Source organism: Nicotiana attenuata, unplaced genomic scaffold, assembly GCF_001879085.1.
Source record: "Nicotiana attenuata strain UT unplaced genomic scaffold, NIATTr2, whole genome shotgun sequence".
NCBI lineage: Eukaryota > Viridiplantae > Streptophyta > Magnoliopsida > Solanales > Solanaceae > Nicotiana > Nicotiana attenuata.
The window spans coordinates 524276-596364 of record NW_017670504.1 but is presented as its reverse complement, the minus strand read 5'-3'; the positions used below and the strand labels follow the sequence as shown (position 1 = coordinate 596364).

Sequence of the window (72089 nt, the reverse complement as noted above, 5' to 3'; positions counted from 1 at the left end):
TTGATCATCTTCTGCAACTTTATCTTCTTGAGAGTCCCCATCGTTGAAGATATGTGATAACACAGTGAAACATCCTCCAATTCTGCATTATTCTCCATTGAAGATGGAACACCATTATCACCTTGTACAGTAACTTGATACAAAAAACCCATACTTTCTTCATCTTCGTCACGTTCCTTAGTGTAGAACAACGTATATGGATTTACCTTCAGTACTTCTTTACATGAAACCATAAGTTTTGTTTGTTGCCTCATTCTAGAAGGAACCAAACTTTGGAAATCCTTAGGGATATTTTGAATTTTGGGCGAAGCGGGTGTTCTTATGCTTTGAAAATTTCTTTGGAACTTGTTCCCCTTCTTTAATGGACCCAATCTCTCAAATACGGAAGTCTTCACAGTTGATTTTCCAAGTCGATCAAACACAGAAGGCTTGTTAGAAGCGGCAGATTCATCTTCTACAGTGATATAATTGCTGATTGCCCTTCTTATGGAGATGCGCACTGGTGATAATTTCTTGTATCCCAAACCTTCGTGGTTGTCTCGTCGCAGCTTCTGATGGTAGCTCCCCTAACTTTGATGGCTCATAAGGATTGTATCCAGCTTTTGCAAATAGCTTGTAAGCGTTAGGATCAAAACCTTCATCTGTTCGCTTTGTAGGGAGTGCCACATTCTGCAAACGATTTTGGGTCACAAACCCTGCAAGCGGCATTGAGGACGACTTTACTGCCTCAATTCATTTGACTAGAGGAGTTAACCCCTTTAGCATGTTAGTTTGGAGATTAGATAATTCAACTTCATCTTTCTTCTTTTTAGGGACGTATTGGAGTGGAGGAGTTACTTTCTTGTCGTGAGACACAATGTTCCCTTTATGAGACTTATTTGGGTTGGGGTGTACCTTCTCAGCAACAACTTTGGTTTTGTTGGCAACCACCTCAGCTCTCTTAGTTGTGGACTCGTCATCCTTGTCATTCATGACATCATCAGCTTAGCTCCTTCACAATGCGGTTCTTCAAGTAGAACTTTGCATCGACAAACTGTGACTCAGCCTCGGTGAATGGCTGGTCATTAGCAATTATCTTCTTCTCGACTTCACCTTCGTAGTATTTCAAACATTGATGGTAGGTAGATGGAACCACTTTATTCCCATATATCCAAGGCCTTCCAAGCAAGATGTTGTATGAAGTCTTTGCATCGATCACATGCAGCCATGCACTTGTTGCATATCTTCAATGGTGATTCCCTACCTGATCGCGCCTATGGCTCTTTGCTACCCTTGGTTGAATCCTTGGATCATCACACGACTTTCTGAGAGTTCGTTCATGGGAATACCAAGTTCTTTCACAGTGCGAATTGGAAAAATGTTCACTGAGGATCCTCCATCAACCAAAATTCGATTTACCCTTTCATCACACATATAGCCAACCAGGTACAATGGGCGGTTATGAAGAGTGTCACCTAGTAGAAGATCGTCATTTGTGAATGTGACTTTTTCCTCACAAGCATTAAATTCTTGAGGAGTGGACTCGATGAGCTTTTCCGAAGATGGTGCCAACAATAGGTCATCACTCTTTTCTTCCCCTTTGTCAGCATGGCAACAAGAGGCATCAATACCCCCATGGGAAATCTTCGTGCGAAACCAACTCAGTAAAAACTCCTCCAAGATCACTGGATGTCGTGGCTTTTGAGGGTGGTGCACCTCCACTTTTGCTTTTTTTAAATGCTTAAGTGGATTCCATTTCCTCAGTCTTTTCACCATTATTTTCCTTGTTGGTTGTTCCATTGATACTTTTCGTGGGCTCCTTTTGTGGCCCTTACGACGAGTCACCAACGTCCAACCTTCATCATCATCAGGTTGATCGTCTTCAACCTTGTTGTTCTGCAGTAATTCTTCGTATTTACTTTCTATGAAACTACATAATTCATTTGGACTGAATGAGCCAAAGGTGATAGAGACTTGGTTTGCGCTTGCTTTCTCATCTTCAAGCACAATCTTCTTTCACGATCCAAGTCCATAACTTTTTCCTTGAAGACAAAGCACTTCTCTAGAGGGTGGCTGTCACGACCCAAACCGATGGGCCGCCACGGGCACCCGGTACCTTACTCAACCGGGTACCAACATAACGTATCTTTTCATGTCATACCATCATAGACAACTGAGCCGGAAGGCTTCCGTGAGATAAGTAGAATACAACATGATACCAACTTATACATAAGACATACGGGCCTATAAGACCAAAATAACCACTTGTACACTAAATATAGGCCGACAAGGCCATACAATCTTTTACGTACATGACATATGTCTACAAGCCACTAAGAACACGTAATTTTCATGAAGGTCAGGACAGAGTCCCGCCATACCTACACGTCTAAATCATACTACAAACAAGCAACTCCGAAGCAAATGGAGCGCACCAACATCTTTCGCTGAGCTGATAGTCTACTTGGAAGGCTCTCAACCTATGTATCGGAACCTGCGGGCATGAAACGCAGTGTCCCTAGGCAAAAGGGACGTCAGTACAAATAATGTACCGAGTATGTAAGGAATGAAAATCCGTAAACAATAGACATGAGAGAAACATGGAGTAAAAGACTCAACATATATATCTGAATAGCTCTGTGAATCATTTAATATTATAATGTCATGCATATGCGTATAAGTGTCATACCATGCGTGGGTATATATGTTCATAACATCATCAAGCCTCTGTGGGCATCCCATCATATCATTTCAGCCACTGTGGGCAAATCATCAACGTATACCAGCTAATCAGGTGGTGGTGCGTATATAACACCGTAATCTTTTCCCATATCCCATATACATATATATAAATATATACGTGTATATAACGATATCTGGTCATGGTCAATGTACATGTATAAATGCATGAAATGCATAAGAAATACGTTAATATGATTTTTTGGAATGCCATAAAAATCAATATGCCTTTCGGATAAACTTTATCAAATACGTATTTTTCTGAGACCCATGAACTGAAGATATAATAATAATTCACATGGGGAATCAAGAATATAGGCACCCCTAGTATTTCTAATAGAGTCATTTATGAAAGTTGCGTATTTTGCTCGTTTTATTTGTATCGTATGGATCATGCCAAAAGAAAGAAGGGATAGCCTTAACATACCTGGAGTGGGGAAAAACCTGTATGATATTCTTAGAAAGGTTGCACCGTGCTCTCTTAGAATTGTAAAATCCCGTTCTTATTACGCAGTGTAACTTTGTATGAAAATTTTGCCCAAAATCTATCACTTTCCTTAGTTTTAATTCACGTTTCTTGTGAATTAGACTTGAAGATTGTCAAGGCTCAAGTGGTCGTCGAAAATCACTTCTTATGCAGTACTTGAAAGGAAATTTTATTCTCTTAGTTGGGAAAGGTATTATGATATCTCACTTTATTATTCTCTGTCCAAATGAAACCTAAACTTGTATAAATGAAACCAACTCAAATGACTTACACGTGATTGTCTTGTTAGTTTAGATAGCCACCTAAGGTAATATGACTAAAAGTCATATGTCTTAGTAGTAGCTTGCTGCCATGTGGGGGTGGGGGTGGGGGGATTTTTATCATTATCCAAACTTATTAGTTAATTAGTAATGTCCGCTATCCGGTAATTAACCAATTACCCATATAATTAAGAATTATCTCAAATTACTTAAGATTCTACTTATTTTTAATACACTTTATACACCTTACTATCATGGCCATATGGTACCTTGTATGGTACTAGTCCCGGGTATTTTAGCTTGGGCCGTATTTTATCCCAAAAATATCAAACTTCGACGAAATTCATTTTCTTCGATTTGCTTACCCTCTTACATTCACGAATTTACTCATTAATTGTTTGAAATAGCATAAAATGCTTATAATGTTTAAATAATCTCATTCCCAAGCTTTCATCAATTTATTTATGACGTACTTTCGCGTACGAAAATATGGGGTGTAAAATCATTCCCACATTTGGAAAATTCGTCCTCGAATGTTGACTGATGCACTTATCATTTTCATCACTTGTGTCCTCCGAATACTTCAGTACTCTCCTTGCTATCTAGGCAACTGTTCTGTGAATAAATCCAAAGGCCGGGGCATTTCCCCCTTTAAGCCTCTTTCTCACACCACGACTTGTAGTCGGAATCCTTCCAATCTCGTAACTGTTGCTACCTTTTATCATGCAGCCTTTACGACTCTAACTTTGTATGTGCGCCTATGTGACTCTTCTCTTTCCTTTCCTCCAGCTTTTAGCCAATCTCTAGGCCTTACTTTGTAAACATATACAGAGCTTGATGAAATGTCCCTCTAGGCATATATAGGTATACTGAAGTTCTTTGCTCGATACTTTGTCGAACTTATGAATATTGCTATATCTTATTTCATAGATCCGCTTATCCATTCGTATGACTTTACTACATCTAGATAAGTCATACTATACCATAACTCTTACTTCAATTTATCGTTATTGAGGTCTGCTACCGGACTCTAGGTTACTTTCGTTACTTATCCCATGTGTATAAATCTAAGTCCTTTAATGCTTCCTCATTAATTGTTCATCTTAAAAATGACGGCCTAATCTTACCTCATATTTTGTGACTTTTGTCCATCCACTGTTGATTCACCTTAATGTTGATCTATCATATACCACTGATAGCTTGATCTCTTATGTAACATTGCCGCTAGGGCTCACGTCTCATCAGGGACATTTGGAGTAATTAGATTAATCCACCTAGGGGCGATACTATACTTCCATAACCTTATTTTGTAGAATCCCAATATGACTCACCTTACATGGGTATTTTAATCCAGCACAATTCGTATAATCCTCTTCAAGTCATCACTCAATCAAAGGCCCAAATGTCATCCTTTATCTACTACAATTACACCCTTATTCTACTATTAGGGTAGCATTCCATCTCTTTTAACTGCTACTTATGATGAGTAACTCCTTTGAGTTTATTCAGGCTATATTGAGATGTTTATAACTTCGAGAAATCATTAGCTCTCTTGTTTTCACGGGATTAATCTCGAGAACTTACCTGTTTGTCGTCACCTTCTTATTTGCCCTTTCTTGTCCTTATTCCTGTCTTCCTAAAACCTTGTTGCTTTACCATACTTTAGCTTGCGTCCTACGTATATCTATTTATACTACTTGCAACCTTCCTTCAACTTGCGTCATAGATTCCCTTATGTCATTCTGGACATCAAGCGTGACATCACATCATCTCTAACTCTTTTTTACTCTCTTAATTAGCCTCCTTGATACCTGGAAACCATAGGCTGGAAGACATGTCACTGTTGACGCCGCTATCATTCTTGGATACTGAATCCCCGCGCTTTTAGCCTTCTATCCAAAGTATGGACTATTCACAACCTCCTACAATTGAGTATCACCTATGTTGTTCACTTTCACCTTTCTTACCTTAAAATCTCGCATCACATCTTCTATCCCTTTCATGACCTCCTTTCCACATAGGTGCAATTCATATTCACAACTTGAAGCTCTATTATAATACTTGCACCTCTGGTGTAAACACAATTCGGTGAGATCTTCATACTGACTTCTTATAAGGCTGGCACTTCTTCTAACTGGCTTTCTTGTAGAGCCATTATAGATTATCGTTGTTTTACTATCCCTCTTGTACCTCTGATATTAGGAGTGACCCTATAATGTGCTCAATCATGATTTCTATAATTTTCTGGGTCCAATAATAAGATTCCTGATTTACTTCGTTGAAGTAACTCTTTAGTTTCCTCTTCCTTCTTATCGGCCTTTATGTAGGCTTAAGCTATCTTCCGATCTGCGGATCATGGTATTACTTTAACCCTTCATGGATGCTATGGAATATTCAGGGTACAATCTTCTAACAATTCAATCATTTGTCTATGACCTGGACTCATTTCTTCTTTCAACTTATACCAGAGTCTTCTATGTCTGTATGATTGTCAACATATATGCTGCATGTATAAAACTCCAAACTCTTAAGTGTGTTCATAACGTAACTAACTCTGGATTATTAATCGAATGATTCCTTCCGTTCCTTCTCAGCTTTCTTTAAATGTAAGCAATTACTTTTCATGGTCTTCCTGCCCCCTTGTTGCGTGCATACTTAGCTTACTTTAGTACCAACACATATCGAATTCCATACAACTCATGTGATCTTGAATATCACTTCTGATTTTACTTCCCGCTCATTAGCCACGGTAGGTGCCACTTTCTTATGGAGTGCATACAATGTTGTTGTGAGACTATTGTTACAAGACCATTTCCTCTTTAGGTTACTGTGCTTAGGCTGAAGCCTTCTTCTTTATTCCCTCAGCTAGTCTTTCGTTTTATTAGTTAGGGAGGATTTTCTGGCTCTTGTAAAGTTACCAGCTTGTTATATTGCTTACCCGACAGAATTTTCGATGTTCGTACTTACCTATAATTATCCTTTGTTACTTACCTCCACACTCATGTGCTGGCACGGTTGCTTCTGAACTGAAGTTTTGACTATCTTCCCAGTGGGACTTTCTTTCATTTCCATAACACTCATACGGTATCTTTAACTGCCTCAAATCCTACCTGAGTATTTCTCCAGGTCATGATGTCGTATCTATGAGGCTGAATTTCCCATGTTGGGGTTCATTCTGTTTATCTTGCACGATCTATTGATTTGTTTGTATCTTCTTGCCTAGCCATAACTAGGCTCTTCCTAAATCAACTACTAACTACTCGTAGGCCCATTCTCAAATTCATATTCCGCGCAATCTTCCTTAGGTTATTTCCTTTGTCTTAACTTACCTCACGTACTGGCTTCTTATCTATCAATAACATCCCAGCCAGGAACCCTTACTTCCTTTCCTTGACGTCGTGTTTGCATAATGTTCTGGAATCATAGCATATCTGTAGGATTTAAATAAGTGCAATCTCATTCTTTTCTCATTTTTTATCGCATTCTTCCTTTACCATTCCATAGTTACTAGAACCACTTAATTTTGGCTTAATGCCACATCATTCCATATTCCCCCCTTTAGGGGAGTACTAAGAGTTGGAGCTACGACGGCAATGCCTATAGATGTTTTTCCTTTTCATCTTTGGCGTCATTTCACATCATCGATGACCCTTACTCGCCTTGCGGTTATCCTTCTGTACCAAGGACAACAAAATTCCTTACTCGCGAGGGCCACGCTTAGTGTAACTGGCACATACAGTCCTTTAAGCTTAACTTTGTTCACATTGCTTGCTTTAGGGAAGCATCTTACTGAATGACCATTCTCTGAATTTCTCATGAATCTTCTTCTGTTGTCCATTCTATTATCGTCGGAACGCAATATGAAATTCTCATGATGCCGACCGTTATCAAATCACTCAGTCCCTAATTCATGTTTAGTTTGTCTTGCTCACCAGCCCATACTGATTTCTATTATTTTTGGGGTCTAACTTTTCCTTCTGGTAATCACGTTAGAGTCACGAATTTATTCCTTGAAATGAGGATATGACGTTATGGCCTATACTCTTTTGTTGTCCTATGGTCTGTCACCTCTCGTCTCTACCTTCACTTGACTATAGTTTCTCTAATACTGGCATCTTTTGATCTACTGTTGTCATCCATGTATCATATCTTACTCATAATGCTTAATCAACTCTTTTCTTATTTTTCGCTAACATTTATGCCTATCACTTTATTCTGAAAACTCGAACAAGACATTCTTTTGCTTTTAGCTCCCCTTTGCTCTATCCAGTGGCTCTTCGGGTTGCTTAACGTTCTCGCTCTACTAGGGACGCGAGCCACGCTAAGGTAATATTTATCCTTTCAAGGCTTCCAGGATTATCTTTATAGTACTCATATCTAGCTGTATTATTTAAGAGTGCGCCATTTGGGTGTCTCACAAGGAGATCTATTAGCACATTTGCAATATCCTTCAAAAATGTCAACTAACGCAAACAATCAATTCATCATTTTGGGTCACTCTAACCCCAGCTGGATCCTGATACCCCGTCCTTTTCTTAATCTACACCTGTTAGCCCCCAATAGGGTATAACTGAGATGGGTGTGGCCAATTATACATACTCTGTTACTGTTGAGGGTAACTCACAATGCGTACATTTTTCTGCCGGAACTGTAATACTGATAATCTTCATTAACTGGATGCCTCGTACCATTCTTCACCTTGCTTCTTTTACTTGTTGAAACTTGTGTCTCCCTCCGAATTCCTTTTTACCGTAAGAGTGGATAGTCATTCTTTCCTTAGGGATCCTTATTAAGAAGCTTACACATCTTAGTATACACATGATTTGCTGAATACCTCACATTTATCCATCATATGCATGATGCAAAAATTGAGTTCCTCTGACTCAACTCTTCCACAGCTATATCTCTTACCAACCGTCTTTCTAGATGTAGGCATCGTCGTATTATGAATAAGATCGAGTTTAGGAAATCAAGTTCTTACAACAGAGCTCTACCACACGATCTAGAGTAGGAAGAAAGAGTGATAGTCCTAAATGCCCTGCAACGTCCTGCTTATAAGTGTGGTGAACAAAACACCCATAAACAAGACTCTACTAGACACGACTTGTAGACTCCCTAGGATAGAACTGCTCTGATACCACTTTTGACATGACCCAAACCGATAGGCCGCGATGGGCACCCGATACCTTACTCAACCGAGTACCAACATAACGTATCTTTTCATGTCATACTATCATAGACAACTAAGCCGGAAGGCTCCCGTGAGATAAGTAGAATACAACATGATACCAACTTATACATAAGACATACGGGCCTATAAGACCAAACTAACCACTCGTACACTAAACATAGGCCGACAAGGCCATACAATATTTACGTACATGACATCTGTCTACAAGCCACTAAGAACACATAATTTTCATAAAGGTCAGGACAGAGTCCCGCCATACCAAACAATACACGTCTAAACCATAGTACAAACAAGCAACTCCGAAGCAAATGGAGCGCACCAACATCTTCCGCTGAGCTGATAGTCTACTTGGAGGGCTCTCAACCTGTGTATCGGGACCTATGGGCATGAAATGCAGTGTCCCCAGTCAAAAGGGACGTCAGTACAAATAATGTGCCGAGTATGTAAGGAATAAAAATCCGTAAACAATAGACATGAGAGAAATATGGAATAAAAGACTCAACATATATATCTGAATAGCTCTGTGAATCATTTAATATTATAATGTCATGCATATGCGTATAAGTGTCATACCATGCGTGAGTATATGCGTTTATAACATTATCAAGCCTCGGAGGGCATCCTATCATATCATTTCAGCTACTGTGGACAAATCATCAACGTATACCAACAGATCAGGTGGTGGTGCGTGTATAACATCGTAACATTTTTTCATATCACATATACATATAATATACATATATACGCGTATATAACACCATCTAGTCATGGTCAATGTACATGTATAAATGCATAAAATGTATAAGAAATACGTTAATAAGATTTTTTCGGAATGCCATAAAAATCAATATGCCTTTCAGATAAACTTTATCAAATTCGTATTTTTTTGAGACCCATGAACAGAAGATATAATAATAATTCACATGGGGAATCAAGAATATAGACACCCCTAGTATTTCTATGAATAGAGTCATTTATGAAAGTTGCGTATTTTGCTCGTTTCATTTGTATCGTATGGATCATGCCAAAAGAAAGAAGGGATGGCCTTAACATACTTGGAGTGGGGAAAAATTCGTATGATATTCTTGGAAAAGGTTGCAACGTGCTCTCTTAGAATTGTAAAATCACGTTGTTATTACGCAGTGTAACTTTGTATGAATATTTTGCCCAAAATCCGTCACTTAGTTTTAATTCACGTTTCTTGTGAATTAGACTTGAAGATTGTCAAGGCTCAAGTGGTCGTCGAAAATCACTTCTTATGCAGTACTTGAAAGGAAACTTTATTCTCTTGGTTGGGAAAGGTATTAAGATATCTCACTTAATTATTCTTTGCCCAAATGAAACCTAAACTTGTATAAATGAAACCAACTCAATTGACTTACACATGATTGTCTTGTTACTTTAAATAGCCACCTAAGGCAATATGACTAAGAGTCATATGTCTTAGTAGTGGCTTGCTGCCACGTGGGGGTGGGGTGGGGTTATCTAAACTTATTAGTTAATTAGGTAATGTCCCGTTATTCGATAATTAACCAATTACCCACATAATTAAGAATTATCTCAAATTACTTAAGATTATACTTATTTTTAATACACTTTATACACCTAACTATTATGGCCATGTGGTACCTTGTATGGTACTAGTCCCTGATATTTTAGCTCGGGCCGTAATTATCACAAAATGTCATACTTCGACAAAATTTATTTTCTTCGATTAGCTTACCCTCTCACCTTTACAAATTTACTCATTACTTGTTTGAAATAGCATAAAATACTTATAATCTTAAAATAATCTCATTCCCGAGCTTTCATCAATTTATTTATGACGTACTCTTGCGTACAAAAATATGGGGTGTAACAGTGGCTCACAAGTCGATGGTATTTGCAGTAATTTAGGTCATTTGTTTTTCCAGCTTTATTTGGTCGCTTCATCTCCGGAAGGTCAATGAGATTTAACTCGAGGAGTTCTTCAAAAATAGTTGGCACATCAGAATCCAGAAATGGGTACTCTTTCTCTTGCATTTCTTTTAGGGTCAACTTTCCACTTGGCTTATCTTGAAAATAAATGGATATCATACTCTGCTTCTTGATCACCTTCGTCGTGAACTTAACAGTTGATGTGTTGACATTCATAGTTTCTTTGCTTTCAGACTTGGGTACGAACTTGCCCCACTTCCTGACTTCTTGCTTGTCATTCCCTTTGCGAGGTTCATAGATGGGCAAACTTTCATTTCCAGCAAAGGCCATGCTCAATTCCATGCCATGGGCACGAGTTGCAAGTTTTTCAAATGTGCTAGGCTTGATACCTTGCAAGATGTAGCGCAGTCCCCAATGCATGCCTTGGATGCACATCTCTATGCCAGAAGCTTCACTAAGCCTGTCTTTACAGTTGAGGCTTGCATTCCTCCAACGATTGATAAAGTCGATAACTGGTTCACCCTTCCATTGACGAGTATTCGTGAGTTCCACCATGCTCAAAGTGCGCCTTGTGCTATAAAAGCGATTGAGGAACTCTTGCTCTAGTTTATCCCGGCTATCGATAGATCCCGCCTCGAGGTCTGTATACCAATCAAAAACATTTCCTTTTAGCGAGCAGGCAAACTGTTTGACGAGGTAATCTCCATAAGTCCCAGCGTTGTTGCATGTCTCAACGAAGTGCGCCACATGTTGCTTTGGATTGACTTTGCCATAAAACTGTTAAAATTTTAGAGGTTAATAGCCAGCAGGCATCTTCAACATATCGATCCTTGCAGTGTACGACTTTGCGTCTGTTAGGGAGGACTTGGCAGTAACTTCATACTTATTATTAATAGTTCCTTCAATGAACTCCTTCAGTTGATCAATGGGAATCAACCCTTCAGATGAGACAGGGATAGCCTTTTAGCGGATACTACTCATCCAGGGGGTGAATCAATCTTTGGAACTTCTGGGAGCTTGTCGGGTGCATGGGTGGATTCTTCCTCCATCAAGACTCCCCGCCTATCTGTTAGCTTGTCAATTCTAGCATCTTGATTTTGCATGCACTTGGTCAAGCCAGCGATTGCTTCCGTCAAGTTTGCCAACTGCTCTTCCACAGATGAAGTGTTTGTCACCATGGCTTACATGATTGTTGTAGATGATGGGGAGTAGCATGGATTGTCACACAGATTGATTCTCAAATTTCTCATGCTATGCGGTGTAAGTGGGGAGGATCCATCACTTGAAGCATCATCATCTTCATTCACAGCAGAGTTCTTGGATCCGGAGAGGTCAAGCAGAGCAAGAGTTTTCTTGATCTTTTCAGCAACATCGCTTACTCCTTCGGTGCATTTGTGGAAGATCTTGCTCCTTTTGAGGATGAAGATCCGAAAACAGGAGTTGATGCGGACAACACTTGGAGTGCTTGTTGTCCAAAAGAGCTTGCTTTGCTCCTCGTAACTGGTCCAAAGCTTCCAAAGGTAACATCGAGGATGCTTTCCACATCAGCATAGAACCTGGAGTTAGCAGCCTTGGTGGATGTTGATCTGGAGTTGATTTTCTTTGAAGCCATTTTGACGTTCTTGGACTTTGGTGATTGAAAAGTTGAGATGAGAGGTAGTGATTGTCCCACTGTGTGTGCCAGAATTTATAAACAATAAATTGTGTCAAGAAAATAATCAAGACCGAAAAATATGGCAACAATCGTAGTATTTGATTTTAAAAAATTGAGTCTACAATCTCTATGAATCCTCTGATTCTTCTTTTCAATAGTAAATAAATTCAAGGGCCCTTGAGCTTGATCTTGAATCTATATTTGTTGCCACGGACGATGATCTTGGATTCAACTAGCACGTACTTTGATTTGAACTCGTACTCCTTGAACTTGATTTGTTCTTCGTTCTTTAGCTTGAACTTAATTTCTTGAACTTGTAGAGATATTTGCGGTGTTTGATCAACAAGATTTCTCTTGCTTCTTGTTATAACTTCTGGTGTGTTTTCTGGGTTATGAAGACCCCTATTTATAGTTGTGGGAGAGAAGAGTTATGATAAGAACAAACTCTTTCCGACCAATCAAATTGAAGTGTGACAAGGCCGCACTGATTGGCCAGAACATGTCACTTGCACATATGGAGCGGTTTCACTGGCTTTTTAATTTGTCTTGGCATGCCTCGTCATTTTGACACGTGGCATGATCCTATTGGCTCTTCCGTTTGACCTGGCGTGCCACGTCATTTGACACGTGGCACCAAATTGGGCCTCTAGAAGATGGCATCTTGGACTCAATGAAGTGGGCTCATCATGTTAGCTCAATTAAATGGGCTAGCCCAATGGATTAAGACTTATTTATTTAATCCATATATATTGAATTTATTTAATTGATCCAATTATATTAGCCCAAAACATTTATTCGGACCAAAATATATTTAATTTAAGATTAAATCCAAATTTCTTATGGATTGAAATCTAATAAAATTTTAACTGCCCACAGATGTAACATAAATTATCATCAATAGCTACTCCTAGAAATATATTTATTTTCATTTATAAAAAAATTATATAAGGCATTATTATTTTCTCTATTTCAGATACTGGATTTAAGTTATACTGATGAAAACTTCAGAATTATGTTAATATTTTTATTTTAGATTATAGTAATAGTTTGATTATAAATTATGTTTATATTTACTTGATGGAATGAAACCCGTCTATTCTACATATTTCTTTCTTAGCGTTCTCAGTAAATGTCTCCATTTATTTAAAAATTAGGGAGATTGACACAGTTACCCACAAAAACAAAACTATTTACCCTTGTCTATCTAATTATTTTTCTACTCATAAACTAATTACATTTCCTACCCATAGTAGTTTTTGTGGGGGATTTTTTTTTATTCTCCAATTCTTTTTTATTTCTATGCTTCTTCTTTTTCTTTTTTTTTTTCTTTTCTCCTTTTCCTTTTTCTCGTTTTCTTCTTATTTTGTTGCTTTTTTTCCTTTTCTAATTTCATTTAACTTCTTTTTTTTATATTCTTTTTCTCTTCATAATCTAATTTCAGTTACCGTTTTTATTATTTTTTATTATTCTTTTTTATACAATAAGAAAAAATAATTGATAGTAAATATTTGTTCACCTTTTTTTTAATATAACTAGTACAATATACCTTTTTTTTAATTTTCTTTCTCATTTTTTAAATTCAATTATTAAACTGAAATACTATCAGTTGTCACTTGATCTAATTCACTGAATATCACATTGACTGCTGCTGAGCACCATAAATCACATAATCAGATTCTAAGAATCAACAAGTGATTGCCATGCAAACCTTGATCTCCTTCCCTATAAATATCAGTACACACTCTACCATTAGCAGTAATATAACCAGTTATATAGCAAGAAAACATAATCTACGGCAACCAAATCTCCATATATACTAGTTAGAGTAAAAATGATAATAAAATATTAAAAAATGCAACAAAAGTATAAGTAGCAAAAAAGACTTCTAGTACCATGTGATACCAATACGGTGTATATGTATACCAATAGAGCATATGATTTCTCTAGAATATTGCTACAACTATCTGCGACTATACTACTGTACCAAAACATTAAAGGACGCAATAAAAGTATGAGAAAATTACATGCTCGTATTGCAAGCTAAATATTCGCAAAACAACTTGCTCATTTCGTATACTAAGAGGGTATGTAGTTGTATGGGTCGTTCCAACAATTGCCTATAACTATAAAAACTATTACATAATACACATAATTTATGTCCATCGGCACACAAAAATTCCAGTATTGCAACTCATGTTCATATAAATAATTTTATAATAGAATTCACTTAAAATGCAGCTAAAACAACCAAAATAATGTTCAAACTACCATATTACCAATATGGCATATAACTATACCAACATGGTATACAGTTTTACTAGTTAATTCCCGGCAACTATATGACTATACTGCTATTACATAACACACATGCATAAAGAGAAAAATAAAAAAAATAGTGTACCACATATTAATATAATAAGGTATTTCAAGATATTGTACTATATTTCTATTATTAAAAGAAAATCAAATATTGTACCAATTAAATGCAGCTAATACAACCAAAAAATAATTCAACTAGCATATGATACCAATATAGTATATAGCTATACTAATAGGGTATATAGTTGGAATGAATTGTATACTAACATGGTATATTTGTATACTATTCGGGTATACAATACAAATTCACCTTCTTCTCTGGTTCAACCATATTTCAACCCAAATTTCTAAAATCTACGACAAAATCTCCACCAAGTTGACTAAAACTTTAGCTACAACCTCCAATCAACTTTCCAAACAAACCCATACAAGATCGGATCAAAACAATTAAAAACTCAAACAAACCAAGTTATGAGTTTCAAGCTTCAAGGTCCTTCAATGGTGGATTTAAATTTTTGTACAATAAATCTCCAAAAACCAGCATCAAAGGTACAATATACACATCAAAGAACAATAACTAACGAATTTCAACAGTAAAACACTATAAAAAATTAGATCTGGCATTTTGAACTCATTCATATGGAGTTTCAAAAATTGATCTGTTCTTCCTATGATCTAGTTTTTGAATTGTGCCATGTATTTTAGTGTTGAAAACTTGTTTGCAGTGCTAAAACTTCAAACAAACTCACGCCCTGTATATGTGTCGAAGGATAGATATGACACATCCTATGGCTGTGACAAACTGCAACATAGATATGGAGAGCTTGATTTCTGATCAGAATAGGAGCATAGCAACTCTTGCCATAACGACTTTGCTTAAGACCGGCAATGAATCAAGTGTTGATCGTCTCTCTTTCTATTGTGAATTAGCGGATAAATAGTTTGGGCCGCATGGGTAGGAGTAGTAAATAGTTTAGGCATGGGCATTAAAGGGTAAATAGTTTGGAATAAATAGGTATAAAGTGAGATTTTCTAAAAATTACTCCTTCAGTTTTAATTTAGATCACACACTTTCCTTATTCGTCCGTTCAAAAAAAGATGACACATTTCTATTTTCTAATTGGAGATAATTCAACTTTAAACTCTTCATTTTGTCTATTTAACCTTAATGAGAAGCTTTTATAACTACACAAATGTCAAAGCCCCACAAAACTTTTGCCCCCTTAAGCTTTTAAGACCACAAGTTTCAAAAGTTTTTTTTTTCTCAAAACACCGTTTCGAGTCAAATACCTCATCTAAATTGAAACGGAGGGAGTACTTATTTATTCTGATTAGTCTGAACTTACTCTTCTCTGCTCCTCAAGTTGTTTCCGCGGAGCGAAACAGTGGCCTCCTGGTCACATGGCAGCAACTTTACCAGTTACGCCAAGGTTCCTCTTCAATGTTTGTCATGATTGTTTATTTAAAATCGATCGTATTATATTGTTAAATTCATTTTCCGAAAAAGTGAAAAGTCCAATTTTATGAAACAACCAATTTGATGTGGTGGCATTGTTTCCTATATTTTTTTTAATTATGCCTTTACTTATTATTCCAGAATTTTACATTATCCTTTATTTTACTTTTTAACTCAAAATCTCCAACCAATTGACCTACTTTGTCTTCGTTCATCTTATCCAGAACTGGTTTGTGCCATGCTTTTCATACAAATCTATGTTCGTTTTTTGTCTCTTTCCATCGTTCTATGATTATTATTTTATTTTTTGGGCTTTTCCACTTTTAGCATCGCCCGAAAGTATTTACATTCGGTAGTCGAAAAAGTTTGTAAATTTGTATAATTTTTGTATATAACATACAGTATGCACATATATACAAAAATATATATTTTTCGGCTATTACTTTGAGAGCGACTATACAGTGTCATTTTTCCTTCTTCCTTTTTTTTTTTTTGGCTAATGATAGTTAACCTTTTTCCGGAGATTTTTGCTATTGTTTTCAAGCTACATAATTGATGGTAAATTATTAGAGAGGTTTTGTTGAATTATTTTTATGCGTAATTCTTGATAACTTAAATATTTAAAAAAATAATTGGGAGTATTTTAGTAAATTTATCCGTTATAGTACAGTACAATACAATCACACCGAACAACAAATATTTAACAACATAAACGATACAATCTATTCAAACATAATATCCATAAAGCGATACAATACGGTACAACATTACAATAAAATATAAAACGATGGAAACCAATGATCTAAATAGAGTGTTACTTCGTAAATTGTAACCTTTAATTATAAACGCTTGAGCGCTCAAAAATTATAACATTAAAATAAGAAAATATCCAAAGAGAAAGAAAGTTTACGTGTATCCTATTCTGCCTTGACTCGGCTTGTACAATGTTGAAATATTGTCACACCACAATGTCAATTACATTAAAGAGGTTAAGCATTACAGCCAAACGGTATTCCAACCACCAGTAAAAAAAACTTCCTATACTTTCGCATCCAAAACTTCTATCTTCTGGAAGTGGAGGTTCTGTCGAAACTCTCAATAGAAAATTATCCGGCACTAACTGTTCTTGGTAATTATACAACAAAAACCCCACCAGCCATCACACACTATATCCCGCTCCACCTAACAGTAAGAACAACTTATAATAACAAATATTTGATTAAAAAAATAACTGATAAACATCGGTGTGTGCTATGCATCGAAGTTTTCTATCATGCATCATCTCGCTGACTAGGAGGAGGAGGAGCAAGCCATCCCCACACTCCACCAGACCTCTGCCTTTGTTTTGCGCTCAAGGCTTGCTCAGAAGCAGCCTTTTGTCGTCTCAGGAGCTCAAGTTCTTTTTGTAATGTTTCCATTCCTTGTAGCTTTTGTCTTAGCTCCGCAACATCAACCTGTCAAACGAGGTTATAATTAATGTACTACCTCCACTTCAGTAAATTAAGATAAATCAGGCCTCTGCCTTGAAAACTTTGCTCTTCTCAGTGCATTGTAGCTATTGTTTGATAATAGTGAGTACTGTCTGAGTTCAACTTTTAAAAGTTATTTGTATGTGTATGTTTGCAAGTGCATATGTGGCAGAGATAAGTAAGAAGGGTATATTGGAACCCGCAACTTCTGCCGTGTCTCAGCTCCTGATCTGCCCAATATATTGTAGAGAGTGCTATTACATGTCTCTCATCGTCACTCATTTTTGCCAACATGTCATGCAAATAATGAACCACAAACAGAAACTAAATGTGCAAATATGCTGACGGACATAATGACAACATAAACCAAAATACCTGGTCATTCTGATAAAATCTGCTGTTATTTGATGGGCTGGGAAACAGTCCAAAAAAATAACTAACACATGCATGATTAATCCTTTTTTGTTTTGGTTGAGAAAACACACATACATGTTTAATCAACGAAAGAAGCTGGGTTTAAATAGAAATGAGAGACGGGGTGAAGTCTAGAACTGAAACTAAAACCACCATGATGTTACCAATAAAAGCATGTGAATCATTAAAGTCAAAATGTTAACCACAAGTGGCAGGTACCATCCTCAATCCTAATTGGTTGCAGGTTCAAAGCATTTCCCCTTTCCACCAACTCCTCCAACCAGAAAATGGTTGTCAAAGGAAAGAAAAGGAAAAAAAAGAAGCAAAAAATAGTGTCATACCTCAAGTTTGAAACAACTAGACTGTTCAGCGGCAAGTTGACCTCGTACAGCTTGGAGTTCCTGCATATGCAATAGAGAAATACAAAGTTAGATGTGACGCACAGCTGTCAGAGACCTGGATCTTGCCTGGTGACAGCCTTATCTTTTGGAAATTACTTAAAGATCTCAAATACATATGTGCAAAATTCCAAAAGATATTTCTTTTTCTCTTACTACATATTTTCACGTTATCTAAACTTGCACTTAGGTGAGCATGAGCACCAAGACCAAAAATGCTGGAAAAGTAGCTCAGATCTTGTTTCAAAATAAAATTGAAAATTAGTTTATGTAGATAAATGAGTGCAGTAAAGAATAGGAAAGACCCATATGGAATATGATAGTATGCCAGCAGAGAGCATTTGAACATCAAAGTATCCAAACAATAAAATCTCTTTGAAGAGAATAATAACATTAACAGCATCCAAAGGGAGCAACAAATGACAAAGTGGCCACTTAACCACAAAGCATTATCAAATCCGAAAGATACCAAAAGCATTTTAGCTATTTACTGGAGATGGAAGATAAAACAGACCAGTAGTTTAAACAAAACAATGAAACACAGAACATAGGCTACAGTTAAACTCAAATTTTAAAAAGAAGCAAAATGGGAAGGGGAAAAAAGCACTTTGCTTTCACTTATAGTATGCCTATCAATTTAAGAGTTACCTTGTAAAGGTCACTGTTGTGAGCCTCGGCATCTGTCAAGTCTTGCTTCAGCTGGAGTGTTTGCAACTTCTCTTTGCTGAGAGATGACTCTAATTCTTCCTTCTCAGCTTTGAGAGCTGCTAAAAGACATTCACTAGTTTCTTCAACTTTATTCACCTGCATGATGAAGCCATGAGATGATGTCCCAAGGGAACGACAAGGAAAAAGACAAACAGAAGGATACCAGAAGAAGTACGGTGAAAGAGAACAAGTCATGACTCACGGCACTGCAAAAAAGAACTCGCATAGAAATATGACAATATTGTGGTTTGTCAGTTTAAATCATGTTCAAGTGACGGCAAATTATTCAACCCTTCAACAGCATAAAGCAATACGAAAGCAGGCTGAAGCTTGTGGAGACAACAGCGATCAAAGTTTTGCACTGGCGTTCTGGCTTACCTGGCTTTTACATTTAATGAACAACAAATCTTGCATTCTTACAAATACCTCAGTTAACGCCACACATCTACATTTTGTGTTACTCAAGTAGTAGTATATACATTTAGTGACAGTGACCTGCTATTTGAGATATCAGAAACGAAATATTTTATTTTGTGCCTCACACAACTGACACTAGTTGTGTGAGGCCTCTTTTTTGTCTCACAATTTTGTGGACCCAAAAGTGTAAGATATGGGTCCACGAATCTTTGAGATAAAAAGAGGCCTCACACAGCTAGTGTCAGTTGTGTGGAGGCACAAAATAAAACTTCTCTAGCAGAAACCAATTGCTCTACTCAACTCAAACTTTAGACATTTAGGTCTATTAGCAGACATTTAGCCAAATTTGAATTTTAGAACTGCCTCTGATGGTATAAGACGTTAGCGTGATTGAAGAGCTAGAGAGAAAAGAAGAGGGAAGTACCCCTAATCATTTCTGGAAAGCTAGGACAAGTTGGAAGATTGAAGGAAGGCCAAGAAGAAAATGGCATATTCTTACATCATAGATCCTCTGTTTCACTTAAAATCTATAACTGGAGGGTTGAGTTACACAAAGAAGGATTTTTTTTTTTTGATAACCGTGGTTGGTGTATGGGCCAGCTAGCGCGCACCTCGACTAATTATACGGGATACCTGCTACCTCCCACCAGCAACCGGTACCAGTTAACTCTGTCCACCAAGGCTTGGATGGTGAGTTACACACGTCCGGAAAGGGACATATTTCAAACTACTGGATTCTAACGTTTTATTTTTTTTTTTCCTTTTGGGATGCAAGAAAAGATATTTGAAATTTTCAACATCAACAAAAAGTGAGAAAATAGGAAAAATTACAATAGGAGGACCAGACATGTTTTACAGAAGCACTAATATGGCCCGCAAATGTAATTGCTAATTGAATATAGTATATGAAATGCCAAACCTTCAAGCATGTTTGTTATTTGGTTTAAATTTGCTTAGGTGATATTAACACATATACCTACACAGGTATAATTACAAACTAAGTTTGATGCTTGTTCCGTGTGACAGACTCAGGGACTCATCCTTGTCTCTATGCCATGTATGTGCCATCTGAAATGTGTGCGCTAAAGTTGTACTCACAGTATTCTAATCAGTTTAAAGTGGTTAAAATTGAATATGTTTAATCTTTCAAGGACTATAAATTAAAGTTAATTATATAAAAAAGACTAAATTCTTTTCATTGGGATTGACTATGTTTAATCTGCACTTAAATGACTCCGCCAGTATGAACATCCATGAATACTCTTGTTGGATGTAAAGATATATGAACAAGGAATTAATAAATCAAACTCACCATGTGCAATTAATGATGTGGATTCAATCCACCCAATAAATGCACCTCACAATAGTTAAGGAGGAGCCATAATAATAAATCTGTAACACACAATCATTTATTGCTTTCACTATTTTTAGTTTTTATACAAGATACGTTACACCTATACATAGGTGGTGTTTCGTAACAAGCAATCATCAATTTCAATGAATTCAAAGATCCTTTGTTGTCTTGTTTGAACAACATTTTTATTCTCACGAGCTTTTTATCTCTTTCTTAGTCTATTATCAACTACTCGAAATATACAAGGAATTTTAGAAACAAGACATACCTAGTTGGTTGAGGCATATTCTCACAGAGAAGAGAACAAAACGTGAACTTCAAATGCAGCTTTATAGATGTACCTATTTGTTTTGTTTTTTTTCCGAGTAGATAGATTAACATACTAGTTATCTTAAAGAAAGCTGATAGCACAATTAAACTGAGATCTCAGTGTACAAGAAAAACTAGCAAAATTCACATCATATCACCAATCATAAATGCAAGATAATGAATTTTAAAGCATCTGAATACCGTTGGCTCGGACTCAATGTTGTCCATCACAATTTCCGTTATTTTGCCGTCTTGGCCCATTCCATACTCTGATTCCATATCTCTTGTGGCATTAGTCGCATTATGCACTGCTGAAACACTATCTGCAGGAGTCTCAATCACTTTGGATTGCAAGGTTGACTTGTGGCTTGGTTTTAGTACGCTGACCTTAAAACAGTGATGAAAGACACCATAGAGAAATTTAATTAGGAGAAGCATAGCAAGGATAAAGAAACCAACCAACAATTCACTTGCCCCAGTGGAAGGGCTGACCAAACTAGCAAAGAGAATAAATATGATTTAGCTGTGCTGGAATTACCTCATTATTATATCGCCCATTGTATCCTCCAAAAGAAACTACAATATCTTCACCATTATATGAACATAAGACCAAGCTCAAGCCCTGTAGGACAAGAAATTGTCTTAAGTTAGAAGCTAAAACACTTTGATATTTAGAGAAAAAGATAAAATAGCAATCTCTTAAGCATAATTTGATATTCGGAGAAAGAAGAACGCAAAATAGCAATCTCTAAGAATACTTAAGAACCCGACGTACTATTATCTATTTGAAAAATAATTTCATGCAAACACAGGTTCATCAAACACATTTAGGTCCCAGATGATCAGTGGCCCGGGCAATAAGGAACAATACAATAGTCGTGGCACAGTAGAAAATGAAGAGTTCCCAAAATTTTCAACATCATTTCATTGTTGTTTACATTTTAAATGAGGAACAATAAGTCACAGTGTTATAAATAGCGCTCCCCTCAGCGCTAATAGCGTGAGGCGAGGAGACGCGAGCAACCTGCGCTTTTTTGGCTCTGTTGCGTTGCGATTGTAAAAGGCGAGCGCCTCTGCCTGTGTAGCGAGAGGCGAGCTGTGGCGTCACTTTTTTAAAAAAAAGAAAGAAAAAGGCACAAAGACCAGCGACTTAAAACATTAGGGCTTGCAGCGATTTCACTTTCTTTCTTCTTCAACCTTCAAACAACAGAGCAGCCATAGTAGACAATTTCGACCTGAAAGCTTCAAGTTTCTGCCATCCTCTTCTTCATCCAAGTCGACCCATCCCAGGTATGCTTCTCTTCTTCTTCGATTTCCTTTCTCCTTTCACCTTTCTCCTTTCTTTCTTTCTTTCTTTCTTTCTTTCTTTCTTTCTTCCTTTTCCTTCTTCTCTTCTTCTTTCTATTTTTTTGCTCTATTTTTTGTCGAGCAACAGTGCAGAACAGAGAGGCAGTTGCTCTGTTTTTTTTTTTCGTTTTTCTTGTTCTTCTGATCTTCTCTTCTTCTTTCTATATTTTTTGCTCTGTTTTTTGTCGAGCAACAGTGCAGCAAAAAACAGAACAGAGTCTGTGTATGCTCTTTTTTTTTTTCATTTTTCTTCTTCTTCTGATCTTCTCTTCTTTATTTTTCTTTTATTGCTCTGTTTTTGATTGAGCAGCAGTACTACACACTGTTTTTGCTATTGTTTTTGCTCTGGTTTTTCAATTCTTTCACTGTTGGGCTTGGGCAGAGGCAGAGGCAGAGAACTTCAAAACTTCAAACCTGAAATTTCCTCCTTTTTCAGTTATAGAGTAGAATTAATTGCATATTGTGATATTGACTTGATAATTTTTTTTCTACAGAACAGCATTGAAATGGCGCCATCCAATAGTAATAAAAGAAATGATATAGCTTGGAATTATGCTATACAAGGCTCATCAAGATCCGCAATTAAATGTGTGTTTTGTGAAAAACATATCATGGTGGAATAATTCGTCACACGCAACATTTGATAGGTGGATTTAAAAATGTAGTACAATGTCCTCTTTGTCCGCCCGAGGTTAGGGAGGAAGCAAAAGCATTTGTTGAGAAGAAAAATGTGACAAGAACTCAAATGAATTATGAAGCATCGGTGAATCTAATTTGATGAAGATGATGAAAAAACCAAACTCAAAAGATATCTTCAAATAGTTCTAGTGGGTCATCCACGGCGCGTACTGTGACAAAAGGTCCTCTCAATCTTTATTTCTCGGTAAAACAACAAGAAAAGGGAAAAGATTATTCTGGTTCAGGTTTAGAAGCCAAGAAGATTTTGAGGGATCGCTCCGTAAGTGCCTTTGCAGCATGGATGTACGATGCAGAGCTTCCTTTCAATTGTGTTAACTACAAAACTTTTGATAAATTCATTGAGGCCGTAGGACAATATGGCCCAGGAATGAAGCCTCCTAGCTATCATGAAGTTAGAGTAACTCATCTTAGAAAACAGGTGAAGAAGATAGACAAAATTATTGAGGAGCATAGATTGGAATGGAACAAGTTTGGATGTTCCATTACGATGCATAGACAGCACGGAATGAAAAAATGATCATAAATGTGTTGGTGAACTCTCCAAGAGGGAATGTTTTTCTTGAATCAAACGATGCTAGCAACTCTTCTACCGATGGAAGCAAAATGTACAGCTTGTTTAGAAAGACTATTGATAAAATTGGAAAGGAAAATGTTGTACAAGTTGTTACCGATAATGCTAGTGAGAATGTTAGTGCGGGTAAGATGATGGAAGCTATGTATCCACACATTTATTGGACTCCATGTACTGCCCATTGTATCAATTTGATGTTTGGTGACATATTCAAGGAAAACCCATATGCTTCAGGTAACTTTAATATAGTTATCTTCAAAGCTTTAACTTAATTTATACTTATGTCCTATTAAGTACTAACTATAAAATTGTTATTGTTACTTTTACAGTTTCCACTAAGGCCGTCAAGATATATTCTTACATCAGTCAGAGGCCGTCGTTGTTGAATTTGATGAGGAAATTCACAAATAAAATAAATTTGGTGAGACCGGCCAAGACTAGATTTGCAACGGCTTTTTTGACTTTGCATAGTTTTTACTTTTACTTGCAAAAGAAAAAGTTGAGAAAGCTAGTTCTTCAAATGAATGGAAAGATAATAGATATGCAAAGGAAGCTGCGGGGAGAAAAACTACCAAAGTTCTTATTTCTCCATCATTCTAGAATGACGTCGTTCGGGCTCTTAAAGTTGGTGGTCCTTTGATTAGGGTGCTTCATATGGTGGATGGGGAGAGAAAACCACCAATGGACTATCTTTATGAAGCTACGGGTAGATCCAAAAAGACTATTGAAGCGTCATTTGAGGGAGATGTTAGGAAATATGAGAAAGTTTTTGAGATTATTGATAGCAGGTGGTCGAATCAACTCCATCGACCTTTGCATGCAGCAAGCCATATTCTGAACCCGTGATTATTTACAAGAATACTAGAGATGACACTTTGGATTCAGAGGTGTGGGTTGGATACCATCAATGTCTTGAGAAGTTGGTCCCCGATTCAGCGATGGTAGATCAAATAGGGGAGGAGTTTGGTAGGTACTCACAAGCAGATGACTATTTGGTTTACAAGCGGCCATTAGAGCCAGAGACATAAGGTCGCCAGGTAACTAAGTTTAATATAGATATCCTTATAGCTTTAATTTAATTCATTTGTTTTATACTTATTAACTTATAAATATTTTGCTATAGTTGAATGGTGGATGCAATTTGGACATCAAACTCCAAACTTGCAAAAGTTTGCCATCAAAGTTCTAAGCCTAACTTGTAGTGCATCTAGATGCGAGAAAAATTGGAGCGTATTTGAGCATGTAAGAAGCAGATTTGTATCCTCTCGCCTCAGTGAAGCAGGCCCTCGTCGCTATTTGTCGCCGCACCGCGCTATCCAAAACACTGATAAGTCAAAACTTTTGACAACTAAAACAATTGCAGTATCAAAATTCAAATCATCTCTAACTTAGGCTTAACCTGAGATGGTAACATATTCATATCTGTCTGCATCACAATTTAGTGGTAACTAAAGATATTGCGACCGCACGGACAAACTAGAATTTGTCAAGTTATTTCCACAGAAGTTTAATCAGGGATGAGCGTGATAAGAACTTGAATAGCTCAAGGGTACTGATGGATGTTCTTCATTTTCGTTTGCTGTATTATGCACATTGATGACATATCACAGATTCTGTAGAGTGTCGAGCACACCTCAGGAATTCAATCGTAGGACCACATTGGACGGCCAGAATAATGGGATATGGAAACAACAGAAGCAGCATGTGGCATTAGTTCAGACAGCTCAAATTTGAGTCATCCAACTAAAAATTATCTTTTAGAGGAAAACAGAACAAGCAAAAGCTTTGTATCCAGTCCAGATACTTGAAGGGGAAAAAAAGGAAACAAAAACTGGTAGGTTGCTTGAAAAAAGAAGATGCCGCCCGGAACAGGAATACCTCAGTGGCAAGAGGAACATGTCCTTGAACAGTTGTTACAACTGACCAAGCCAAAGTAGACATGTTGAGCACAACAGTTTCAGAGACCCCTGCAACAATTGTAAGATAATAAGAACAGCATAAAGTTGTAAGAGAGACTGAAACAATTAAAAAAAAAAAAACTAAAAAAGCATAAACACAAGAACGATGGCAATGGTCCACAACTAAAATCATATTGAAGCAAATATAAGTGATCCACAGATATCATAATTTTTTGTCCAACTCCGGATTACTGCTTTCACTTTCTACAAAAATTATAATCTGCAGTGCGCTCCCCCCTAGATTAGAAACAGAGTTACCGCAGATTTCTACTGTACTTTTGCACCGGCTATTCAGATGATTCTTCATAGAAAACCAATCATGCCAAGCACAACAAGCTTATGCATAAACCAAGAGACAACCCACAAGTCCCTTGAACCTGATTAACTCTCAGGGGTCATTTGGTAGGGTGTATATGAATAGTACTGAATAGGGTGTATTAGTAATGCTGAGATTAGTAATGCTAGGATTAGTTATACTAGGATTAATTATGCAGGGATTATTTCTTATCGACTGTTTGGTTTGGTGTTAAAACATACATTGCATAATTTTATTAAAAAGTTGTTCGTATACAAAAAATACCCTCCACATTCTTTAGCTTTGTATGTGAAAAAGGTTTTGAAAGGGCAGTTATATCTTTATACATGCTTATCCACGTACCAAAAACCATGGTATTGCTAATGCCATGGATTGCTATGTATAAGAATAGTACTCAATATACATGATTATATTCCCTAATACATCCTGCCAAACGACCCCTCATAGTATTACAATGCTCTAGTTCTGTAGTAGATTAGAAACAGTTGACCCCATATTTCTTCTGTACTTTCACTCATTCATCTGCACCGGCTATTCAGATGATGCATCACAGAAAACAATCATGCTAAGCACAACCTGCTTATGCAAAAACCAAGAGACAAACCCACAAGTTCCTAACCTGTTAACTCTCGTGGTATTAAAATGCTCTAGTTCACACATCAAGAATTTGTACATGCAACTCAAAACCTTAAGGCAACGGATAGAATTAAAAGAGACATTTGCAAATCAATTTGGAAAACCCTTACAAAGCTGATATGGGAAGCTATCATGTCAAAATCATCTCGCACATGTAACTCAGTTCTAGGGTTTATATACTAGTTGATTGTTTTTTGCTCTGCTTTGGCTTTTTAAAAGGCTTAGTATGCTATAGAGTCGGCTAGAGTAGAGAGAGTAAGCACAACAAACTCAAGAGTGGACAGGTAAGCTCAACAAGCTAAAGTGTGGGCTGGAACAAAGAAAATGGACTCAGAATGCTGAGATACGAACCTAGAAAAAGTTAGGCTTGATGAGTTGAGTTAAGATAGTGAAGCCCGGAGAGATAGGAATAAGCGAAGACAATATACAATTGAACCAGAAATAGAGATAAACAGTTGTAAGCACCAAATTAACAATGAGCACAGATGACCGAGATTTGGCTGATATGACATATTAAATGATGTAAGCTGCCTTATCTGAAAGATTAACCCAAGCTTAAACACTTAGAAAAATGACACATTTATTTATTTATATATTTATCTATTATAGGTTTGCAAGACGTCCTTACACAAGGGCTGACTCTCTCTTTCTTGGATCAAATACCTATAAATATCTTGTCGGACTAGTGGAGGTAAGACTCATCCCTATAACCCTCACAAGTTTTTAGGTGAAGTGGTTCACACCATTGAATATAGTATCAGAGTTCCTGGGTCAAGTCTCATTAAACCCATCAACAATTGAGGCAATTCACACAATTCAAAATGTGAAAGAACACGAGCTTACAACACAGCAATGTATCATCGTAAACCCACAACCAATATGTAAAATGTTGTAGATCTCTAACATATCTTCTACAGGACATTTTCTAACTTGAGAACTACTCAAAAGAGGTTGTACATAACTTTTCCTTTTTGGGGAAAGATGTGGATAACAAGTTGAGAGATAAATAAACACTATTTTACCATGAAAAGTTAACCAACCATTCGAACTACCAAAAGGCCTTTCCCAATAATTCAGGGGCACACAGGGACACTTTTCATGCACCAAAAACATCGACTCCAAGATTCTAGGAAGTAACAAGATGATACCGTCAACCCTCTCTATAACAGCCTCGTTTGTTACGATATTTTTTGGCTTTTATAGTGAACGGATACTATACGCATTAGACATTTAAATAATTTTTTGGTTGTTATAATTAAAATTATTCAAAAATCAATTATTTTTCCTTTTTTAATGTTACATATAAAAGATAAGAAAATTTTTCAAATTTAAATCTCAAAAGATATGCATATTTCACTAGTTAAATATTGAAGAAAGCAAATACATTATTAATAAATTCATAACTAAACCTATACATATTTAAACACTAAGGCAAACATTTTAAAGCTACTTAGAAAAATAAATTCTTTCAAGATTGATGGAAGAACTTTGTAAATGTAGCTTGTTTCGTAGATTTCATTCTCTTACTAATATAACCTTGAATTGGCGAAGGTTCGTGTCCAAATTTTCAGCAAAAAGGTATCCAATAGCTTTCCCTTGAAGACAATCTAAGAGCTTAACAGTTAAATTTTCTATCTAAACATTTTTTGGAATTTGTCCCAATAGAAAAGATATCATGTGTAAATCTTCAAATCTTACATATTATGCAAGATAGAAACCTGTTTAATGGAATAGATTGTGTGCATATTTTTAGAATTATTAGTAATCTTAAAGATTCTATATGGTTGTTATAGAGGGGTAATATTTTTTTAGCGTTCTGCTATAAATATGGCTATTGCTGTTATAGGTAAAAAGTTGTTATAGAGAGGTAAAATATAAGTTAAAAAATTGGTTCGGAGAAAAATTTGGTTTTATAGTGAATGGCTGTTATATCGGGATGCTATTATAGAGATGTCTGACTGTATAAAACTAATCCCACTAGCCAAAAAAGAATTTACTCCCTCTTTCATTTTGTATGATGGTATTGCACGAAGTTTAAGTAAGAAATAAAAACTTTTGACACATACCAAAAGTACCCGTAGAACTTGTGGTCTTACACACATGAGATTGCTATGACTATAAGAGCGTGTCATTAAGGGTAAAAATAAAAAGTTGAAGAGTTTCCACGTACAAAAATGTGTCATTCTTTTCGGAATCAACCAAAAGGAAAGAGTATCGGATCAAATGGAATAGAGGGAATAATTGAAAGCTACTTCCTCTGTCCCAATTTAATTATCATACTTTCTTTTTTAGTCTGTCACAGAAAGAATGTCATACTTATTTTAAAGTAATTTAACTTAAATTTCTCATTTTACCCATAATGAAATGATCTATAGCCACACAAGTATCTAACTTGTTTTAGACCACAAGTTTCAAAAGTCTTTTTTTTTCTTAAATCCCGTCTCAGTCAAACACTGCTACATACATTAAGACAGAAGGAGTACTATCTTGCATGATCTGTTATGGACTAGAAATTCTTCCAGCTCAGACAACGAGATAGTCATCATATCTTATTCAAATTCCATATATTTAAAATTGTAGATTCTGCCAAGAACCCTCGATGAAGGAAAAAGGCACTAAAAATCCTAGCATAAACAACAGTTGGAACTATTATGAACACCATAGCTATTCTTAAAGTATAAAGCATACCGCTCTTGTTGTTGCCTCCCCCAACAATAAACCAATTCTCTCCAACAGCTACACCAGCATGGCCGGCACGTGGACTTGGTATTTCACCCTGTTGAGTAGGCCTTGACCACTCCATCTGTAAAAGTTAAATTAAATAACAGTTACCAATAACAAATAATATTCTAATTTGAGCAGTTCTCTATCTTTTGGAACCAAAATTATTATCTCACAGTTTGCAGGTCAAGAACATGCAGATCATTGAAGCAAGCAGTGTGTGAGCCCCCACCAAAAACTAGAAGGTAGCGCTCTGCATGTATAGTGGCAGCATGATCTGACCTTGGAGAAGGCGGCATTCCCCTAAGAAAATAATAAGGTCAAGGAAAGTGGATATTACCAACTTATAAGAGTAAAACTGCTTAAGCATAAGCATCAGTAAAGGCATATACCAAATAATCACGGTTTTTTAACGAAAGATAAAAAGATACATGGGCAAAATCTTTGTAAACGTTCACACTATTAGCATCAGTAGATTTTTGAAAATTTATACAGGCAATAAGACATGCAAGCTAACTAGATGAGGATTTCTTTTGCCAAAAAAGAGAAAACTCATAGACAGATGGTAACTGACTTCTATGTCCTTCAAAAAGACAAGCAAGAAAATCTGAAGAGAAAATAGCGTGCTTAAAGACTTCTGGAAGCATCTTACAGCGTGTCCACTTCATCCCAGGCCATGGTTTCTAAGTTTAGAATGTGTAGATCATTCAGGAGCGATCGATCTGCATCTTGTCCACCAAATAATACTAAGCTTGTTCCTACAAGGGTTACTGAATGTCCTCCACGGGAAACCTGCAGAAGTTAATCAACTCATCAAACAAGAATAATTAGTTTGTTTGTTTCATTCGTTTAGACTAATGGCCTGTTAGGCCAAGGTTCTAAAATCAACTCTATTCTGAAAAGTGTTTTTTTCTAAAAGTGCTCAGAAAAGTACTTTTCGTGAAAAGTTGTTTGTGTTTGGCTAATCAATTTAAAAAGTACTTTTGAGTAGCAATTAGTGTTTGGCCAAGCTTTTAGAAACTACTTCTAAGTGTATTTTTCTCAAAAGCGCTTTTCAAAAAAGTGCTTTTGGGGAGAAGCTGCTCTTTTCTGCTTCTCAAAAACTACTTCTGCTTCTACTCAAAAGCACTGTTTTTCTTCCTAGAAGCTTGGCCAAAGAACTCGCTTTGAAAAAAAAAAGTGCTTTTGACCTTGGAGAAGTTTGGCTAAACAGGCTATAAGACACAAAACAGATAGATAGAAAGGATACAACAGTTAAGTCAGTAAACATCCAACCCCAGAAATCATCAAATCAGAAGCAGGGACGCCAAGAATATTTGAAGCCACTAAAAAGGTAAAACAGCATTATGGGATAACAAATATACCGGTGTCTTTCCATATGTCTTCAAGGTCGACCAAGTATGCAGTTGCAGATCAAACACCATCACTGGCAAACGAATGGCACATAGCATTAAGCAACAAAAAAATCAAGTAAATAAGGTTCTATGTAATGACTCGAATCCATTTTGTTATGAAGATACTCTTTAAGTTAGGTGACCAAAACAGGTCGGTAGTTTGTCTCACTTAGGCAAAGCCATTAGTGCAGACACAAATGTGCCTCATTACCCATGAGCTCTTTCTGGAAGAGAATGACACTAAACAATAATGTCTCACTTTATTGTACTGTCTGAATTCCTTCTTCCTTTTTGTCATAATTTGTAGTTTTTTCAATTCCTTTGTTCGTACAATTATTATTTTCTTAAGTGTATATTTTCCTTAATTGGTGTGAATTTTTAGTTATCATTCTTGAATTCCTTCCATATGTGGGTTTGCTACCTACTACACGAAGGTAGCACATTAACATTGTACCTTTTTATCCACGAAAATGCCCCTTACCACCTAATTAAAATTAGAAACTTTTAACTTTTAAGGACTTTTCAATCTTTTACCTGAATTCCCAAATTTCCCATCTTCCATCGGCTCTCGTTTTCCGTAGAAAATTCGTGCCTGAAGTACTCTTCGTTCTCTCTATGAATCTTCTCTTCATTTCAATTTTCTCAACCTTCCATCTCCAGGCATACTTCTCAATTTCTAAAATTCAAAGTTCTTTTTAGGATCTTTTCTCTATGCCACCTTGACCAATACGAACTTAGTGTTCATCTTCAGGTTACATTCAATTTTTTGTTTTTGAAGTAATAAATTATTCCATGAACTGTTTCAAACAGAAAAGAACATAAGATATTGATGTCGCACCATGTAGATTCAAAAAGATCAGAATATGACATCGAAAATGCCTTTGGTTTCCTCTGCTATTTTGATTATTATATTGAAAACCTTGTACTTTTGATGGTTTTAAAAAAGGGAAACAGGTTCTTAACAGTATTTTCATGGATTCCATAATAGGGGTTTTAAGAAACATGTCTCGACATCAGAATTTTGGGGAGAGCCTCTAGAGCAAAACGGTGGAGGAAATGACAGATAGGTGTAGGAGAATGTAGAGATGGAAATTGGTGATTTAAATAAAAGACTGAAAAGCCCTTAAAAGTCTCTATTTTAATTAGGTGGCAAGGGGCATTTTGGTGAAAAAGTTGGTAACAAAACCATATATGTATATATATAGAGAGAGAAAAAAAAATGTTCGTTGTTTGTGTCTTTATTCGTTAAAGCTCGTGCTTTATTTTCTCTGTAGGTGTCTTTATTCGTTAAAGCTCGTGCTTTATTTTCTCTTTGTATTTAAAGCCCAATAAACAAGGTCAGAAGTTCTCTAGGTCATGGAATAGTACTTTGCAGATATTCATGGAACATAAATGAGACCAGAGCATCTTGTGATCTTCATATGTGCATGTATGTTACCCAGTCCCTTTTTAATTTATCTATTCCCTGTCGAGGTTACCCAGTCCCTTGCAATATGCATGACTGGATAATATTGGTAGTCATAGGCCCAAAGCTGGTCAAAGCATTCTAATGAGCCAAAAGTACATCAAATGGCTCAAAAGTAAACCCCAAATCTTCTAATGATTATCATGAAGCTAAGAAGAGTAATTTCATCTCTTTCTTCTTTTCTTCTGGGAAAAGAAACTTCCATTTTCAGGTGTACTGACTTGGAGTAACTACACTTGAATCATCTCTAGGCTGCTCTTATACAAAGAAAAAATTGGCATCAAATTTAAGTGACAAGAACAAACCTTGCACACTTTCAGAAGGATTTCTCATATGTCCACCAATTGATAAGAGCTTAGTTCCTTCCCATGGTACCTAGAGAGAGAGAGAGAGTGAGAGAGAGAACAGAGGATAACTAATATGAGCAAAGAGAAACCTCAATGCTAATGTGAGTTGAATCCCCATGTAAATACCAGGCAGAAGTTGGTGTAACTACCACAATAATTTGATTATTACAAAAAAACCATATATCAATACTAACCAGGGAGTGACCAGCCAAAGGAGCTACTGGTACGGGAGAAGCCTCACCCCCAGCTGCTTTAACTTCAACCCTAGACCATGTCCAACTCTTCAAGTCCAAAGCCTGCATTGACCCCCAATCCACAAAAGTTGAATGTCCAGCAACCAAAGGAGGAGAAAAACTACAATGGAAGAATACCTACTCTTTAGGATTGGGAAAAAGAAAATCTAGTGAGGCAATAACATTAAAAAGTTGAAAAGAATGAGACTAAGAATGAAAAAATCTGCAGTAATTAGTGTTAACCAGCTTCCAAGGACAAGCATGGTAAAGAATCATCAGAGTTGAAAATCTTATGATTTGTGATAAGTAAAAAAGACATCAACAACTATATATATATATATATATATATATATATATATATATATATATATATATATCAATGACAGCTTGCCTAGATAGTTTTCATACCTGGAGATCGCTAAGGTAACGCCCATTGTAGTTGCCCCCGAATATATACATCTTATCATCAATAACAGCAGCTCCATGCTGTGAAAGAAGATGGAGATTGGTTGAGAGTATGAGTAAAAGCAACAAATAAGAGATGCAAAACAAATACCTCATATCGAGCTCTCGGTCGTGGACTAGATACTGGAGGTGAAACCCATTGATCATATACACTAACTGCACCAAAACTTTCTGATACAACATCTTTATCCCGAGCATCTGACAAGTTGCCATTTTCAGTAGGAATAGTTTTTGTCTCGGGAAAAGCATTTCCGTTCTCAATAATTGGCTCAGATTTTGGATTATGCTGAACGAAAGGAGAAAATGGGGAGTTAAAGGAAAAGATAAAAGCTCAGATTAGGGAAAGAGAAAGAGAGAAAAGAATTAAAGAATCATACAAAGGAAAGGGAAACTCACATTCATATCTCCGTCAATTACAGGCTCTGAAACAAAATTTGAGGCCCTGAAATACCAACCTGGATCTTCTTCCTATTCATGTTCCATAACAAATAAAAGCTGTTTAACTTTTTCATTCATTCCACGAAAATTATCAAGATAAGCTTAGCTCTGCACAGACCTCTATTATTTTTATGAAGAGACGCATTGCCTCAGTGGAAGCCATGTTACCAAGTCCATTCCAGCTACAAAAATAGGACCACCTTTTAGAATACAAATTCAGCCCGCGATAATGCATATGGAATATTAACAGCTGTGAGTAGGATTTTTTTTGGCTGTGGCACTGGGATGTCCTGTTTTCTTTTCTTCTCTTCTTTTTCTTCTTTATATCTTTTTATTGGTGGCTCTAGGATACCTGTTTAATAATGAATTACCTTTTGGGCTAGGACTGACTATCATGATGAATCTTGATTATTTAATATTCCAATTTCATAATCCCATTAATCAATCTTTTCCCCTGCTTGTTATCTCGTCTAAATTTGAGATATAGGCAACCTGTTCAACACCAAACAGCTCAATAAATTAATTTCAATTATATTACTTATCATCAGTTTTTTTCTGTTTCAGAAGCCAATTTGCCCCATAATATGCCATTAGTTATGACCCCACAATTGTTCAACGCGAATGAGGTTGCAAACATTTTCCTATTACAATGACCAAGGTTCTTCTCACCTATGGCACCACTATTTGCCTTAAACAACTGATTGTAGTCAACCGCATGTCTTCAGGTGTTGTCAAAAGCGAAAAGCTCTAAAAAGCGCTTTACGTCTATTGGGCTTTAAGCGCAAAGCACACGTAAAAGTATTGGCTGTAGTAAGAAAAGGCGCAATGACGGTAAAAAATAAAAATATATATGTAATTCAAGAACAAATAACAAATGCATTCATAATGTTTTCCTTTACAGTTAATACACTTATTTTCTGATTATATTTGTCGTTTATTCCCGCTTGATTCACAATAAAACGCATGGGCAATGAGGCGCATGTCTTAGTTTTTTGCCTTACACTGAAGTGCAGCCTCCCTAAGCTTCTCTGGGCTCCAGGGCTTAAGCGCGCCTTAAATGAGCCTTTGACAACACTGATGTCTTCCCATCCCTGGCTGTTGCAAACTTTTATAACACTCCTTCGATTATAAACTAATGAAATTGTTAGCCTGTAGCAATGACTCTACTTAAAGCTCTGCTGCTGGAGAGCTTCTGATGTCGCAGCACAAATGAGAGAAGGGAGAACAAAGGGGGGAAATGAGAATGCGAAGAAACAGAAGTAAGAAAGAAAGAAGATTTGAGAGAGAACAAAGAGAAAGAGCAAATGAGATAAAGAAAAGCAAGGAAGAGAGGGACAGAAAGAAAGAGAAAAGAAATAGAGAATGGGGGAGAGGAGAGGCTGAGAGGGGGAAAGAAGGAGAATGGAGGAGGAAGTAGGGGCCTGTAATACCAAATGAATTAATTAACTATTTATGGAAAAACGTCTAGAATTACTTATTTATGAATAGGACTCATGTGTGTTTTTTCGAAAAAATTATAAGAGGAAAAAAGTATCTACTTTGAACTTTCTCAACATAATACACAACAGTCCTATTCATAAATAAGTAGCTCTAAACGGTTTCCTTTTAAATTTTTAATAAGTATCTCTAAGCAGTTAGTATTCTTAGAACAATTAACACTCTATTCTAACTTAAAGATAACGACTACTGCAAACTACTAGATAGACACTATCAGTTACTAATAGACAACTTTATTTTCAACTAACCAGAGTAGAAATAAATAAAATTCAATGTTATTTTAGGTGCTATCTTGTTTTTAAGCTACATCCACCTCAATTAGGCAATGGAATGTATGTCTAAACTAATTTTATGCAGACATAAGAGAATTTAGCACAAATATGTTTATCATGTAATGAAAAAGGTAAAAGAAAAATTTCCTCGAATAAAGTAGATGATGAAAATCAAGATTAGATAATATCCGAATGATAGAGCTCATTAAAAGAAACCTTGTCCATTTGCTTTGTTCTACTGGACTCCAACTTCTAGGCTTCGGAATCTTACAAGGTCCTACAATTGCCTGCACTAATTAGACACATTAGACACAACAAGAATATCAATAGTCATACTATGTGCCAGATCCTTTGGAATTCAGCAAACAATTATAGACTACATAAACAAGAGAAAGAAAAATCATTTCTTTTTATAAGGTAAATAATTTTATTAACATTGGGAGAGAAAGACTCTCGTATACAAGAGGTATACCAAAAAGTAGAGAAATTACAAAAGAACATGATTCTTATGGAACTACGCCCAGTCATCTATATAGATAGGAATCTAATAGGTGCACCAAAAAACAATCAAAGACAAAGGCTATTTCTTCAATGTACAAAATCACATTCAATCTCCTCAAACACTCTCCTATTTCTCTCCTTGCATACGACCCACATAAGAGCTAGCAAAGTAACCTCCCAAGCCCTTTGTCTTCTTCTCCTTCGTCTACCGGTCCAGCTATGCAACACATATTTTGACAGTGCCTTGCATCACCCACAATATACCAAACCACCGATTCAAGATCACCCTCCACCGACCTGACACCACCCTACAATGACCAAAAGATGATCAACTTCTTCATCCGAACATTTGCACATATAACACCAACTAAAATAAGTAATATTTCTCTTGCTCGGATTACCGGCCGTCAGAATCATTCACCTCACTGCCAACCATGCAAAAACATATACTTTCTTGGGCACCCTTGGTATCCAAATCGATAAATGTGGAAAATTTGTCTCCTCTCTCACCAGCAAACTCTGTTAAAAGATTTGACTGTAAGAAAAATCATAGTCTATTCTCTACCCTCCATTTTCTAATACTTAGTAGGCTTAAGCCTTACGCCTAATAGCACAACTGAAGAGAATGAACCATGCTAAAACTTACTCTTTTTTTTTTTTTTGGCTAATGAAAGGAACTTAAATTATAATCTGGAACTAAAAACTTATGTTTCTTAAAAATGATAGAACAATTAACAACCCCCCCCCCCCCCCAACCAAAAAAAAAAGGGAAAAAGAATTATAGTGCATTTGACTCGACAAAATAATGGAATTTCAAGTTGTTTCTAATCAATTCAACTTGCAGGTATACACGATTCTAGCTCTGAATTGGGTAACCATCTCACGTAAAGCTTAAATTGTTAAAAGAAGCACATTTTTATTTACTTAATTATGTCCTAAACGCCTTGTCTTAAACTACTCTATGGATCCGTTTGCACGATATTTGATCTTATAGATCCATCGACAAGCTATTGCCTTCTTACTTTTTGGTAGTGGCAATAGCATCCATGTGCAACTTGTCTCTAAATTTTTTGTTTGTATAGCTTGCGTCCACCTTTCATCTTTCATGGCTTCAAAGTAATTTCTAGGCACAACTGAAAATAGTACACAAGAATGCCTTGTGTGCTAAAGAGAAACGTTCATAACTGAAATTGTGGGTTTGAGAATGGGCTTTACCTAAAGAAGCTATACACTAGTGTTTCGAAGATGATCTTTTTTTTTGGAATAAGTAATCAAAGATTTATAAATACTTGCTCTAAGTTAGTGCCCAATGACATAATTACAAAAAGTGTAGTTCCTCTATCATATCTAGAAATACAACTTCATCATGTGCAATAAGCAAGTTGCACCAAAAATCTAGCAAATAAATACATAACTGTTCAAGGCTATCTATGTTTCTCTTGTTGCCTTTAAAGATTCTACTATTTCTTTCAAGCCAAATAGTCCACCAAATGGCTTGAGGAATGGTATTCCAAGTCTGTTGTTATCTCCTGCGTAGTCCCTTTTTTCCACTCATTGCAATCGCTCGAAAATGAATTTTGGCATGGTCGAAGACATGCCAAGTATTGCCAAAAACATGTTCCACAGTTGATTCTTTTTTTTAATAAGAATGTTCCACAGTTGATTAGTAACTCTATAATGAATTTTGGCATGGTCGAAGACATGCCAAGTATTGCCAAAAACATGTTCCACAGTTGATTCTTTTTTTTAATAAGAATGTTCCACAGTTGATTAGTAACTCTATAATGCAAGAAGAGGTGGCCAATGAGTCAGACAAGCTTCCCCAACCCCGATCCAAGAGAAGCAAGAGACTTTCAAAGGAGCCTTGCTAAACCAAAAATTTTCCAAGGCAAATAATCCCCATTGTTGCTTGATTCTAGCGGATCAACTTTTTGACTGTAAAGAGACCTTTGGAATATCCCTCCCATTTGACAGAATCTATTTTGTTGTGATCCAAAGCTATGGTGTAGCTAAAGCAAAAGACATAAACTTTCCATTTCCCAATCATTTTAAGTTCCTTCAAGGAAAGAGATTCCAGCACTGCATTGAATAAATTCAGCAATTACCCTATTGTGCAGGAAGAAATACTGTATTGATCTTTAAGAGGAGTGTGGCCCATCCATGCATCTTTCCAGAACCTTATTTTCCTTCAATTTCCACGAATGAAGCCCATATCTGCCTCAAATTTGTTCCAACCTCCTCTAATATGCTTCCAAATTCTAGTGCCATGAGGTGTTGTGGATGATTTAGTGCGTCATTGATTCTCAATATAGAAATTTTCAACCAAGGTTCTCCTCCAAAGTGCATTGTCCTCCTTGTTGAATCTTCGATGCTATTTCAGTAATAAGCTTTCATTATGGCTCCTCAAGTTCTTCATTCTCAAATCCCCTATTCTTTATCTACAGCAACAGTCTTCCAATTAACAAGAGAGAAGGAGTGAGATTGTGTTTTTCCTTTCCAAAGAAAGTCTCTGCCCAATTTGTCCGTGCGCTTCAAGACAGAGGATGGTGCCTCAAAAGGAGACAATATATAAGTAGGAATTGCACTAAGAACACTATTGATGAGAGTGATTCTGACACCCAAAGAGAGGTATTGATTCTTCCAATTTGCCAACTTTTTCTCCATCTTCTCAAGATCCTCGTTCATAATAGATAAGGATTTGATTTTATCCCAAAAGGTAAGGCCAAGTAGATGAGGATAAATATTTACGACAAAATGTTGGCTAGTCGGCTAATGTCTGGCACATTGTTGAGAGGAAACATAGAGCTATTTGAAAAGTTTATGTGTAATCCCGAGACGGCTTCAAAGGAAGATAGAATCATCCTCAAAATCATAACCTGATGTTCTTCTGTTGTTCTGAATTACACATGATCAAAGTATCATCCGCATATAAAATGTGAGAAATTTTGAGATTCCTTATACATCTACAATCTACATGAAAATCATCAATCCAGTTTGAATGAGTTGCACTATATAGCATTTTGCTAAGACCCTTCATAACTAGAGTAACAAGAGGAGGTGAAAGAGGATCTCGTTGTCTGAGGCCTCTTTGTGAGGAAAAAAACCATGGGGGTTATCGTTAATGAGAATGGAGAATTTTATTGTGGATAAATAAAATCTCATTCAATTAATCCATTTGCTACCGAAGCCCAGTCGACTCAATAGATTCAACAGAAATTCCCAATTTACATGGTCAAATGCATTTTCAATGTCCAACGTGCAAATGATTCCCGGCTTCCTTGACTTCATCCTGGAATCCAAGCATTCATTAGCGATCAACGCAGCATGTGTAATGTTTCTATCACTGAGAAATGCCATTTGAGAGGAGCTGACAAGACTGGGTAGTGCATTTTTTGGCCTATCTGCTAATGCTTTGGAGAAGATCTTATAGAAGCTACCTATCAAACTGATAGGTCTATAATCTTTTAAGTTCCTTTGCACCGATCTTCTTGGGAATAAGTATTATAAAGGAAGAATTTAAACTTCAATCAAAATATTCAGAGTTATAAAAGTGATTAAGAGCATTCAACAAATCAACTTTTATAATCGTCTAACACTTTTAGTAAAATCCAGTTGAGAAACCATCAGGGCCCAGTGCCTTGTAACTTTCACAACTTTTGATAATCCCATGAATTTCCTCATCCTGAAAGGTCTTTCAAGCAACTCTTTTTCCTCGCCGGAAATGCTAGGGGCGTTTGCATATTCCCAATGTGGTCTCCAAGTCTCATTCTCCCGATACAAAGCTCCATAAAACCTACGGATCTCATTTTTTATGGCATCTTCATTTTTAGAAAGGACTCCTCCAACCTTACGGCTTGTCTATATGATTGAATCTCCTGTTGGAGTTTGCCATCTTATCGAGGAAGCAGTGTTGTTGCCCCTTTGCCTCAACACAAGACACTTAGACTTCTGTCTCTAGGAAATTTCTTCCATTTAGAAAATGTCCTCAAGTTCCATATGTAAGTTGGCTTTTTGAGAGCAAAAGATAATTCGAGAGTGGTGCTTCTTCAGCTGTTTGATCGAGTTCCATGACCTTATTCAGGATAGAAATTTTCCAGTAATGGCCAAAACAGGACTTGTCCATTCTTTAAGCTTGAGTTTCAGTAGCTTAAGCTTCTTAGCAAAAATAAAAGCTGGCCGGCCAAAATACTGAAAGATATCCACCAATTTTTGTCCAATTCCTCAAAAATACACCAACCACATATCTTCAAACTTAAAATAAGAGGCATTTCTAGACCAACGCCCGCACTCTAGGATTAGTGGTCAGTGATCTGAGACAGCACATGGGATCTTGGATTGTTTGATTGCACTAAAGAGATCACCCCGCTCGAAAAATACAAGAATTTGTAAATCCTAGAGTTGAAACTATTTCTTGACCATGTATACTTTCCCTCAAATAAAGGAGGATCTATCAAATTCAAATCTTCAGTAAACTCGAAGAACTCTCACGTTCCTTTACTAAACCTAGAACAATGTTTTCTATCACATGGAAACTTAGTGATGCTAAAATTGCCACAAATCACCCAAGGACCCTTATACAATCCCTTAGTTGCCGAGAGTTCCAACTGTAAATGGACTCTGAGAACTCCCGCAGTCCGAAGATGGGTTTTCTCGACCGTTGATTGCATATGATTCCTCAAATATGATGGTGCTTTCTTCTATTGTTGTAGCCTGCTTTAGGGTTTGGCTTGTACAAGTTGTTCCTAATTTTTTAATAATCGAAGAAGTTGCAGTAGGCTCGCTTTGTGGTCCCAACCTCACTTTGTGAGAGGTATAAGCTGGTTTGAAACTCCAGGAAGTATGAGCCCGCCCCTCAATCTTCCTATCACCTCAATACACCAAGCTTTTTCTGTTTCATAGCAGACTGTTCCTCACATTTGTTTCCATTAACTTCATTTTTTGGTGTGCTTGTTTCATTTTATTTACTTTGGATTGCATATGCTCATCCACATTCTTGTGAGGATGCTCATTAGTCTTATTTTTTTGTGACTCTGACTGTTGCACTTAATGAAGATTCCTCTTCTTGAGAGCCTCTCTTTTTTTTTTTGATAAGGTAAATAATTTTACTAATAATTGATAAAATCCCATAGACAAGGCATATGCCAAAAGAAAAAAAGTAAAGGGCCAAAAATGACCCTCTACTATTGGAAAAGGATTATTTATGCCCTCCGTTATACTATCAAATCACTATTGCCTCCGACGTTACAAAATAGATGCAAAAATATCCCTCCTCCTTTAAGGCCCTCCACCATGGACAACACCATCCCACATAGCCTGACATTTTGCTGAGATGGATGCCACATGGCATGCCACCTCATGGCTTTCTTCCCCCACTTCTTCTACCACCATCTCCATTCTCATCCAGAATCTCTTGGACCACCACCAACGTAGAATGTGGATTTCAATGCGGCGATGAGTAAACTCACAACTTTAAAATTAGTAGTATTTGTGATTTGAACTAAAATTCAATCTTAGTGAGTAGGATTTGGATATCTGATGCTTGGAGAAACGTGCTTGTTCATTTTCTGTTGGGAGCCATACTAAATATAACTTCTTCTATTATTTGCAATTGACAAAGTTGCATTCCTCAGTTTTTAATATTGTAAATTAGACATTCTCTATTCTTAAAAGGAATTGAGGCTTATTTATGCAATTTCCATGTCTGCTAATGTATTTAAGTTTTAACCAAGATACACTGTTTTTTCTTCGTGAAACTGAGGTTCCCCAAGAATGATTTTTAGATGTGTTGCTTTCTCAAATGTGCATTAGCTACGATCTTGATGTGTTTTCAATGAAAGTCTTTTGATTTATTTAATTATTTGAAGGGGATGCCTTCTAAATGTACATGATGTACTTTCTAAAAAAAATCAAAATCTCAAAGGCACACCCATAGTTGGTGTCATTGGAAGGAAAAATATTGTAGCTTATTCAACTTTTAATTAGCTGACTTTACAAAATATGATGATAAATATTAATTATTCCATATGAGGATGGAGAGTATAATAGAAATCAAAACTTCGGTAGGAGGAACGCTCATTCACTCAAAAACTGTTGGGATTTTATTTTAAAGAGATGTTGCATGAAGGGCGAGATGGTGGTGGAAGAAGAAGTGGGGGGAGGAGGTAAAATAGGGCTGGAGTGGTGAGGTGGCATGCCATGTGGCATCCATTTCAGCAATATCATGCCATGTGGGATGGTGTTGGCTATGGTGGAGGGCCTTAACGGACGAGGGGTATTTTTGCACCTGTTTTGTACCGTCAGGGGCAATAGTGGTCCGATAGTATAACAGAGGGCATAAATAATCCTTTTCGAATATTAGAGGGTTATTTTTTACCCTTTTCCCAATAAAAAATCTACATCATTTTTTTTTGATGAAGTAATTGGTTTCATTACTGGCATCAAGAAGATGCATAAATTACAAAAGTGTAGTAATTGTTAGCTCCTTACAAATGTTTATACTAGTACCAGGGAGCTAACAAAATTCAAAAAACTAACAGGGGAGTCTATAGGGGATAGATAAGCCCAGCTATACAAATACATGAGGCATCTAGCCTTGAGTTTGTGGGGAGAAGTTGATACTCCATCAAAATACCTGCTGTTTCTCTCATTCCAAATGCTCCAAAAAATAGCTGCAGGTATCATCTTCCATACTTTCCTGATGGTGCTATCAACTTTCCAGTAACTCTAAGACTCAAAAGCATCCCTGATATTATGTGGCATGACCCATCTAAGTCCAAAGAGTGATATAAACATACTCCATAAATCTGTTGCAACAGGGCATTGAAGAAAAAGATGGTTGTGATTTTCTGCCTCCCTCTGGCATATGTAGCATCTATTCACAATTTGAAAATTCCTCTTGGCTNTTGTCAACACAGGGTACTATATCCCCTGGTTGCTTTCTTTCTTATTAAAGGATACGACATCCCCTACTATTATTATAAAAAATGTGTATTTTTTAATTCCTTACTCTGCAATAGCAAAGATTGTTTAATGTGTTTTGAATAACTCACAAAAATTTCCTAGTGCAAACTGGGGCAGAAAATTTTTGTTCGTTTTGTTTGTTTTGTGGTGGCTTGTAGGTTTTTCTGCAAAGCACGGATTTGATGTGCAAAAATAAGATTTCAGTTCTTTCCAGAGAAAGTGGAATGTTTGGTCTCAATACCAGGCGCAACCAGCTTTGGCGTAATGCTGCAGAGACATATGGTCAAGATCTTCATCATCGGATCAAGAATCAAACCTGGGAGAGTATTTCATAGTCTGTTGCATCGAGAGCATCAAGTTTCAATCCAAAGTTACTGGGAGAATTGGAATCACGGATCAGAACCTCGACGGAACCTCAGTGGACTCTCCATCTAAGTATACTCCATCACTCTTCTTTCTACTTGAACTACACTTGACTTGATTCTCTTATAACCCGGGATATGTAGGCTGCCTAAAACCAAGGCTCGGTCGCATCTTTTATCTTCTTTTCCTTTTCAAATGATAGTGAGGCCAAAAATCAGTCACCTTGTTCATTGTCTTTGCCTGAAAACTCTTCATGTTTCCAAGCAANTTTAGTCCCTTCCCATAGAAAGTTCCTTCTGATCTTGTCAAGCTGCTTCAGGACCTTACTAGGCATTGGAAAGAGTGACATCTGATAGGTTGGGATGTTGTCTAGGACACTACTGATTAGAGTTAGTCTACCACCCATAGACAAATACTGCATCTGCCAAGAAGCAAGTTTCTTTTCAAATTTCTCTATGACCCCACTCCATATAGCTTCTGACCTGAACTTTGCCCCTAGTGGAAGTCCCAGGTAAGGAGTTGGTAAACATCCAGTCTTGCAGCCTAAAATTCCAGCCAAGTCTTCTAAATTATGCACCTCATTAACAGGGTAGATTACACTTTTGAGCATGTTAATGTGAAGACCTGAAATAGCTTCAAATATAAGAAGGGTTAGATTTAGATAGAGCACTTGACTTCTGTCTGCCCCACAGAAAATCAATGTGTCATCTGCATAGAGCAGATGCAGATGGGAAATATTGACCGTGCTTCCTCTCCCAACATCAAAACCTTTCAACCATTGCAGCTGTTTAGCTTTATCCAACATCCTACTAAGTCCTTCCATTGCTAATATGAATAGGAATGGTGAAAGTGGGTCTCCCTGTCTCAATACCCTCTGTGGAGAGAAAAAACCAACTGGGCTCCTGTTGATTAGAATGGAGTACTTCACAGTGGAGATATTGAACTTGATCCATTTTAACCATCTTTCCCGAAATCCCATTTGCTTGAGAATGGAAATGAGGTAGGACAAGTTAAGTTGATCAAAGGCTTTTTCTATGTCCAGCTTACATAGAATCCCTGCATCCCCTTGCTTTAACTGCCAATCAAGGACCTCGTTTGCTATCAACGAAGCATCTGTAATTTGCCTTCCTTGGATGAATGCATTTTGTTGATTTGAGACCAATTTTCCCATTACTTTCTTCAACCTTTCAGCTAGGACTTTAGCTATGATCTTGTACACACTGCCAATTAGACTAATTGGTCTATAGTCCCTTAGCTCCATTGCCCCTTTCTTTTTAGGAATGAGCGCAATGAAGGATGCATTACATGACCTAACCATCCAACAATGCTGGTGATAGTAACTCATAGCTGAAAGTATGTCATGTTTAATGAACTCCCATGAGTGCTGGTAGAAAGCCATTGTGTACCCGTCAGGCCCTGGTGCTTTGTCAAGAGCACTGGAGTTGATAGCTGCAAGAACCTCCTCCTCATTGAAAGATGCCTCCCGCCCCTCCTTTTCTTCTTCTGTAATGGTTGCAATTCCTTCAAAATTAGCAGATGGCTCCAACTTTCCTGCTCAGTGTACAAGTTTTCAAAAAATCCAGCGTCTCCTGCTTTATCTGCTCCTTATCTTCTATGATCTCATCCCTGACCATGAGTTGGCTAACTGTTGTAGTTCTATTCTTATACTAACCATTTGGTTAGCCTCAGATAAAGTCAATTGCTTGTCTTCTGCAGCCTGTTCTAGTGCCATGAGTTCCTCTAGTGCCCTGTTTTTCCTGGTTTCCACCTTCCCAAACTCTTCCCTGTTCCAGGTAGTGGTATTCTTCTTTAGGCTTTTTAGCTTTTGCATAAGGATAAAGTCAGCACTACCAGTGAATGTGTAATTCTGCCACCAGCTCTTTAGTTTGCCTAGAAATCCTTCTGATTAAAGCCACATGTTTTCAAACTTAAAGAAGGAAGGAGTTGCATCCCAGTCACCATTCTCCAAAATAATTGGTCTATGATCTGAAATTACCTTAGGCAAGGCAATCTGTCTCACAGCATTAAAAGAGTCATTCCAATCATTGGAGATAAGGAACCTGTCAATTCTCGAAGCCTGCAAACAGTTGTCTCCTTTAGACCAGGTATATTGAGCCCCCTATAAAGGAAAATCAATAACATCTAGGTCCTGAATAACATTAGAGAACAACTTCATTGCCTTTGATCTTCTAGTACAATTCAGCATCTCACTCTCAAACCTAACAACATTGAAGTCACCTCCACTACCCAGTGATCTTACCAAAGTCCCCTTATTCCTGCAATCTCACTCCACATTACTTCTCTCTTTGGATTGTTGTGTGGTCCATAGATTCCTGTAAAGCACCATCTGAACACTTCTGTGGTGCTTTCTAACATACAGGAGATGGAATAAGACCCCCGGTGTGCATCTAATTTGACCCACTTTCTTTTGTCCCAAATCACCACAATCCCTCCCCTGGTACCACTAGCTTTTAACACCACCCAATCAGCCCATCTATTCCCCCATAATTGTTGAATCATTCTAGTAGAGCAATCTTCTACCTTAGTCTCCTGCAAACACAAAATATCCACCCTCCACTTCTGAATGAGAGATTTAATAGTGCTTCTTTTCCAATCCTCATTCAACCCCCGCACATTCCAACTCAAGATTTTTAGCTTCATCCCGAACATGAATGGTATTGCCTACCCCTTAACCTGCTGCCCTCTTCTGTCATAATTAATCCCACATGCTAATCTTTTCCTTTCCCCCTCTCCTCTATTCCTCTTCTCCTTCCTTGCCTTTTGTTTTGATTCCTGTTGTTGGATTTGGACTTGTCTTCGCTGCTCCATCCTTAGAATTATACTCAGAAGATCATGCTCGAACCCTGTCGCATTGACCCCAAAGGCCTTGCATGCCTTGACCATAGTGAGTTTGGTCCATTTTGAAGTCTCGATTAAGGATGGAGTATCAATTAGCTGTGCGCTAGGGCCTCCCTCATACCATGTCAGTGGAAGAGCTTCACATACTGCCTGAGAAGAAAAGTCTGTGTCTGAGCTAGTTGCTGGAACCAAATCCATTGTTGGTGAGTGTATGCAAAGTGGCCTCTGGACTCTCTCTTCTGGGACCCCTTCATCATCTGCGTCTGAAGGGGAGTTTTCTAAACTCTGGTTTGCCAAAGCCATATGGCAAGATTGTGTCGTGTTTTGCTCCTTCGAGAATGAGGGTTTAGCTGCCAGTTCTTTTAATTTTAAAGCATTTGGGTCGGGTTTAAGCCCAGTTACCCTCCACACTGTTTTCTCATTAAAAAGCTTTGACTCCTTTGACTTCCTTGATGAGGTCTTCTTATTAATTGGGCCTTTTTTGTAATATTCCTGATCTGCTCCTCGGCCCAAGTTTTGTGATGGATTGAAAAGCCCTTTACCCTTTTTATCAGAGACCAATATACCTAGTGGTCCTTTACTCACTGGTTTAACAAATGAACCAGCATTCAAATTAAAGCTGCCAACCTGTCCTTCTGCATGTGAGACTGTGCCTGATGCAAGGTTCCTGCCAATCTGTCCTTCTACATGTGATACTGTGCCTGATGCAAGGTTCGAGGTACCCACTCCTGCCATCTTCTCCCTTGCTTCACCGAAAAAAAAAAATCTACATCATTTGTTCTAAATTATTCTTTTTGTGAGAGTTCCTTGATACAACTCAATATCCTTTACCTTGCCTTCCTCAAAAGGAGGCTCTTCTTCATAAATACTACATCTATTAATGTGAAGAATTACCTTGACTTGAGGTCATAAACACGTCATCTCTTTTGTCCTTTTGGGTTCCCAATGAATACACATATTATCACCCTTTCATCGAACATTTCTCTAATTCTAAGATGCATTTGAACGTAACAAAGACATCCAAACACCTTAATATTCCAATATTAGGCAGTCTGTTAAATAACATTTCATGTTAGGTAGTAGCAAATCCAATCTTTCACGAGCATACGGCCACACAACAGTTGATTTTCCTTTTTGTTAGGATGAAATTCATAGAGGAGTAAGTCACACAAGCCATGTTTTATGTTCGTACTAGAGAACAAAAGGCTAACATATTCACTAAAGGTGTTAGGTCAAAAAGTATTTTTGGGCATATATAATGTATTTGCTCCAACTGGAGGGGGACGTATTAGCATATTAGGTTAGTTATAATAGAAAATTGGTTTGTATTTTAATTGTATTTATAATCTTATATAGATATGAAGGACATTGTCAAGATAGGTCTGTTTAGAATTAAACTTCAGCTTGGTTTACTCCTTGTTGATCACATGCATATGTACGGAGTGCATAAACAGTACTCTATGAATTATGTAAACCATTTCGTTGGACCAGAATACATTCACGATTTGTTCTCTTCTGAAAGCTGCGAATTTACATATAATAAAAAATAGCATATGATTTCATCAAACAAAATATTTCCTATCATAACAATACAGGGAAATGAAAGTCCGGATCTACGAGAATTTCAACTGGAATAATATGCCAAAGGCGCTTTCTAGATTAAGTACTCCTATCAGTTATCCATCCTCTGCCGTAACTCAACATAAGGGAAAATCAGATCAAGCCATTTAAGCAACAAAATTACAATTTTAAAAAAATAAAAGGAAACGGGCAAGAAGGAAAGAAGGAAAAAGGGACCTGCTGGTAAAGGGCAAAGAGGAGCAAAGCGACTTCGTTGGAGAACTTAGAGCTATAAGGGTCGGGGGGAGATCCATCAAAACCTGCATACGCAGCAGCAGCATGAAATCGTTCCGGGTAAGCGAGGCCAGAGCTTCCCCTCGCCATCGCCATTCACCTCTGAATCTGATTGCCGGTTCCTTTTCGCTCCTCGGATCGAAATAAGTTGTCAAGAATGATTACTAATGTGTTTGCTATATATATACATTGGGGTGATTTGAATTCAATTTGGGGCGAACGAACTATATAGTATATACATACATGGCATGTACAATTGCTTAAATGTTGTACACTGTGCATCGGGGTTATACCCTACCTTGACTGTTGGGAATTTAGTAACGTTTGGAAAAGTAACGTGATCTTCTTTGTCCTTTTACGCGTTAGCCCTTTGTCTTGGTGTCTTCAAAATGAGGTAATCCTTTTTGCTCCGAGAAGCATACCATGTTGATTTATGACAAGTTTGTTTGCCCTAAAAATTGGATAATAATTAAATTTATAATGTGGTTTTAAGGACACGTGATTTTACCTAATATTAATTGATAAATGTAAAGATTAGTAATAGGAATTAGCAATGAGATAAAGCAAACCAGTGTTTGAATGGAATTAAGCCCTCGAGCTTTAATACCCTCGAGCTAATTGGTGCAAGAACAGTTAAAAATATAACAAGCTGATGAACAAGTATATGAGCTAAAGAGAGTGTTATATTGCTTTGATACGTCAGAACAATGTCCGGTCTTACAAATGATTAGAACCCCCTTTATATAGTAGAGGAATTTTACTTAAGGTACAATTCTAAATATGGAAGAAAATCCCATGATTGGCTGAACAGCCGGTCTTGACTTGATTCAAGCCGAGATTCTCGCCACAATCCTTGGCCGATCCCGGATATCTCGGTTTTCTGTTACTCGACTTAGCTTCGATCTCTATCTTACTTGGTCTCGATCTTGGTCGACCTCGAGCTTCATCGGTCCCAGGGTCTCGATAACTCAACCCCGCGCCATAGATAAAACTCGAGATCCAAACGTGATCTACCACGTTCCACCCTTGGTCAGTTGAACAAAAAGGGGCATCCCATTTTTGACCATATACAGATAGTCCCCTCGTTTTTGGAGTGTAATGACAAGAAACGAATTGAGTCCGAGTTTCTTTGCTTGTTTTTCTCAAAGCACCAAATTGTCACGACCCAAACGATGGTCCGCGACGAAATACCCTGTATACGGTGAAATCAGAGGGTCCAATTTCCCGTCGACGCGACACCTCAAAAACGCGTCTCGAAGGCTCGAAAATACGGCCGAGTTTTCCTCCCTCGAAGTTTGTCGACGCTCGACCTCGGGGCAGTATAGACTGACAGCTATGATGAAAAAGTGGGAAGTTCCCTAGGCGCACGACTGAGGCTGACAAAGCCTATAGGTCTAGCCCTGACCCGAATCAGGGCATTAGGTGGATACACCTGCCCCATATCTTTGTAATTAATGCTTTTGTATTATGCTTCCCCCTCATATATGAGGGGGAACCCTTGTCATTTGCAGACATCTGTTGCTCCATACTAAAATATACAAGAACATTCTCTCTATTCTCTAACACATTCTCTTGAAATCATTACCTCATTTATCATTTACATTTATTGTGTTCTATCCATTGTTCTTCATCTATTGCTTATTATTGGCCATAAAGAGATGTCATTGATTTTATTATAACTGTTAGTCATCCATCGATTACACCCAATAGCTCCCAGTCGAGCTTCAGACTCGACCCCAAGGTCCTCGATAGGGTGTTCAAAACCGATTCGAAACCGAACCAAAACCGAAGCTTAATGTCTTATTGGTATCGGGTTAACGGTTTAACGGACGGGGAATGGATTGAATTTTTTTTTATTAACGGCTTATCAGTTTGGGAACGGATTATTCAATTTTCTTAACAGATAATCCGTTAACCCGTTAAGAATATATATATATATATATATATATATAATTTATTTTTATCCATATAAATTTTTCTTTCATTCTCCATTCTTCTAATTTGCTTTTATCTTTAATTTTTTCTTTGAGAAAACTGTTTGTATCACATGATTTTCTAGGGCTGCTGAAGTGTTGAATTTATACATACCTAGAAGGCCTTGACTGCTAACAAAATAAAGACATAAATCCAAGTGGGCAGTTAGATTAAGGTTGGACTTTTGCAAACACACTCTGGCCATTTATTCAACACGACTTCAATGAGATTGTGGTTGAGTTATGGTGAGGTTACTTTATTACTAACATGCTTTCATCACTGAAATTATTGATATGGCAGATCAAACATAAACTAATAGTTGTCCCAGGTATGTCATGGCTTACAACCTCAGCCAATAGATAAGAAGGAAAATGTTATACACACTTAAAGAGAGAGAAGGCATGAAGTAGCACCAAGTGCGTGTCCTAGAATAATACATGAATTAGGCCGATAAATTGCCCGATAACCGCCCGATAAGAACTAAACCGATATCAATCCGCCTGATATCTTATCGGTGGCTAGCGGATTAATACATTTAAAAGCCGATAACCGATAAGCCAAATTGTTAAGAGTAAATAACCGCCCGATAAGCAGCCCTAGTCCTCGAATAAGCCAGCTCGAGGCTCCGACCATTAGTCATTCGGTTTGCTTATCACCCTGCTCTCAAGCTCTAATCTCGTTTCCAAGTCTTTCACATAGCATCAACTGCTTAACAACTAGCATAAAAATAGATCACGTATTTTTAGAACCTCACATAATCAAGTTTAATTGTTATTACTATTTTCACGATAAACAGTTTGGCGCCCACCGTGGGGCTAAAAATAATAGTGATTATTTTCTTGCTAGTTTCACTACACAAACGCAAGTTATCTTTCACACTTTTTCTTGCCCAAGATCTTTGATTTCAGGTCGAAATGTCCGATTCAGTAAACAACAATCTTGAGAACCACGGAGAAAATGGTGTGCATGTTCCAGGTGCTAGTGTACCACCACGAAACCCCGAGAACGCGCCAGAGCCAATTCCCGTGGACGCAATCTCGCGCGACGCCCAGCACGTCGATAAGCTCCCACACTAACAAGAGCGTACACCAAGGCGACCAACAAGAAACCCAAAAAACCCTAGCTAGGGAAGAACGGGAGGTTAGCCTTCACGTTATTTTTGAAATATTATAGGCACAACAGCTGGCTATTGCTCAGCTGCAAAGTCACCAGAAGAATCCTAGCACGGTAGCACCGGGGACGGCTCCCTCAGCCGAACAGGTACCAGAGAGATCAAGCAACAATGGGTCGGTAGCCGACCCCGCCATCGTAATGATGCTCGAGGACCTCACGAGGAGGATCGAATCGGGCGAGAAGAAGATAGAGGCCAATGATGAAAAGGTCGAGGCCTACAATTCTAGGGTCGACCAGATTCCGGGAGCACCCCCGATCTGAAAGGTGTGGATTCAAAGAAGTTCATGCAAAAGCCGTTCCCACAGGAAGTGGCTCCGAAACCCATTCCGAGGATGTTAAGAATGCCAGACCTCCTGAAGTACAACGGAACCTCGGACCCCAATGAGCACGTTACTGCTTACACCTGTGCAGTAAAAGGCTACGACCTGAGGGACGATGAGATCGAGTCCGTCTTGCTGAAGAAGTTCGGGGAAACGCTTTCTAAAGGGGCAATGATGTGGTATCACAACTTGGCCCCAAACTCAATAGATTCATTTGCCATGATGGCTGATTCTTTCTTTAAGGCACATGCCGGTGCCATCAAAGTAGCAACAAGGAAATCCGACGTCTTTAAGATCAAGCAGAGGGAGAATGAAATGCTACAAAAGTTCGTATCTCGCTTTCAAATGGAACGGATGGAACTACCACCAGTCTCCGACGACTGGGCAGTGCAGGCCTTCACTCAAGGTCTGAATGAACGAAAATCGGTAGCTTCGAAGCACCTGAAGTAGAATCTGATTTAATATCCCGTCGTGACCTGGTCGGACATTCATAACCGGTATCAGTCGAAAATCAGGGTCGAGGACGACCAACTAGGAGCCCCCTCGGGCTCGGTATACCCAAGCAAGCTTCTAACGAAGGAGGCAAAGCCAAACAAAGAAAGGTACCAGCCATACATCGAAGACAGGAGAAACGCTCCGAGGCGCAACATAAGGGGAGTGAAACAACAAAAGGGGAAATCACCCTCCTAGTCAATGTGGCAGGCACAACCCAAAATGCCAAATTCCATGTCATCGAATGAGACATGAGGTATAATGCCTTGCTCGGAAGGCTATGGATACACTGCATGAGAGCGGTACCGTCCACCCTCCATCAAATGACGAAATTCCCGACAAAAGAGGGGATTTAAACCGTCTACGGGGAATACCGTGCGGCAAGGGAAATGTTCGTAGTACACAATGTAACACCGACACCAGTGCCTCTACCCTCGAAGGAGCCAAAGGATTATCAAACAGTAAAATAGCGATAGCAAGCTACCCCCTCGGCTAAGTCCGAACCAAACAAAGCAAAGGACTGTACCGCGTCCTCATGACAAACGATCGAAACATCGCCTGCACATTATACACTAAGGTATGACCGTCTCCTTTCTCTTTCAATTACATTCTACACTGACCAGAGTGCAGGTATTCGATCGAAACGGCCAAAGCACTCTCCAACTCGAAAGCCTTAGGTTTCAAAAGCATGCGTTGCACTCTTTTCCTTCGACCGGGTTTTTATCCCAAAAAAGGTTTTACTAGCAAGGTTTATAACGAGGCAACATCCATATGCTACCAAAGGAAGACTTAACGAAGTATTCAAGGCTTCTTATGCAATCAACCTCGAATACTGGGGGGCATCCCCCCAGGAAGGTCACCTACTCGGAGAAGCCAATATACGCCGAATGGGGTCTCGATAGGAAAATGATGTACCGGGACAAACGATCGAATGAACCATGTCCATATAGAATAATGAGGCCCCTGACAGCAAAAACATGTATACTTGTACAAAGTAATCGAAGAATACTTTCCATCAAAGCATTTCACGCTTCAAAAGAGACTCGGTATTTTTGCAAAAACGGCTCCTCTATCAAAAACGTCCCGAAAACTCGGGGACTTGCGTCGACAACTCAAAACAATGCGACCCCTGAGTCGGAGCTCCTAACTCATAAGCCCTCAATGAGGCAACACTGAGATCACAAAACATCTCCAGAGCCAAAAATGTCCCGAACACTCGGGGACTAGCATCGAAAACTCAAGTCCACATGACCCCCGGGTCGAAAACTCCGGAATTGTATGCCCTCAATGAGGCAATACCAAGTGATAATAGGCTAGATTCATGTAGTTTGGCGACTATTTATGCCCCAACTTGACTATGCTTCACCATTCTAGGAAGGTTAAATGACGATAAAATGGCTCTAATTGTGAATTTCATGTTTTGCAGGAGCAAGTTGTGCTTATGAGGACTTAGGACAGTGTTTGGAGCTAAATTAAAGCAAGGGAAACCCCTCGGAGCTGAGTACGTGTGAAAGAAGGAAGAAAAGAAGAGAGAAAATGCTGATCCACTCTAGCGCGAGCCAAGCGCGGCCTTAGCGCGACCGCGCTAAAGCAGAAAAACAGGACAGTATACTATGCCATATACGCGGCCACTAGCACAGTTCGAGCGCGGCCACGCTAGTCAATCCGGAGCGCAGGAAGTTCAGGGTAAACTTGGAAGTTTGGGGGTCATTCCACTTAAGCTATAAGAGGTCCAGCTCGCCCAAAAAGACATTATCAAGGTTTTTATAGTTTTTTGTGAAGGCAAGAAGAGGCAAGAGGCAAGGAGGATAATTCGACATCGAGTTCTACCTTTCTTTCTTTTGTATTTATCATTCATGATGAATTTTGCTGTTATTATTATGAACACGATTATGAGTAGCTAATTATTTAGTCTAGGGTTTTGATGGAACCTGTTGAGGGATGAACTTCATGTTGTGTTAATATAGCTTTTCCAGTTTAATCTCTATTTGTTCAACTACGCTCTTGTTGTAGTTAATTGATAGGATCCTCAATTAGTTGTGCCTATTTAGTATGTATTACTCGGGAGAGAGTGCATATTTAGGTAGTTGTTGAACAACACCACTCCCAAAGTATATGAGGAATCAATAACCGAGGGTTTAAAGGTGGGATTAGGGATAATGAAGCCTTGGATGCGATCTAAGTGAGCTATAATAAAAGCTAGCTAGCGTAACTCGGGAGAGTGCGTCTAGTAAATTGTCGTAATTACTCGGGAGAGATTTATGGTAGTAAGAGTGCTCATGATCGATAGAGACGGTTAGGCAAATCTATGCGAAACATAACAGGAAGGGATTCCATCAATAGGGGAAATCACAACCTTAGATCCTTCTCTTAATTGTTTACAACTCGGTTATATTTAACTTTTAGTTTACTTAACTTTATTCAGTTATAGTTAGTAAAAATATTACCAATTGTTATTCAAAATATTTGGGAAGTTGATTACGAAGAATTCAGTGAGTCCGACAAAAGTAATTGGTAGGTTAATTTCCCATGGATTCGACTCTGAGCTAAATACTCGGATTATATTTGCAACGATCGCTTGTCCTTTTTATAAGGCATAGTTGGGCGTGATCAAATTTTGGTGCCGTTGCCGGGGAATTAACGTTGTTATCAATTACAGTTGAAAGAAATCAAAAAAATCTTAGTGTAATCAGTTTTCTTTATTTTCAATCCATACATTGAAATTTTAGCGTTTGTTAACTTAGTTGTACAGGTGCATGCCTAGAAACTCATCGAGAACTGGTGAAGTATTTGAAGCATTATCAGATCCCGAAAAAGTTTTCAAGGCCTTGAATCGGGCCAACCAGAAAAACAAACAACAACAATCAACTGATCAAACTGAACCAGACATGGGGGATAACGTGGTAGACTCGGCTGCGCCAGTTGTGGCGCCTCTTGTGCTAGAGGCTCCTCTATCGTACTGGGCGCAACCTACATCAGAGAATTTGGCCACAGCAATATTAGTCCCGCAGATACAGGCCGAATCTTTTCAAATCACAAACAACATGTTGCACTTGTTGCAAAACAAGGGACTATTTTCGGGGTCATACATTGAAGATCCTCAACAGCACTTGAAGAATTTTCTGTCAATCTGCAAAACTCAAAGGCAGCCAAACGTAACTCAGGAAGCAATAAAGTTGTTGTTATTTCCATTCTCAGTGATAGGAGCTTCCCAGACTTGGCTAAATTCACTCCCCATTAATTCCATCATGACTTGGGAGGAGTTAGTCAAGCAATTTGTGAATAAGTTTCATCCACCCAACAAGACTGCTCAGCAAATTGATGAAATTTTTAGCTTCAAATAGAAACCAATGGAAACACTACAAGAAACATGGGAACGATTTAAAGGGATGTTGGTTATATGTCCGCACCACGGTATTCCAGAGCAGATGTTGGGGCAGCGATTTTACATGGGTCTGACAGATAGCGTGAATGCTAATGTTGATGCTTCAGCTAGTGGAGCATTCTTGAGCAAATCATGGAGAGAAAGCCAGATCCTGCTTGACAAGATGGCACAGAATTCGGGGTGGACAACTAGGAATGCACCTATCACTCCAGTAGTTCACTCAGTGCCCTTAGATCCATCCAACACTCTTGCTGAAATATGGCCACCTTAATGACACAAATGAGTATACTCACCAAAAAGGTGGAAGAGTCAGGGCAGAAGCAGCAGGTGCACATTGTAGATACAACCAATGGGGGCTTATGCACATCTTACATTAGTTAGCCAATTGGTAGCCAATGGAATGCAGAAAGTGATCATCATCATTACCCTGAGGACATGAATTATGTGTCTAATTATGGGGGCCAGAGACAGGGTGGTCAGAAGTCAGAATTGGGGCCAACAGAATCAGCCATATTGTCTAGTCCAGCCACAGCACAACAATGGAAATATGGGAGCCATGCGACCTCGCAATAATGTGGTGCCCTACCAAAGGCCACAGGGATACAACAACCAAAATCAGTAGCAAGGTTATCATCCTCCTCAGCAGCAACATGGTGGGAGACAGGAAGATGGGTTTGCTAGACTCGAGGCAATGATGCATCAAGTTATTGGGTCAAATGCAAAAATGAGTGAAAGAGTATAAGCACATGAGTCAGCTATAAAGAATATTGAAGTGCAAATGGGCCAGATCTCGATGTCTTTGAATAATCGTCCTCATGGGACATTGCCTGCAGACACTCAGGTAAATCCAAAAGATCAAGGCCCGAAGCAGCTGATGGCAGTGAGTTGACGTAATGGCAGAGACTTAGACTTGGAGCAAGAGAGGGCTCGAGAAAGCAGACAGGCTGAGACACTTGTACTAGTTCCCATTGAGCTAGATGATTCAACAAAACTGACAGAGGTGACAGTACAGCCTGCCCAGGAAGAAACCAACACACAGATTGAGACTGAGAAAGAAGCTGAGACAGCCCATGAACCGATAGTTGAGGTGGTGTCTGACAAAGAGAAAACCCAAATCATTGGGAAGAAGAGACCTCCAGCACCATTCCCACAGAGGCTGGCCAAATACCAGAAAGAGGAACAATACAAGATATTCTTGGAGATGTTGAAACAATGAGGAGATAACATTCAACGTGCAGAAATCCATAAGGCAACCAAGCGAATTCGCCAATTGTTCTCTTATTGATGCCGTGGATGTAATCGTGGAAGAGGATGAGGAGACATTGACTATTGAAGATCCTCTTGTTGCATGTCTTGTGAATTTAGATGAGGTGAATGGGGGAAGAATTGGCAGAATGGGTGCTGGCTCTAGAGGGCAGAGAGTTTTGGGAGAGAACAATCGAATTCGAGCCTCTGCACTTAGAAAAAAGAGAAACTCCTCCAGCCAAGCCATCCATAAAAGAACCACCAAAGCTGGAGTTGAAGCCACTGCCAGCCCATCTCAGGTATGCGTTCCTAGGACCCAACTCCACATTACCTGTTATTATCTCATCCAGTTTGTTAGATGTGCAGGCACAACAGCTTTTGGAGGTACTCACGGAGTGCAAGACTGCCATCGGGTGGACCATGGCAGACATCAAAGGGATCAGCCCGCCATACTGTATGCATAAAATTCTGCTGGAAGAGGGGCACAAACCTTCTAGGGAGCACCAAAGAAGGCTGAACCCGAACATGAAGGAAGTGGTGAAGAAGGAGGTTATTAAGTGGTTGGATGCAGGAATCATTTTCCCCATCTCTGACAGCAACTGGGTTAGCCCGGTGCAATGTGATCCTAAAAAGGGTGGTATGACTGTAGTAAAAAATGATAACAATGAGCTGATCTCTACAAGAACCATCACAGGCTGGAGAATTTGTATGGACTATAGGAAATTAAATCTGGCCACCCGGAAAGACCATTTCCCACTTCCCTTCATCGATCAGATGCTTTACAGATTGGCAGGGAGGTCCCACTTCTGTTTTCTGGATGGGTACTCAGGGTACAACCAAATCTCCATTGCACCTGAAGACAGAGAGAAGACCTCATTCACATGTCCTTATGGGATTTATGCCTTCCGGAGGATGCCTTTTGGCTTATGCAATGCACCAGCCACATTTCAAATGTGCATGATGGCCATATTCACTGACATGGTTGAAGACATAATGGAGGTGTTCATCGATGATTTCTCAGTGGTAGGAAACTCATTCGATGAATGCCTCACAAACCTGACCCGAGTGTTGAAGAGATGTATCGAGACTAGCCTTGCACTTAATTGGGAAAAGTGCCATTTCATGGTACAAGAGGGTATAGTCTTGGGACACAGGGTATCAAGCAAGGGAATCGATGTGGATCGTGCTAAAGTTGATGTGATAGCAAAGCTGCCACCCCCCACGTCAGTCAAGGCAATCAAGAGCTTCCTCGGGGATGCTGGTTTCTACCAGAGATTCATCAAAGACTTCTCAAAAATTGCCAACCCTCTCTATAAGTTGTTAGAAAAAGATCACCCTTTCATGTTTTCTGATGATTGCATGGTAGCATTCGAGGAGTTAAAAAAGAGGCTAGTCATAACACCCATCATTGTCGCCCTGATTGGGAGCAACCATTCGAACTCATGTGTGACGCCGGTGACTATATAGTGGGGGCAGTGCTAGGACAGTGGAAAGACAAGCTAATGCACCCAATTTACTACACCAGTAGAACGTTGAGTGGAGCCCAGCTGAACTACATGTGATTGAAAAGGAGATGCTGGCTGTGGTGTTCGCATTTGACAAGTTCAGATCATACCTGATTGGCTCTAAGGTAATTATATATACTAATCATGCTGCTCTCAGGTACTTGATTGAAAAGAAGGAGTCCAAACCGCGCCTGATTCGTTGGGTGATGATACTGCAAGAGTTCGACCTGGAGATTCGTGACTGTAAGGGCACAGAAAACCAAGTCGCTGATCGTCTATCGCGACTTGAAGGAGCTGAAAACTCAGTTGAGGTAGAGGATATTCTGGAAACTTTTCCAGACAAGCATCTACTCGCCACAATCCTTGAGGAAGTGCCATGGTATGCAGACTTTGCAAATTACCTGGCAAGCGGTATTGTTCCCTATGACCTTTCCTCTATGCAAAAGAAAAAGTTTTATCGTGACTGCCGCATGTATTACTGGGATGAACCTTATCTGTTTAGAATATGTGTTGACAATATGATCCGGAGGTGTGTCCCCGAGATAGAACAATCTTCTATTTTGCAGGCATGTCACGCATCGTCATATGGCGGACATTTTGGAGGAGTCAGGACGGCAACAAAAGTTCTAGAAGTCGGGTTCTACTGGCCAACAGTGTTTAAGGAGGATGCACATCAATGGGTGAAGGGCTGTGATGAATTTCAACGAACCGGGAACATTTCCCGTCGCTATGAGATGCCCATGAACCCAATTCAAGAGGTTAAAGTGTTCGATGTATGGGGGATAGACTTCATGGGCCCTTTCGTCAGCTCCTTTGGCAATAAGTACATACTTGTTGCTGTAGATTACGTGTCCAAATGGGTGGAAGCTGTAGCACTCCCCACCAATAATGCAAGAGTGGTGGTGGGGTTTTTGAAGAAGCATATATTCACCCGTTTCGGGGCCCCGAGAGCTATTATCAGTGACGGAGGCACTCACTTCTGCAATCGAGCCTTCGAGAAATTGCTAGCAAAGTACGATGTGCGGCACAAGGTGGCAACCCCATATCATCCTCAAACCAGTGGACAGGTCGAAGTGTCAAATAGAGAGATAAAGAGTGTGCTGACCAAGACTGTGAACGCCACAAGAACTGATTGGGAGAAAAAGCTAGATGATGCACTCTGGGCCTATAGAACCGCTTTCAAAACACCAATTGGTATGTCACCATATAAGTTGGTGTTCAGGAAGGCCCGTCACTTGCCAGTGGAACTAGAACATAGAGCTTGGTGGGCAATGAAATAGCTAAATCTAGACATTGAGGCTGCGGGAACAAATAGAGTCATAGAATTGCATGAGCTAGACGAGTTCCGATTTTTTGCTTTCGAGAGAACGAGGTTATACAAGGAGAGAATGAAGAGGTTGCACGACAAGAACATTGTTGAGCGAAATTTCAATCTCGGAGACATGGTGTTGCTTTATAACTCACGACTAAGGCTATTTCCGGGTAAACTCAAGTCACGATGGTCTGGACCATTTCTAGTGGTCGAAGTGCTCCCTTCAGGTGCCATAGAGATTGCCTCAGAGAAAGACTCTCATATGTTTAGAGTCAATGGGCAAAGATTGAAACCATACGTGGGCATGGATAAAACTAAGGAAGTGTTAGTGATCCATCTGACTGAACCTCAGAGGTCGAGCGAGCCTTAAATGCGCTCATCTGCACTGTGCCGCGATGCTAAATCAGGCGCTGCACGGGAGGCAACCCATTGACTTGTTGTAACTGTCATGCCACGACATTAACAAAGGCACTGGTTGGGAGGCAACCCAATGCGTAGTAACTTTAGTATAGTTAGATTGTTATTTTTGAGTTTAGTAAGTACTAACCAATACAGGTGAGCTTGGGCGAGTGTTAAGTCCATAAGACGCGGAAGGAACAGGTAAAAAAGTGGAAAAATTTTGAGGCCCAGGAGCGCGCCTACGCTAGTGGCCGCGCAAATGACCAAACATTCTGCCTCAGCTTTACACCCAGGAGCGCGCCCGCGCTAGTGGCCAAACATTCTGTTTCATTAGCGTGGCCGCGCTCGGACCGCGCTAGTGCCGTTCCGCCTAAATTAACATTTTTTTATTTTCTTATTTTGTTTTAGTTTGTTTATCCCCCTCCCCCCCCCCCACGCCTAAGAACCCCAACGGCTAAGAAACCCAGCCCTAATTCCCATCTTCTCCTAACTCCTCTCTTCTCCAAATTCCCCTCTTCTCCATTCCCAAATAATCCCAACCTAAATTCCCCAAGGTTCAAGCCAATCCCCCCTCCACTACTCTTCTTCACTTCTCACAATCTTCTCTCACTGCAGGTAAGGTTTTCCTTTTTTCCAATGCTTGTAGATTTTCGTTTGATTTATTAATTTTGTAGTAGTTTTTTTTCTCTTTTATTAGAAGTAATTTGTAGTATATGTGTAGTGCTTGTGGGTGGTAATGTTTGTGGAGTTGTATTTCTTAACTTAGTTGGGTGAATTTGGGAAAATTGTGGTAGTAATTGGGTTACAACATGTTTAATTGGGGGTTCCAGTATATGATGCCCATAAAGTGTTTGTTTAAATGCCACAGTGAGTGTAAATGGTAATTGTGACCAATTGTGCGGGTGAAGTCTGAGTAACCGTAGTTGAGTCACACCATTTTTGTTGTGCTAATGCTATTCTTCTTCCAGGTACTATGGCACCCTCCAGGAAACGCCGAACCACCAGTGTTTCATCCAGCGGTCAAGCTGGATCTTCTAGGGCGCACGGGTCAGGGCCGTTTTGCTGATAAGGCTCCTAAGAAACCAATACCGGAGAGGGGCATAGATATAGGGTCACTCCAGCTTGGCTGCCCCAACTTGTATACTGAGCTGGTCAAGCATGGGCTACAAATCTTCTTTGAAGAGCCGGACGAGGGGAATTTGATGGTTGTACGTAAATTCTATGCCAACATAAAAGAACATGTGAATGGTGCAGTAACGGTGCACAAGAAGGCTGTGGATGCCTCTATTGAGGCTATTCGGAGGATATACCAGCTGCCCGGACCTATGGAGGATTTGGACAACTATTATGAACTGTATGGTAGAAGATACACCCAGTGGGAGATGTTTTTTGAAACCATTTGTGTCCCCGGAAAGGAAATTGTATGGATGAAATATGGGAAGAAGTTTCATTCCGCGGTGCTTACCTTTGAAGGGAAGTCCTGGTTGTATGTCATTAACAACCGCCTGATCCCATCTTCCAACACCACAGAAGTGAATGCTCCTCGAGCCGCTTTTATTTGGTGCTTTATAAATGGTCACAACTTTGATGTGGCCAAGCTTATTCACGAGGAAATGTTTACACGTTGTTCGGTGAAGAGGTATGGTTTCTTTTTCCCTTCCCTTGTCACTAGGCTTTACCGGGCAGCTCAGGTGCTGGAAAATTTGAATGTGGATGGTATAGTGCCGAGAGACTCCAAGTTCTGAGCTAATAAAGTAACTACTAGGAAGGAGCCAGTGGCAGCTGGTGGTGATGATAGTGCTGACTCCGATGAATCTAAGGAAGGGGCAGATGAGCAGGAGGAAGTAAGGGCCGAGTCACCTGCCCATGAGCAGATTGCAGCAGTTGCAGGACCATCTAGGGTTGGTCGGGTTACCCGGTTCACAGCCTTAGAGCAGGAGGTGGCAGTGTTGCGTACCTCGGTCGCTGACTTAGGTACACGTATTGATGCGGTGGCCGCCCAGCAGGTTAAATCGGAGAAGAAAATAATGGGCTGGCTGCGAGCTCTAGGTCGTGCATGTCATCTGAACCCGGAGACGGTCTCCGATCAAGAGTGATCAATCAGGGAAGTTCCTTTACCTCACTGTTCTTTATTTTGTATGCCATGAGGACATGTTTTCCTTTTAAGTGTGGGGTGGGGATACTTCAATGTATGTGTATATATGTAAGAACTTGGCTGTTTTATGTTTTCTTTGTTTTTGTGGTTTTGAGTAGCAGTCAAATTAGGTAAGTCGACTTGTCCCGACGACGGATCTTTTTCGACGGGATTCTTGAGGGTCTAAGTCGACGAAAAATCAAAAAAAAAAAAAAAACAAGAACTATGTTGGACTCTTCCTGATGACGGATCTTCTAGACAGTTTTCTTGAGGGAAGTAAGTCTAAAGAAAATATCAAAAAGATTATTTTTGTTTTTTTGTTTTAGGTAGTGTAGTAACTCCCCCTTAGTTTTTCTTTGGGCCGCGGTTCTTTTCCAAGGGTTTTGCTTGAACCGGGTGTAGTTAGTTTTTGTTTATTTTGTTTCTAGTTTTTAGTTGGTACTTATGGGCGATGAGTTGAAATAGGAAGAGAAGCCCTAAGCGTTGATACACCTGAACACAGTAGATACTAGAGTGTGACACTTAGTCTCAGTGCTTGATTCTTGTTAGAGTGTCTTAAATTGTATGTTTGTAACTGACTTGAGTACTCAAACGAGAGTGTCTTGGTAAGCCAATCTAGAGTGAGTCAGGTGCCATGTGTGTGTGAGTTGTATTGTATTCTATGCTCTATATTTGATGCCTAGAACTTGCCCCGTGTGTTTGCAAAGCGAAATAGTAGCTTTATTCAGTCGTAGAAGTGATATAGGCATTTCTTTGTTAAGCAAGATATATAAAGTAGACCCACCTAAATGCGATACATCGTAGTTAACCCCGTTGAGCCTATAAGCATGTTTCTTTGGCAACCACATTACAAACCTTACCCAATTGTTTGAACGACCCATCTGTTTGAACCCCTTTACCTCCCATGAGCACTTGAATGGTTATGAAATATGAAAAAGTTAAAGTGTGGGGTGGTGGTTTGGTTTTTGAGTGGAACCAATGAAATGGAGAAATAGGTGCAGTATTTTGAAAAATAAAAGAATAAGCGCCACTTAAAAAGAAGAAAAAAAGAAAAAAAATTAAGTAAATGTAGTCGTTGATAATAGGTGACTTGATACAATTGCACTTAATGGAGTTTGGGCTATCATAAATAGAAGTTTGGTGGAATGTCTGGTCTGACATAAGTATGGTTTTGAATGCGAAGGTGATTGTATTAAAAGTGCTTAGGGAGGTTAGTCACTATATCCAAATATATCCTACCGTGCCTTAGCCTACATTACAACCAAATGAAGTCCTAATTGATCTTAGACTGAATGAGCTCGATTAGTAGAGTAGTACACTACGGGCAAGCCTATGGTGCATCTGTGTCGCATATGAATTTTCTTTCTGAGAGTGAGCAAATTTTGTCTATCTAAGTTCCTAATTGTTCTTAATAATATTATTTGTGGAACTACTCTCTTGTGTGATGTGAGGGCATCTGATTCACGAAGGAAAGGTAAGCCATGACCTCTGCATAGAGTAATTTGAGTAAGTATGAATATTGCACGGCACTTGAGAGTCGACTCTTGAGGCAAAGATGTTACACTACTAGACGCAACTTTGGTGATATGTTCTTGGTGTGATATGTTAGGGAAAAGCTTAGTGAAGGAACCTTTATAGAGTATGGTGGATTGCTCGGAGACTAGCAATGATTTAAGTGTGGGGTGTTGATAATAGGCTAGATTCATGTAGTTTGGCAACTATTTATGCCCCAAGTTGACTATGTTTCACCGTTCTAGGAAGGTTAAATGACGATAAAATGGCTCTAATTGTGAATTTCATATTTTGAGGAGCAAGTTGTGCTTATAAGGACTTAGGACAGTGTTTGGAGCTAAATTAAAGCAAGGGAAACCCCTCGGAGCCGAGTACGTGTGAAAGAAGGAAGAAAAGAAGAGAGAAAATACTGATCCACTCTAGCGCGGGACAAGCGCAGCCTTAGCGCGATCGCGCTAGAGCAGAAAAATAGGACAGTATACTATGCCATATGCGTGGCCACTAGCGCGGTTCGAGCGCGGCCGCTCTAGTCAATCCGCAGCGCAGGAAGTTCAGGGGTAAACTTGGAAGTTTGGGGGTACTTCTACTTAACCTATAAGAGGTCCAGCTCGCCCAAAAAGACATTATCAAGGTTTTTATAGTTTTTGTGAAGGCAAGAAGAGGCAAGAGGCAAGGAGGATAATTCGACATCGAGTTCTACCTTTCTTCCTTTTGTATTTATCATTCATGATGAATTTTGCTGTTGTTATTATGAGCACGATTATGAGTAGCTAATTATTTAGTCTAGGGTTTTGATGGAACCTGTTGAGGGATGAACTTCTTGTTGTGTTAATATAGTTTGCCCAGTTTAATCTCTATTTGTTCAACTACGTTCTTGTTGTAGTTAATTGATAGGATCCTCAATTAGCTGTGCCTATTTGGTATGTATTACTCGGGAGAGAGCGCATATTTAGGTAGTTGTTGAACAACACCACTCCCAAAGTATATGAGGAATCAATAACCGAGGGTTTAAAGGTGGGATTAGGGATAACGAAACTTTGGGTGCGATCTAAGTGAGCTATAATAAAAGCTAGCTAGCATAACTCGGGAGAGTGCATCTAGTAAATTATTGTAATTACTCGGGAGAGATTTACGGTAGTAAGAGTGCTCATGATCGATAGAGACGATTAGGCAAATCTATGCGAAACATAACGGAAGGGATTCCATCAATAGGGGAAATCACAACCTTAGATCCTTCTCTTAATTGTTTACAACTCAGTCATAGTTAGCTTTTAGTTTACTTAACTTTATTCAGTTATAGTTAGTAAAAATATCACCAATTGTTATTCAAAACATCTGGGAAATTGATTACGAAGAATTCAGTGAGTCTGACAAAATTAATTGGTAGGTTAATTCCCTGTGGATTCGACTCTGGCTAAATACTCGGATTATATTTGCAACGACTGCTTGTCCTTTTCATAAGGCATAGTTGGGCGTGATCACCAAGTTTGCAAGTAATGGATCCCGAGCCAAGAAATCCTCAATAACTCATGGACTGTCGTCAATCGCCATCTCCATCGCAATGTCTCTCAGGCCGAGAAATCCTCGAAAACTCGAGGACTACCGTCAATCGCCATCTCCATCGACTTATTAAAAATCCGAGGCCATAAGATCCCAAATGAGCAGCCTCGGTCTCGTAAGACCTGTATAAGGCAACAACAATATCTGTAAGACCTCAATCAAGGCATGACCATTTGTACCAAGTGATAATATCTGTAAGACCTAGAGCAAGGCATGAACCATACTTGTACCAAGTATCCAAAACTGTAAGACCTCAAAGGCATGTAAAACTTGTAAGACCTTACTAAAGGCATAAACCCGATCTCAAAGTTAAGGCTATATATCGAACTTGTAAGACCCCTAAAAGGCATACCCTCGATATAGACGCCGAAACTACTTCACTCGGGACTAAATGGCTCCGGCCAAACACAAATGACTACGGTCACAAGGCTGTACCAGCCAAACTAACGCGACTCGGGGACGCCCGACCGTCGCTACAAAATCATAGGCCTTCTATTACTTCGAATCTACTTTGAAAAGAACCGGTGAAACATGCTACCCTCGATATAGGCAAAAGAGCTTCGCCCGTGTCAACTCCTAAATACCGGCTTTGAGATACTCAGACTCCAAGCCAAACCTCCCGAGGTGCTCGATCTTCGCCATATAACGACTCGCAATCGAGGTTTTTTATTAAATCGTCGATGAGTCAGGCAAAAACTTTTAAAAAATCCTTATCGAGGGAAAAATAAAGCCTACATAAAAGGTCGCATTGACCCAAGGCATAAGAGCCATTATCGCCAGCCCACATAAAAGGTCGCATCGACCTAAGGCGTAAGAGCCATTGTTGCCAGCCCACGTAAAAGGTCGCATCGACCTAAGCATAAGAGCCATTGTCGCCAACCCGCATAAAAGGTCGTACTGACCCAACGCGTAAGAGCCTAAGGGCCAGCTTTAAATTCAAAAACTTGAGGGTGGATTGAGCTCGAGTCGGAAACCCGATTCGGAGACTGAACCCAAAACAGTTAACTAAATCTGCCTAAGAGCAAAAGCATAAGAGCCATTATCGCCGGCTTATACTAAAGGTCGCATCGACCGAGCGCGTAAGAGCCTACGGGCCAGCCCAATGAGCCTTAGGGCCATACACGAATCTAAAGATTCCTTCTAACTCAAAGATCAGTTCACCTAGCTAAACTCAAGGCAAAAAGAAATGCAGGAGAAACAAAACTGCGAGGTCTCCTCGTTATACATACATACAAAAAAACACAAGCTCCATCTACAAACGTGCTTTGAAAGTACTATATATAGAATCGAAAAGTGCAATCTACGTTCCCCTTGGGGACTATGGCCCGTTGACCTCATCCTCGCTATCCTCGGCATCAGACAGAAGTGCTTTAGCGCCACGTTCGTCTGCCCTCGCCCACTTCACCTCTTCCGAGAGGTCAAAGCCCCTAGCACGGATCTCCTCGAGGGTTTTCCTTCGAGACTTACACCGAGCATATTCCTTGCTCCTGCCCTCGCGATCAAGAACCTTTCTTAGTTCAGCTTGAGCATCGGCAACATCCTTCAAATAGACCGCCACTTTCTGGTCAGTTGCGGTTCGGCTCATTACGGCTTCAGCCCGGGCGTCCACAACCTCGGTCTTTATATTCAAAAGCTCAGACTCGAGCTTCGTAATCATATCTGTTTGAACCGAGCTATTATCATGAACTAAGCGAAGTTGAACCTCAAGAGCGGGGGCTTTAGTTAGAGCACCCTTCCCCGCAGAGGCCTGAACCTCCGCCTGAGCCTTCAACTCATCGTACTCGTGCTTGGCTCGGCTAGCTTCGTTCCGAAGGCGCTCCAGGTCCTCTGTCTTTTTCTGCAACTGAAATAAACAAAACATTAGTCTCAGGAACTAGAAGAGAGAACACACACTCGCTCGGAGCAAAAACTACTTGCTCCTTCAAATAGCTCTCATAATTCAAGCTCCGACTCGCCTCATACCGAAAGCATGCCAACTCAACTTCCCTTTCATCGCAAAGGAGCCTAAGGGATTTCTCCTCATCCAGAGCTTTCCGCTGACTGGACTCACGGTGAAGCAGCTCGGTCTTAATCTTGTCAAAAGCCTGCAAAAGAAAACCCAATAAAGAAGGGAAGGCACGAAACTCGAAAGGCCTGTGCCAAAACTCATCCCAGAGTGAAGCCGCTGGCCTTCCTCGAAGGTCGAGCACACATCTGCTAGCCTGGCCCCTTCAGCTTTGAAAGAGTCAACCCCGGTCGGGGCACGATCGCTCGGTGCATATGATCTCGTGTTTTGAGTATCCCTCGAAGTACCTCCGACGGAAAAAGAGGACGACATCGTAGGAGAAATCGCCCTTCCAAAGCCCAGAAATCACGGGCGCGGCAAGCTCAGTCAATACTTCCATTCCGGGCCCCCGGTCCAGATTCACCTTGCTTTGAGCATCGTGCCCTGCAAAGGTATCTCTTGCTTATTGTTATCATTCTTTAGCCCAGAAGCTAGCAACTCTTCTCCCTCTCCAAAGGGGCACGACCCCGCCTCAGAAGGCTCCCCGATGCCTACAATAACAGGGTTAGTGCGCAGAAAGAGAAAGTGTTTTTCCAACTGAAAAAAGGGAAGGGAACAAATCGCATATCACATACCATGATGTTTTGCCTCCCATCAGCCCCTGGATAAAGCTTGCCACTTACGCTCATCATAGGTCGAGTGGGCCGCCAACTCCCGAGCCCAATTTGGCAGATCAGAGACCTCGCACGACATCCACAAGATTGTTGCAGAAGAGGTAAAGATGGCACATTTACGGAACACTCTTTTGCCATAATTAGAAAACTGCGAAGGCACGAATGTGCAACTTACGTGTATAATTCCATTCCTTAGGGAACGGCATAAACTCTACGGGGATAATATCAAGACTCCGTACTCGGACGAATCGACTCATCCACTCCCGATATACGTCTTCTTCATCATCAACAATGAAAGGCGTGGCCAACCGGCATCGTAATGTTAGCAGACCTCGATGGTGAAAAGGTCGGTAGAGCCTGATAAGATGACTGAGCGTGAATTCAAGCCCTGCCCTCTCCGCGAAAAACCTCATCATCAGTACTATCCGCCGAAATGGCGGATGAATCTGCGCTAAGGTGACCCGGTATTTCCAACAGAAATCAAGCACGACCCTATCAGGGGGACCTAGCCTGAAGGGGTACATGTACACGTTCAAAAATCCCTCAGCATGGTCCATGATGCTCTCCTTCGGGAGAGGTATCCACAATGCTAACTTTCCCCCCATCCATAGTCCTTCCTCACCAACTCAAGGTGCTCCTCTCCTATTCAAGAAATGAATTTCGAGGCGTAATCCCGATAACCTCGAACGTTGGGAGTCTCTTCTGGGGGGAGATTCCCTCCCGAAGCAAAGCGCCCAGTGGAGGAGCTTTTTTCTCCTTGCCGAGCTGATTCGGGCATAGCAGCCATGGCTATAGTAAAACGAAGGAAGGGGAAATGAAGACTTGGGCGAAAGCTTTGAGTTAAAGGAAAATTGGCGCAAGAAAGGAGAACTCTATGAGAGAGGATAACTGCTCGGAATGGCGGAATCTCCAAAAAGGCGAAGACAACCCTATATATAGGAAAAGCGACGACAACATGCCTACCCTAAAGGCCGACTAGAAATATTGGCTAAAGCTCTTATCGCTTTGGAAAGATACACCGGCAGAATCGCCTCGATCATTTCGTAACCATATCCTACACTCGACGTTTCCATACAGTGCTTCAAGGTCGAAAACCCCGCATCAACCAAGTCCCGAGGTGGTACCCGACCTAGAGGACCTATATCAAAAAGAATTTAGGCTCCAAGAAGCCATTAGCACCATTGTAAGTCCCAAGGTGGTACCCGACCTCGAGGACCTCCATCAAGAAGAAGTTAGGCTCCAAGAAGCCATTGGCAGCATTGCAAGTCCCGAGGTGGTACCCGACCTCGAGGACCTCCACAGAAAGAAGACAGGCTCCAAGTAAACCATTAATATTGCTATAAATCCCGAGATGGTACACGATCTCGAGGGCCTCCACCAAGAGGAAGATTGGCTCTAGAGAGCCATCAATGTCATTACAGGTCCCGAGATGGTACCCGATCTTGAGGGTTTCTCTCAAGAAGAAAATAAGCGCTTAAACTCTATTCATATGGGTTTAGCCTCGGGGTACCATCTAAACCCGCGTAAACCCTCACCCTGATCTATCTACAACGCCTTAAGGCTATCTACACTAAGTTCAAAACAAGTTTCCAGGTGGCGCGGATTTTAGTAAACCCCCACTCGGGGACTGAAAGCCCTACTCCCATTTAACTCGAAGTCAGGGTCCCGGCAACCCAAGTTTATCAGTCTAATCCGGGCTCGGTCCAAGGAACAACAAAGGGTTCTGCGGGGAGCCGTGTTAGTCAATCAAAAATCAGAAGAAACACTCGCTCATGGGCTTGATATACGCACCAATCGGTGGGGTCAAGCACTCAGATTTTTCACAAGCATAGATAAAGGGAAATATAGCATACAACAGAGACAAATTGAAGAAACATCTTTTCCATTAATAGACAACAGTTACAAAGCCCACGAGGGGTCCTTACATATGATTACAAAAGCCTACGAAGGGTCCTTACACAGAAACAAAGAAGCAAAAGAAAATACATACAACGAAAGCCAAGAGTCTAAGCTGTTCTCAGGGGTGTATTCTTGGCGGCGTTATGTTCGACCGCCGCCCCCTCGGCAATCGTATCTCTGGAGGCCTGATCTCAATTCGCCCGCCAACAGCATCTATAAGGTTGAGAAAGGCAAAGGAGATGAAGTGCCATAACCGGCCGGAGTAAGGAGGTGATCAGCGGTGTATAGTCCGACTGCCCTCCCGAGCAGTAGTGTAGAGTCCAAACATCCTCCTAAATCGGAAGAAATTGGCCCCCCTGTCTCGCCATCTCGAGCCAACAACGACATCAGTAATAGCAACAACAACAACAACAATAATAACAACAAGTCAGTGTAATCCCGCTCGGCAAGGGAAAGACCTAGGAAAGGGCCGCGGCATGGCTGATGAGAACGCCGCCATGCGGCCGTAGGACCGCGGGGCTCAAACATGGAAAATAACAATGAATGGGGATAAAGAGAAGAGAAGGGTGAAAGACTAATCTGAGAGCACTTGAATAAAGAAATGGTTCTAGGAGGTTCCCTTTTATAGGGGGTGGCAGCGTAACCAGCGACCCCATTAATGCCCTTGAAAGACGTATCAGCAGGCGCAATCAATGCATTTTTTGGGAACTAAATCGACGGTGATATTGTCACTCTGGAAAATCAGAATCGGCAGTACATTGAATGACACCGAAAGGATGAACCGACGGCACGTCTCAGTTATCGCAAAGACCTACATCATTAATATGACCTCATCATGGGAAGTTCGAAGGGATGGATATCAAAGTCGTTTCTTATTGTTCCACTCTAAGAAACGCGGGGACTATCTGTATACGGTGAAATCAGAGGGTCCAATTTCCCGTCGACGCGACACCTCAAAAATGCATCTCGAAGGCTCAAAAATATGGTTGAGTTTTCCTCCCTCGAAGGTCGTCGATGCTCGTCCTCGGGGCAATATAGACCGACAACTATGATGAAAAAGTGGGAAGTTCCCTAGGCGCACGACTGAGGCTGACAAAGCCTATAGGTCTAGCCCAGACCCGTATCAGGGCATTATGTGGCTACACCTGCCCCATATCTTTGTAATTAATGCTTTTGTACTATGCTCCCCCTCATATATAAGCGGGAACCCTTGTCATTTGCAGACATCTGTTGCTCCATACTAAAATATACAAGAACATTCTCTCTACTCTCTAACACATTCTCTTGGAATCATTACTTCATTTATCGCTTACATTTATTGTGTTCTATCCATTGTTCTTCATTTATTGCTTATTATTGGCCATAAAGAGCCGTCACTGATTCTATTATAACTGTTAGTCATCCATCGATTACCCCCGATAGCTCCCAGCCGAGCTTCAGACTCGACCCCGAGGTCCTTGAATAAGCCAGCTCGAGGCTCCCATTCAGTTTGGTTATCACCCTGCTCTCAAGCTCTAATCTCGTTTCTAAGTCTTTCACATAGCACCAACTGCTTAACAACTAACATAAAAATAGATCACGTATTTTTAGAACCTCACATAATCAAGTTTAATTGTTATTACCATTTTCACGGTAAACACACCCTTAAGCATGCGACTAAGATATAAACATGAATAATATCTGCTGAATTACGAGAATAACATGCGCGAGGAAAACCTGTCCAAAAGACATATATACATATATATGCGGATTACAGTGGGCGAGCTGACAAGTCCGCGATAGCCAAACCCAAAACTGAAAGCCGACAAGGCCACATACTATCCAATTGTACATGACTGTCTACAGACCTCTAATAGAAATACAATTGTACAAAGACGGGACTGAGCCACGTCATACCCATATATATATATATATATATATATATATANGATATATATATATATATATATATATATATATATATATATATATATATATATATATATATATGCTTGTATATATACATATACAAGCATATCGTACCAAAATCAAAAGCAGCTCCGGATCAAGTGGAGCACACCAACTCTCGCTGATCAAGGATCCTAAGAAGGGGGACCGTCAGCTTTCCTACTTGCACCTGCGGGCATGAAACGCAGGCCCCGTGAAATAGGGCGTCAGTACGAAAAATGTACTGCGTATGTAAGGCATGAAAATCAGTACGTAAAAGACATAGATGAAACATGGAATAAAGAAATTCATCTATAAATCTGAATATCTTTGTAAACTCTAAAACATTTATAATGTCATGCACGTGCATATAAATGTCGTGTCATGCATAGGTATAGGTGTACATAATATCATCAAGCCTCTTAGGGCATCCCATCATATTGTCTCGGCCACCGTGGGCAACATCACCAACATATGCCAATTGATCAGGTGGTGATGCGTATATAACGTCGTAACCTTTTCCCATATCCCTTATACATATACTTACATATATACACGTATATTCTTAAGTTAGGAACAGGACAAGTTTTCAAGTAATTTCCATATTCTTAAGTTGGGAGATCTTTAG

At 39.3% G+C, this 72089-nt stretch overlaps 1 protein-coding gene across 2 annotated transcripts; it reads right to left on the bottom strand.

Moving 5' to 3' along the window:
• Positions 1 to 16820: 16820 nt before the first annotated feature.
• On the bottom strand, positions 16821 to 48270 carry LOC109240322 (acyl-CoA-binding domain-containing protein 4-like). 2 transcript variants are annotated; one of them, XM_019406948.1, is made up of 18 exons: positions 47911 to 48270; positions 35647 to 35717; positions 33780 to 33843; positions 33620 to 33691; positions 33315 to 33509; positions 33167 to 33244; positions 32720 to 32821; positions 32484 to 32553; positions 30684 to 30745; positions 29972 to 30111; positions 29496 to 29622; positions 29287 to 29401; positions 25567 to 25655; positions 21610 to 21693; positions 21273 to 21458; positions 18932 to 19087; positions 18227 to 18286; positions 16821 to 17456 (listed from the first exon to the last, which is right to left on the bottom strand). In XM_019406948.1, exons 1-18 carry the CDS (start codon positions 48061 to 48063, stop codon positions 17274 to 17276), a joined length of 2007 nt encoding a protein of 668 aa, XP_019262493.1. In that variant the 5' UTR covers positions 48064 to 48270; the 3' UTR covers positions 16821 to 17273. The 2 variants fall into 2 exon arrangements, with proteins under 2 accessions (XP_019262493.1, XP_019262494.1); XM_019406949.1 differs by lacking the exon at positions 35647 to 35717 and having other exon boundaries at positions 47911 to 47993.
• Between the last annotated feature and the right edge of the window lie 23819 nt (positions 48271 to 72089).

What these genes read in the sequence shown, in the direction of transcription:
- LOC109240322 (XM_019406948.1), bottom strand. Translation starts at nt 48,063, where the DNA reads ATGGCGATGGCGAGGGGAAGCTCTGGCCTCGCTTACCCGGAACGATTT. An exon ending in GAACAAAGCAAATGGACAAG is followed by an intron (nt 33,844 to 35,646) that starts GTTTCTTTTAAT and finishes CTATTTTTGTAG; the next exon opens with CTGGAATGGACTTGGTAACA. An exon ending in ATGTTCTTGACCTGCAAACT is followed by an intron (nt 29,402 to 29,495) that starts GTGAGATAATAA and finishes TAACTTTTACAG; the next exon opens with ATGGAGTGGTCAAGGCCTAC.